Source organism: Bolinopsis microptera, chromosome 3, assembly GCF_026151205.1.
Source record: "Bolinopsis microptera isolate Bmic1 chromosome 3, MBARI_Bmic_1.0, whole genome shotgun sequence".
Classification (NCBI taxonomy): Eukaryota; Metazoa; Ctenophora; class Tentaculata; order Lobata; family Bolinopsidae; genus Bolinopsis; species Bolinopsis microptera.
Window position 1 is genome coordinate 10,448,363 of NC_087074.1, and position 61,978 is coordinate 10,510,340.

At 38.3% G+C, this 61,978-nt stretch overlaps 1 protein-coding gene across 1 annotated transcript; it reads right to left on the reverse strand.

The window, feature by feature from the left end:
- Positions 1–42,232: 42,232 nt before the first annotated feature.
- Positions 42,233–56,509, reverse strand: LOC134813171 (kielin/chordin-like protein). Its single transcript, XM_063820859.1, has 17 exons — positions 56,386–56,509; positions 56,103–56,160; positions 55,578–55,946; positions 53,191–53,421; positions 52,507–53,022; positions 52,208–52,381; positions 51,325–51,495; positions 51,107–51,196; positions 50,868–50,966; positions 50,621–50,728; positions 50,300–50,401; positions 50,092–50,187; positions 47,511–47,798; positions 47,110–47,217; positions 43,083–43,178; positions 42,712–42,807; positions 42,233–42,459 (listed from the first exon to the last, which is right to left on the reverse strand). Exons 1-17 carry the CDS (start codon positions 56,419–56,421, stop codon positions 42,233–42,235), a joined length of 2,865 nt encoding a protein of 954 aa, XP_063676929.1. The 5' UTR covers positions 56,422–56,509.
- Between the last annotated feature and the right edge of the window lie 5,469 nt (positions 56,510–61,978).

Genomic DNA, 61,978 nt, shown 5'->3' on the forward strand with positions numbered 1-61,978 from the left:
ATCAATGAACTCTCATCTGTGTCGTATCATCTTTCTACACTGCTTGCGGTCACTAGCCAGCTCGTTCGCTCCTCCTAGATTTATATTTGTGTTTCCTGAAAACACTGAAGTTTCCTGAAAACACTGCAGCATCCTGAAAACGCTGTAGCACACAACTCCTTCTCGTATGAATTTATTTGAAATAAAAAAACTTGTAAAAAATATAAGTTATCTGTATTAGAATTCTGAGAGCAAAAATATTTATCATTGCAAGAACTCCTTGTCCGGTGAATTTGTTGAAACTTATGAAATAGATCAACTCACGTAAAGTAAATGTTTTAGTTTTAACAAAAATTAGAGAAATTAAGAAAGCTATGGCTATGTCCTCAAACTTCTCCACTCTTCTGATAAAGGGATAAGAAGAGCTTCCACTGCAACATATAGAGATCTGAGAGGGAGAGAGAGAGTAGGTCCCTAAAGATCATCAACTCGTTAGAGGTCTTTAAGATCGGCAGCTCTGTGTAGAATGGAGCAAATAAGAAATGTGGGAGGGATGGAAAGAGCCCTCTATTTATATTGAATTTTAGTGTACCTCAGTACGACGTTATCGTAGCTTAACTCTATAGGGTGTGTTAACTTTGATCTGAGACGAAATTTTCATGGGCTAACACGCTGTTCCGCATGAAATAATGTGCTATACAGCAAGGAATATGCTCACGTGATTACTATAGTAGGCACTGAGTGGACGCTTCTGATGATCTAATATCAACTATCAAAGTTACCCATCCGGGTTCAACATGAAATGTTGAATTCAATACATTCGAAGGGTGGATTCCTCTACTTGCTTCATATGTATAATTTCATACAATAAGAACTTTGAAAGCTATTAGCTTCAATGGGTAATATTTATCTTACAAACACATGTACCATGCTCTGAACGATTCTTAAACACCCAAATAAATTATTCATTATATCATAAACCTGGGGAACTGAACAAAATTTAGCACTGAACGTACTCAACGTACTTAAATTACCCACAGCACTTGCGGAACGGCGACCGCTACTGGTTTAATTAAGTGACGAGAACTTTACTTATATCATACCAAACAAGTGACGAGGACTTTACTTATATTATATCTACTAATATACGTAATATAAAGGCAAACGCACTTTTCCGCACTTAAACTCACGAAAAAATCTTAACGAACTAAAGTACGCACTTTTCCTGGAAAAGTAACGCACGAACCAACTATGCTCCAAAACCCAAACAACACATTCCACAGGAAATATAGAGGCGATCAGGGTCTCAGGTATATTTGCCATCTTCATGAAGGGAACTTAGGGACACTTAAGCCACGGTTAAAAAAGAATCCTGGTCAAGTTGGAGAAATTTATGATTTACAACAGGGCTAGGATTGTGGTCAGAGTCATGGTTAGCCCCGGCCGGGTTATGGTTTCAGCCGTTTTAGACCCCCTCACCCTCCATCACACACTTTTCAGTTGCACAGCAGTTATACAAGAATTACGTTATTCACAATAGCTATGAAGATATCCACCCACAGTGTTAGATCATTTTGCACAAGGCTTTCTCTCCCCCGGTCCAAGTGAACCTCTAGGCTCTGACTCAGCCCCTTGACCTCAGATCATGATATCATGAGATTCTGATGAATCACAAGGCGCGTCAAAATTCTTATTTTTATCACACTCATGACATTAGTGAGCAGCAAACAATTCTCCGTTTATAATGTCTAAATATTATTTCTTGAGACAAATTATATTGAAATAAACGGGATGAATATTCTTAGTAGAATAATTACTACATTGCTAGTCCTGCTACATCGCTAGTCTTGAAAGCTTCAAACTGTGAAGATCAAATAGAAATTTAGCTGAAAATATTGCCAAAGTAGATGTTTTGTGCTTACCAGGATATCAGCATCTTTATAAAATAAACTTTAAATTTGATGTGGGAAGTGAAAGAGTTCAAGAGCTGTTTACTATATTCGATCGCAAAATTAGGTTTTCAAGGTGCGGGGAATTTCTTGAAATGAAATCGAAGCAGTTGGAATCAGATCACCATGAAATCTGCCATTCAGGACGCTGTACAAGCTATATAGGATCAAGTCATGTATACCACAAATTATCAATTTTTTTCTAATGTTTGAAAATTTGATCGTTGGTATGAACTTCAAGTAGATTGGCGGCAAACATCTGTTAGTTGTATAGTGCTTGATAAAGTATGCATTAAGTATTGAATATGGAACAAAGTCATAAAGAGCGTGAAAGCTCTGGTGACGTCATAGTCACGTGACCTTAGGCTCATGATCACGTGACCTCAGACCCAATCAATTGAGTTCTGGCTTGGTCAGCCCCCTGTCACGCGTTCTTGAGGTGAGGTACGACACCTTGCTAACCCAATCAATGTCTGGAAAACTGCAAATTTTCACATGCTAAACTCACAAGGGTCTTAAAGAATTGTGCGAGATGACGATACATAGAGGCCGCAGAATTATAAGGACTACCAGATCCTCGTGGAACTTAAGCGATCCATGATATCATGACAGGCCCTATAGTATAAGATACATTTCAGGACAGGAAATTCCAACCAAAGATAACCAAACAAAACAAATAAATAACTAAATAAGGATATGCCATATGGTAACATCGTAATCTTGCACGACTCCTTAAGAATCTTAAATGCTGCGCATGTGAAAATTTGCAGCCTTCCAGACATTTATTGGATTAACGAGGTGTCGTACGTCACCTCAATTAAGATCAGGTAACAGAGAGCTGACCCAATTGATCGGGTCGGAGGTCACGTGATTAAGAGCCTGAAGTCACGTGACACTAAACGCACTTTTAAAACCAAACGCACTTTACACACGAAAACTTTTTAAAAACGCACTTTTAAATCTGTTTCTAACAAATCAGTGCGTGGGCACGGAAAAAGAAGAGAAACTTGTATATATCCACGGTAATCTGCGCAATATCAGTGCATCTGAAAAGACTGGTGCAGCTGCACGTGGTAGTTCTCTTTTACACTACCTTAGTAAGATGTAGGAATGAAGAATTTTGTCATTTTTTAATTCGTAAACCTCGGAATGTAATATAAGTAATATAAAGGCAAACGCACTTTTCCGCACTTAAACTCACGAAAAAATCTTAACGATCTAAAGTACGCACTTTTCCTGGAAAAGTAACGCACGAACCAACTATGCTCCAAAACCCAAACAACACATTCCACAGGAAATATAGAGGCGATCAGGGTCTCAGGTATATTTGCCATCTTCATGAAGGGAACTTAGGGACACTTAAGCCACGGTTAAAAAAGAATCCTGGTCAAGTTGGAGAAATTTATGATTTACAACAGGGCTAGGATTGTGGTCAGAGTCATGGTTAGCCCCGGCCGGTTATGGTTTCAGCCGTTTTAGACCCCCTCACCCTCCATCACACACTTTTCAGTTGCACAGCAGTTATACAAGAATTACGTTATTCACAATAGCTATGAAGATATCCACCCACAGTGTTAGATCATTTTGCACAAGGCTTTCTCTCCCCCCAGTCCAAGTGAACCTCTAGGCTCTGACTCAGCCCCTTGACCTCAGATCATGATATCATGAGATTCTGATGAATCACAAGGCGCGTCAAAATTCTTATTTTTATCACACTCATGACATTAGTATTAGCATCAAACAATTCTCCGTTTATATTGTCTAAATATTATTTCTTGAGACAAATTATATTGAAATAAACGGGATGAATATTTTTAGTAGAATAATTACTACATTGCTAGTCCTGCTACATCGCTAGTCTTGCTACATCGCTAGTCTTGAAAGCTTCAAACTGTGAAGATCAAATAGAAATTTAGCTGAAAATATTGCCAAAGTAGATGTTTTGTGCGTACCAGGATATCAGCATCTTTGTAAAATAAACTTTAAATTTGATGTGGGAAGTGAACGAGTTAACTAGCTGTATCCACTTTGTGTCTTTACTTGTAGTTAGTCGCGATCGCCTGATTTAAATTCTGTCTCTAGAAAATGCTTCAATTTATTTTTGCATGGTCACTATTCTAACATTTAGCATTGATTGAATGACACCAAAAGAAACATGTAATTTGAAAGATACCTTTACCTGCTGGTTTAATACAACAATCCTTTTGCCGCTGTTTCTATTTATAAACTGTTCATAACCGTGACCATGACCAGCTAGAGCTGTACTGACGTCTTCCAAGTTTAAACATTTGTAAGCTTTTTTTAACTGCAAATAAAGTAAAATTTGTGTCCTTTAAAAATGATTTCGTCTGCTAGGGATAAAATATCAAAATAGGCACACATTTTAAGTATATTTACTTTTCATAAAAAGCACATTCAATTTAATAGATATAAAAAATTACTTAACTTGCTTGATTCTGCACTAGTTTGACGATCTTAGACCCGAAATTGAACGAGAGAATCGACTTAAAATATACTAAAATTTCCAGAAATATGTTAAGATTTCCCTGATATAAATGATTAAACATAACTTTTTATTTTTCTTATACTAGTGTGTAAAGTAATAAGTACATTATTAATGATAAATAATGATAACATATTAGTTCTTTCATTTTTATCAAGTTGTAGGTGAGTGGTAAAACGTCATGACGATAACGACCTTCATTTTGACGACCCTATTATGGTCATCAGTCAAAGGTAACATTTTATATGGTAAAATAGCTTTACTAGTCATATTATAATTATGGACACGGGAGGCTAATAAACGTTACCACCCAAACGTTTCAGTTAACAATTGATTTATTATTTAAATAATTTTTCTGTTATGACTTACTAATCGATTACTAAGCAATTGCTTTAAAAGTACAGCCACTGATTGGATAATAAGCTATTAGCTAATTGATTAATTTGCTTATTATCCAAGTAGCAACAATTTTTCGATTAAAATAAAAATGAACCCTTGTACTGCATCCTCACAACTGGAGATGTATCAAAATTAGTAATTACTAGTTGGTATTCATGAAAACCAAATTTCCCCACTTTTTATGAAAACGACTTACTATCATAACTTTATCGGCGTGTACATCAAATTTAATTAAAATGATTCAATTTTTTTCGAATCAACGTTCAATATCGCATATTTGAGTTATTACTTATTGTAAGACACAACGCTCAGTTGAAACGATAATATCTACAAAAGGGTGGACCGAAACGCACTAATAAAACCTAGGTCAGGATACTTATTATAGGCTCCACGAGAGCGTACCTACTGCTCTCGAAATATGATCTTGCCTGGTTAGCCAGGAGATGCGGGCTATCACTTACCTCGATCATATCCTCCTTCAGGTCTCACCAGGGTCAGGGATCGTACAGTTCCACTAATATAGTGACACCCAACCTCAATGGACTGGTGCATTACCACCTGCACCACGATTATATGCTGGGAACCGCGAGGACTCCCAGTCTTAACACTGTCAATGATAATTATAGCACAGGACTGTTCCTGTGCTAGTGACTCTTAGGTCACATACTTGTATGTTTTAAGTCTAGTGAAGTACGCTTATTTAAGGGGCCAGAATCGAGCTTCTGACATCAAGGTAAATAAACTAATCATTGGATACATACACTTGTTAAATGTTAGCGATAGAATAATTTAACACGTTATAGTCTAAGGCCACTCTAGGAGTACTCACCCAGTCGTCGATAGGAAAGTAGCGATAGCAGGAGAGAAGTCTCCGGACGGGCCGGCATCTGAAGTAGCGAGGTCCTTCTGCAACTGCTGAGAGCTAATCCGAGGTATGAGTTCTCCTAGTCGGCATCCTGAGATCTGCGATAGCGGCGTGGTCCTCTAGATCCAGGATTCGTGGGGGGCTGATCTCTGCGAGGGTGAGCTGCGTCACGTAATGCCTGTAATAGAAGTCATCTGAATCTCTGCGTTCGGGCGGTCTGGACCCAGGGTTCCAATGCCAAGTTCCTTGACCCCGTCTCCGATTTCCAGTTAATTAGGGGCGGACTTACATCGTGGGGGCGATCGGAGCTCTGTTCCATGGGAATTGGTACGTTGAGTAGAAAAGGTCGTTGGACATCGACCAAACGGTCAGAGCGGGAAAGGAAAACTTGTTCTAGAGAGATACTGGAACGGGGTAGAAGTTTAAGGCCACGTATACTGATACGTCTCCAATGGACAATGTACAAGCGAAGTAATCGCGAGATTCGCCATTTCGGGTGTATGTTAATATACTGGCCTCTTATTACAATCGGGGTTTTCTTAAGCTTTTTTCTTTTTTAGAGTGAGTCCTCGTAAAACAGGTAAGGGTGCCCTGTAGAGTTAGGGGCGGATGCTCAACAGCAGGTTCAGAAGTTCCATCTTCAGAGGGATTCCAAAGGTAAGGAGTCTGCGGTTTTCTACAGGACTAGAGGGCCATTTAAATTAAAATGTCTATCATTGACATGCGACGCTATAAGGGTCGATATCTAAACTTTCGATAATATAATTGCGTAATTTTGCTAAAAGAAGGCGGCATCTGCCTCTGTGATCATGACCAACGTTGAATTAAAAACACGGTACACGTGCAAAAACATCATGAGGGGCGTTCCTCGTCAAAAACATAACGTACACGTATATTCTAGTACATTTTATTATCTTAAACCCATCATTTGGGAGCTGTTAAAATAATTTAATCTGCGCTCGTAGTATCTTCAAACTTTCAAATGAATAGTAATTTCGATTCGTGCCCCAGCACGAGACTATTTAATTTACGCTATCGTCTATCTTCTCAAACATTATTAATAAATTGTCGTGACGAGTTCATTCGAGTCTATGACGGGTAGTGTAACAGGTACATCATCACTTCTGGGATTGCTCCCCCATAGGGTTGGTAGGAGTTCTGTCGTTGCGGAAGTGTTAATTGCGTCTCAATCAGTAAGGTTTTATACTGACGCGGTGAGGGGAGGCTGCGTTGCGTCGTTTATCACCCGTGATAGTACCGTTGCGTCCCAGCGCTTGTGATACTGAAAAAGAATTCAGGTTAGTAACCCGAAAGGGAGATATGGTTCTGAGGAACCTACACTATACATGGTTTGTCTAACATGGCGTAGGTCTCTGACGAGGTCGAGCTTGTTACCGAGCAATTTCGCGGTCATGAACACAGTCGCATGACACGAAGAATCAGTTGGCAGGGATATGGCAAACAAACCGCGAGATTAGATTTAAAAATAATATATTTAGCCAATAGTGGGGTCGTTACGCCATTACGACGTTATTTGTATAAAAATTAGTGCTTAAAATCAAGTATCAAAATGTGCTGGTAGTAATATAATTTACTATTGGTCAATCTCGAACGAGCAGTGACATTATGATATATGCTTAGATACTCGTCTCGATAAGCGTGGTAATGCGGTCCCTGGTTGCTGCGGGCGGTGGTTGGAACGTCGGGATAGATGGTGGGTCTGTACCTTGTAGGGTATGGTGCCCGAAGTTTCGTGGCAACGTTTCAGTTAGTATCTCTCCTCAGTATCTGGTGTGTCGGCGCAGTCGGGGGTATTTCACCTGTGTTTACCATCATGGCGATTGTGGTAGCCGAAACGTGTTAGGCGTCTGGTTCTGCTGGTATAACGTTCGCCCGACTCCATGATCGTGATGGCTCCGCGTCTCGGCGATTTCTCGGGCAGCAATGAAAAGCTTGCGTTTGGCGCGATGATATCTTTGGATTTATTGACAGGAAGGGGAGACGAGAGTTGCCTGCAATCCTCGCAGCGATTTTAGGTATTCGTGGAATGACTTGATCTGTTCGATGGTACCCTGATGGGCAGGTGCGGTCGCCACTAGTTCCTCAATTTTGTTTGCGTTCCTGTTGTAGCGGGCGGAGCGTTTGAACTTGGAAAGCCTCCATGGTTTCCACCAATTGTCGGTCCCACCTTCAGGAATCGCCAGAGCTTCTAAGAGACTCAAAAAAGGTTAGACCCATTGCGGGATGGGTATAGAATCCGTGGGTTCGATGGGTTCGGTGCGTGGACATTAGTTTGACCGAAAACTACGTAGTTACGTTAAACGGTCCACTCCATGGAGCACTACTTGGTAGGTCGGATGTCGATTGCCGAGACCTCGGACGTGGTTTGTCGGTGTGGATGGTGCTCGCCTGTCGCTGCGGGATTCTGGGAGACGAGATTGTTACGTTCTTTTCTTTCGTGGCGCAGTAAGAGCTCCCATGATGGGCGTACCATATTAGTTTTTCGTTCCTGAAAGATTAGAGTTATGATTGATTTTTAACAAAACAATTTTAGTCGACAAGACTTTAAAGATGCTTTACGATGTTATTTGAAATAGTCTTTTAGCCAATTTGAAACTTTTGAGATGATTTTCATTCGATTTTTAATAGGACTGTGCAGTGATACTCAATTTGTTACGTCGTGCGTAATGGTTAGGTATTAAGTATTTATAACCGTTGAAATATCGGGGCGCAAGGTATCAGGGACGGCGTCATTTATACCGTCTTTTAACTTGGGAATCTCAGCCCGAAATTCGAAATCGTGTATCGAGGAAATCGTGCTTTTGCCAAAAGTGGCTTCATCGTTACTTCTAAAAAAAAGTCATATCACGCCTTACGGGGTTATATTACAAAATGTCTCTTATTAAAAGTTTGTCTTGTGTTCAGTATTAGTCAATGTCGGTTACCAGAGCAATTATAGTCTGCGTTTCCTTGCTTGACCACATATCACATTATACCGGACACGCGGTTTGTTGTGCGATTCTAGCTGATCGTCTCATGTCGGGCGGGCGGTAGTTGGAGCATTTCGTTACTGGAGGGCGTTATGAGTCGTGGTTAGGTATTGTCGGCGCGACAGGGTTTGGCGCGGCAGGCGTTAGTATTAGTGATGATAGCATCTCGTGTCTTCGGGGGTCGGTGATGTACTCGTCCTAGCATCGTGATCATTGTTAGTGATTTCGTCTTCTTCTCGCCCTTTTTTCGAACTCCCGTCCACTAGCGTCGTTTAAGGCGGCGAGCGTGGCAGATGGCATCGTTTTAATCGCTTGGAAGTGTGCTCTGAAAGACTTGAAGGTGTTTGGTCTGTTTTATACATACGTAGTATTACTTTGCTTTCTCGTTGCACCTTGTACGGTCCGAGAATTTACGGGAGAATTTTCTGCATCCTCGTTTCAAAAGCTCTTTCATGAGCCACACAAATGTTCCAGTTTGCAAGGGCTTTTACGGATTGCTTCCTGCGGCGTTATGTTCTGGATACTCTGCATGGAACCTGTAATTTCGTCGTGCTTGGTGCGCCAATGGTAAAAGTTTCTTCCGCCACACATTGTACTCGAATTCGGGTACGTTCTCAGCCAGAAGGAGGTCTCCAAAGGAGGAAGTGAACTGGTAAGCGGGCGTCTTGTGTCCCAAACATGAGTTTGAACGGGGCGATTCGGGGTCGAGGTTTGCGACTTGGGCGTTGTACTGATAAGATTGCATAGCGTATAAATTTATCCCAAGGAAACGTGGTTTCTATTCTGACCAGGTGCATCGATCCTTCAATGGTTTCGATGCAGTCTATCCACAACGCCGTTGCAACCCGTGGTTGCCAAGGCACGATTGTTTCTGATTGATGCTCAATATGGCGTACGGTTCTCGCATCATCTGTGATATCAGTTGGTTCCTCGCGGCGTCACTCTGAATTGTAAGTAAGGCCAAAACCACTAAGTCTAAGTATTTGTTAATTAGCTGATTTGCGATAGATTCAGATGTTATTTTAGTAGTGGAAATTGCCCACGCGGAATTTGTTGAAAACATCATGTAAAACGGTTAGATGATAGTTATTATTTTTCGTGCGTGGTAGTTTTCAACGTTGTCGATAGATAACGTTGAAGTCGGAGAGCTTGTTGCAGTATTGTGATAGGGGCTGTTTTAGGTCTTCTCGGCGGGCTTTTTCATCACACCACAGCTGGCGCAGTCTTGGCGTACAGTTCTGCGTCGTATCTCATCGATTTTCTCAGTCGAAAAGGTTGACTTAAGCACAGACTTATTTGGGCGGCCGGAGCGTGTCCTGAGTCTGCATCAACGGTACTGTGGCTCTTACTAACTTTTACAACAATAGATCTCGAGTTATCCTATCAGAGGAATCGCTTTTTCAAGAGGACAGGAAAATATTGAAAAACGCAGTGATACCACCCAGTAACGATTCTTGTGACTTCAAAGCCTGTGGTTTCAACAGACGAATATCTCCGATAGAGGAACTGCCAACGGATCAAGTACAAAAGTGTACAAAACCTTGGGAATGCGTAACTCTAGCAGTAAAAACTGCCCGTAGGCCCCATTTAGTTGCTCGTTTAGCTCAGTCAGTCAGGGATAGTTATGGATATGACTTGCCGATAGCTTGCTACGACGACGGGCCAGATGATTACCCTCGAGATATTAGAGATCGGTTAGCTCAGTATCCGTTACTGACGTACGTTGTCAGTGACGATGAGGATTTGGGAATAGCAGAGGGGAGAAACCAAGCCCTCAAAATGGTTGATACGAAATATTTCTTCCTTTTAGACGACGACATGGTGTTTATGAACACAACAGATATGCAAACTATGATCGATATTTTGGACACGACTGACGCCACACTTGTTGGTGGTCAGTTATATCATTCTAAAAATTGGGCAGCTTTACTGAAGTTTGGATATTTCGGTGGAACCCTCAGAAGATTGGGATACTTCCCTGGAACTTGTTCGAAACTTAACCAAACTGTTCCAAACTTCCCGCGGTGCTTCAGATGCGAACTTAACTCAAATATTTGGATGGCAAGGACTGAGCCGATTCTACAAATCGGGGGATGGGATCCAGAGCTGAAGGTTTTTGAGCACAAGGATATTTTTATTAAGATGAAAGCAGCAGGTTACAAACTAGTTACCTGTCGGGGAATATATCTTAAGCACGATAAACCTGACAAAGACAGCCCAGACCAGGTTGAGGGCTTTTCTGAAAAAAGGCATCGAGGCCTGAAGAGGTTTTGGAGTTTAACATCAGGGAGGTACAACGTACACGATATTTTTGATTACCTTGGTGCAGATGTTAACGAAGATGGTGACCCGGTTTTAGTTAATGGACCGCCACCAAGCGATTATTTATGCTAAGCTAAAACTTAATAGTGAATCGCGGTTCTAAATACTTGAAAACAGGATGGATTACACTGTAAAGCACCATGATGTATTATAAATATAATGAGGATTATTCTGGGCGAAGAATGATATTCATATAGTTACTAAGGGGGAAAATCTATCAACAAAAAACGATTATCTTAAAAAATTCAAATTTTATTGGAGTTATTGTATAAAAATGCGTTACTGATTAAGATAATTCACGTCCAAATATGATTTTAATTTTCATGCATGATGTTAAATCGAACAATATAAATGAAATATACCCCTAGAGGAAGGGATTCAGGACTCGTGAGTCGTTTGCAATTATTTGTTAAAATTAAATAATATTTAACAATTTGAACCATTATAAACCTTGACGACATGCCAAGTGATGCAAGTTATAAGGAAGTGGTTTAACATAAAATAAGTCACCAGATGCTTCTGCTGTATTACTATTAATGGAGCGAGTGCTACGAGAGGAATTGGATCGGCACACGACACACCGCACCCCAATTTCCTCCAACTAAACCCTTACATGCGCGTATAATTCTGACACGAATGTTTTAATGTTTGGTCTGCATCACAGGATTGAATGATTAAGTTCAACTGGCGGTCTCAGTTCTTCCACTTCTTGGGAGACTGGGCTGCACCGTGGTTTGCTGATTACTGCGCATGTAAGGGTTGGGGGGAGACTGGGCTGCACCGTGGTTTGCTGATTACTGCGCATGTAAGGGTTGGGGAGACTGGGCTGCACCGTGGTTTGCTGATTACTGCGCATGTAAGGGTTGACCATGGGCTGCACCGTGGTTTGCTGATTACTGCGCATGTAAGGGTTGGGGAGGAAATTGGGTTAGGTGCTGATCAAATTCATTTTTCTCTCGTAGTACTGGCTCCATTAATACCATTGGGCACTGCGGACCAGAATCTTAAAATTATGGACAACCTGGTGTCAAAATTCCGTGCGCTACTTTATATTATGTGCTATTTGATACATAATCTCTGGCGAACTACAATTATACGTGTGCACCAGGTAAAGGTAAAGACCTGGCTTCAAACCACCATTTCTGTATCAGCCTCATTGAGTTTTTTGAAGCTCATGTTCCACTGAGCCTCTTTAGCCGTCGCGTTATAAGAACGATATGTTTTTCACTCTTTGCACCTGGCCACTATTCATTAGTGTTTCCACAATCCACTACAAAAAGTCTTACCTCATTGGGTTAAAAAACTTATACTCCACAGAAATGCGTCTTGATAACTTTGAAAGTCATTTGCTACAAATATTTTAAATCGTTATACCTATTTTAGAAAAATATGTTTTTTAGTTTGCCTTTCCAGTAGTGTTTTATGCAATTGTCTGGACTTTCAAGTTCTGGAGAGTATTTTGAATTTTTGTAGTTCTGTCTGCAATCGTGGCGGAGGATGATCTACGCTCGATATCACGTGACTAAATTTGACACATTTTCTTTGTGGGTGTGACTGCAGACAAAACGTAACTCTAACCCTCTACTGTAAGACCAACCTCTAAGCTAACTGAAAAAAAAACCTTATAGATTTAATCCACCTTTTTGTATAGGCATGTAATTAAGTGATAAAAACAGTTATCTAAATCTTTGATAACTCATTACTCATTAGGGAAGAAATTTCACCATATGTAAATGTTGTTTGGGACGTCTCTTAACAATTCACGCTTTCTAAATTTTGTACACCGATTGTTCCATCCCATCAAGTGTTAGTGATATAAAGGGAGGTACATGATAGTCATGCTGTAGTTTCGAGCATAGTTGGTTCGTACGCGCTAAACGCACTTTTAAAACCAAACGCACTTTACACACGAAAACTTTTTAAAAACGCACTTTTAAATTTGTTTCTAACAAATCAGTGCGTGGGCACGGAAAAAGAAGAGAAACTTGTATATATCCACGGTAATCTGCGCAATATCAGTGCATCTGAAAATACTGGTGCAGCTGCACGTGGTAGTTCTCTTTTACACTACCTTAGTAAGATGTAGGAATGAAGAATTTTGTCATTTTTTAATTCGTAAACCTCGTAATGTAATATACGTAATATAAAGGCAAACGCACTTTTCCGCACTTAAACTCACGAAAAAATCTTCACGAACTAAACGCACTTTTCCTGGAAAAGTAACGCACGAACCAACTATGCTCCAAAACCCAAACAACACATTCCACAGGAAATATAGAGGCGATCAGGGTCTCAGGTATATTTGCCATCTTCATGAAGGGAACTTAGGGACACTTAAGCCACGGTTAAAAAAGAATCCTGGTCAAGTTGGAGAAATTTATGATTTACAACAGGGCTAGGATTGTGGTCAGAGTCATGGTTAGCCCCGGCCGGGTTATGGTTTCAGCCGTTTTAGACCCCCTCACCCTCCATCACACACTTTTCAGTTGCACAGCAGTTATACTTATACAAGAATTACGTTATTCACAATAGCTATGAAGATATCCACCCACAGTGTTAGATCATTTTGCACAAGGCTTTCTCTCCCCCGGTCCCAAGGAACCTCTAGGCTCTGACTCAGGTCCTTAAACTGAGATCATGATATCATGAGATTCTGATGAATCACAAGGCGCGTCACAATTCTTATTTTTATCAGACTTATGACATTAGTATTAGCATCAAACAATTCTCCGTTTATAATGTCTAAATATTATTTCTTGAGACAAATTATATTGAAATAAACGGGATGAATATTCTTAGTAGAATAATTACTACATTGCTAGTCCTGCTACATCGCTAGTCTTGAAAGCTTCGAACTGTGAAGATCAAATAGAAATTTATCTGAAAATATTGCCAAAGTAGATGTTTTGTGCTTACCAGGATATCAGCATCTTTATAAAATAAACTTTAAATTTGATGTGGGAAGTGAAAGAGTTCAAGAGCTGTTTACTATATTCGATCGCAAAACTAGGTTTTCAAGGTGCGGGGAATTTCTTGAAATGAAATCGAAGCAGTTGGAATCAGATCACCATGAAATCTGCCATTCAGGACGCTGTACAAGCTATATAGATTATAGGATCAAGTCATGTACACTACACATTATCAATTTTTTTCTAATGTTTGAAAATTTGATCGTTGGTATGAACTTCAAGTAGATTGGCGGCAAACATCTGTTAGTTGTATAGTGCTTGATAAAGTATGCATTAAGTATTGAATATGGAACAAAGTCATAAAGAGCTTGAAAGCTCTGGTGACGTCATAGTCACCTGACCTCAGACCCAATCAATTGAGTTCTGGCTTGGTCAGCCCCCTGTCACCCGTTCTTGAGGTGAGGTACGACACCTTGCTAACCCAATCAATGTCTGGAAAACTGCAAATTTTCACATGCTAAACTTACAAGGTAGGGGTAAGAGTCTTAAAGAATTGTGCGAGATGACGATACATAGAGGCCGCAGAATTATGAGGACTACCAGATCCTCGTGGAACTTAAGCGATCCATGATATCATGACAGGCCCTATAGTATAAGATACATTTCAGGACAGGAAATTCTATTGCAATTATCGACTTACGAAATTTAGGTTAATTTCTATCTGGAAGATAACCAAACAAAACAAATAAATAACTAAATAAGGATATGCCATATGGTAACATCGTCATCTTGCACGACTCCTTAAGAATCTTAAATGCTGCGCATGTGAAAATTTGCAGCCTTCCAGACATTTATTGGATTAACGAGGTGTCGTACGTCACCTCAATTAAGATCAGGTAACAGAGAGCTGACCCAATTGATCGGGTCGGAGGTCACGTGATTAAGAGCCTAAAGTCACGTGACTATAACGTCACCAGAGCTTCATGTTCTCCGTTTCCCGCTCATTGGACCAGGTGATCTCGCATGCTTTTTATTTGAATCTAAGAATGTGGAATGTGAATGTAAGTGTAATTCTAATTCCTCCCATAGAAAGCCAGATTAATTTTTTGAGAGAAAGCTAGATATTTACCAAAATATAATCGACATTGTTATAAACTCATATTGATGACCGTTCCTGACCTAAAAGTAAAACAAATATTTCACAATATTCTAGAAGGTTATGGATTATTCTATGAGTACAGGGTATCCAAGCCTGCATCCTAACTATTATAATGAAAAATTCGTCGCAACTTTATTTTTAGATTCCAAGATTTATTGAATTTGCATTTTTATTGTTGCATATATTTTCATTTTCCACTCTATTGCAAGTTAATTATTATTATTATTTTGACCCTTGCACAAACTTATCATTGAGGACAATACCAATTTTGTCTGTCTATTTCTTGCTTCCAATCGAATTAGATGATAGCGGTGCTTTATTGAAATAATGATCCCTGGAGGTCCAGTAAAAGTCTTCAGTCGCAGACTGACATTAACCATATAAAAATAGAATCGTCTTCGCAAATTCCACCTTATAGATCATTTGGCTTGAAAATATGATCTTACGTGACGTATACAGGATTTTCTGCATCTCGGCCTCCTATATTCACATTGTTTTATTTACGTTGTTTTATTTACGTTGTTTTATCTACGTTGTTTTATTTACGTTGACCACATTTTATTCACGTTGACCACTCTTTCACAGTTTGTTATTAAGCTTGTTTTAACCTTATTTCATGTTATTGTTATGTTATGTCGGGTGATGGATTTTGAATACTATTTTACTTTGAAACTGCAATCGAATAAAAATATGCAGTCTGGAAGAAAATTGTATAGAATTTTGCAATATGAATATGGCAGGTAGAATTCTGTGGATTTTCAAAACTTTTGTGAAAATTATGTTGCAGGTAAAACAGTTACCTTAGGGCCAATAAATTTGGTTCACAATAAATCTGGTTACCATAATTTTGGTTACCATAATTTGAGTCACAAATTTCGCAAATTTTTAGTCTGCAAAAATTTTAGTCACATTTTTCGACTTTTCGAGACCATTTTCCATTCCATTTACCTTAAGAACGACAAATTTAGTCTACCCCGTCTGAGCATTACAGATTAAGCTGCAATGCATTACTCAGGAATTTCAATAACATCGGATCCAGAGTTTGTGACTCTGTATCACTAAGTTCTTCAGTACACTGTTCAGTGTTCAGTTTCTTTTTCACCCTTTTTCGACTTGACCATTTCTGTCGGTACGACGTAGTTTATGTCGATATGAATCAATTAATTTGAATGGAAATGTAATGTCCAAGAGGAGCAATAGGAATTTGGTACGGTCTTGTACAGTAGGAACGGTGATGTCATTATATTAATTATAAAGCCCTATAAAGTATAAACAATGTAGGAAATGTTAGCTTAATAATATTCAATAGTCATGTCATATATGCTCTACTGAAATTTCGGTCTCCTTTAATTAGTCGTCAAAAAATTTAGTCTCATGAAATTTGGTTTACAACAATTTTAGTCAAACGTTTGACTAAATTCATGGTAGACTAAATTTGTCGTTCTTAAGGTATTATTATTACGTACTCTAAATATTCTTTTTTGACAAATTATATTGAAATAAACAGGATGAATATTCTTCGTAGAATAATAACTACATCGCTAGTCCTTCTGCATCGCTAGTCGCGAAAGCTTCGAACTGTGAAGATCAAATAGAAATTTAGCTGAAAATATTGCCAAAGTAGATGTTTTGTGCGTACCAGGATATCAGCATCTTTGTAAAATAAACTTTAAATTTGATGTGGGAAGTAAAAGAGTTAACGAGCTGTATCCACTTTGTGTCTTTACTTGTAGTTAGTCGTGATCGCCTGATTTAAATTCTGTCTCTAGAAAATGCTTCAATTTATTTTTGCATGGTCACTATTCTAACATTAAGCATTGATTGAATGACACCAAAAGAAACATGTAATTTGAAAGATACCATTACCTGCTGGTTTAATACAACAATCCTTTTGCCGCTGTTTCTATTTATAAACTGTTCATAACCGTGACCATGAACAGCTAGAGCTGTACTGACGTCTTCCAAGTTTAAACATTTGTAAGCTTTTTTAAACTGCAAATAAAGTAAAATTTGTGTCCTTTAAAAATGATTTCGTCTGCTAGGGATAAAATATCAAAATAGGCACACATTTTAAGTATATTTACTTTTTATAAAAAGCACATTCAATTTAATAGATATAAAAAATTACTTAACTTGCTTGATTCTGCACTAGTTTGACGATCTTAGACCCGAAATTGAACGGGAGAATCGACTTAAAATATACTAAAATTTCCAGAAATATGTTAAAATGTCCCTGATATAAATGATTAAACATAACTTTTTATTTTTCTTATACTAGTGTGTAAAATAATAAGTACATTATTAATGATAAATAATGATAACATATTAGTTGTTTCATTTTTATCAAGTTGTAGGTGAGTGGTGAAACGTCATGACGATAACGACCATCATTTTGATGACCCTATTGTGGTCATTAGTCAAAGGTAACATTTTATATGGTAAAATCTTTACTAGTCATATTATAATTAAATTATGGACACGGGAGGCTAATAAACGTTACCACCCAAACGTTTCAGTTAACAATTGATTTATTATTTAAATAATTTTTCTGTTATGACTTACTAATCGATTACTAAGCAATTGCTTTAAAAGTACAGCCACTGATTGGATAATAAGCTATTAGCTAATTGATTAATTTGCTTATTATCCTAGTAGCAACAATTTTTCGATTAAAATAAAAATGAACCCTTGTACCATCCTCACAACTGGAGATGTATCAAAATTAGTAATTACTAGTTGGTATTCATGAAAACCAAATTTTCCCACTTTTTATGAAAACGACTTACTGTCATATCTTTATCGGCGTGTACATCAAATTTAATTAAAATGATTCAATTTTTTTCGAATCAACGTTCTATATCGCATATTTGAGTAATTACTTATTCGAAATAATTGGATCAAGTCAAATTATAGTGCATAGTGATTGGCCTTTCAAATTACAGTTTTCCTGAAAAGAAAGTGATCGCTCTAATACTCTAATAATTGAGATATCAAGTAAACATACTATGACAATTGGGATAAAAATAATAAAAAGTGAGTGCTGTCACATCGGCCGGGTGGTTTAGTGGTTTTAATAAATTTGCTTCTCACGCGGACGACTGGGATTTGATTCCCAGTTGGGACCAATTCGGTATGATGCGGTTCGGCAACCAAACCATGGTCTGATGATTTCATTAGAGCTTTGAAAAAACTTATAAAAATAATATTTTTAAATTTTCAAAATTTTGTCAAGTCTCAAAAAATGTTTAATAAAGTAAAAAATAAAGTGAAAAATGTTCGAAAAATTCTCGAGCCAATAAACATTTTTATGATTTTTGGTAATTAGCTAATTAACTAATTAGTAATTATCAAATTATCTGATTGTCTGACGTGAACATTTTTCGGAAAAAAGTTTTTCTCGTCGATAAGATAAACACCCTCGATTAATTTGTAACCTTCTACGATTAGATGTTCACAGCTGAAGATATTTGACAAACAAGAAAGGTGGTAAAAAGTGGCAAAAGTATAAAAAGTGGCCTTTTTAAAAAAATCTTTTTTTTTAAAAGAGAGGCTGGGCCAAGATAGCCCACGAGAGGATAGTATTGAGATGCTCTGCCTACCTCTGGGGTGTCCTGGGATAGTTGCCGGTGAAATCAGAGTGATTGGTGGAGGATGGATGTAAGAAGTGATATGAGTCAAAAATGATTCCCGCTTAAATGCCAGCTGGGTTTGGAAAGTAAAACGAGACGAGACACTAGACAGCATATAAGATAATACTTTAAGTCACCCCGTCTGATTCCAGCTCTTCCGGCAAAATTAAGCGTTTGGTGCGGTTTGTGAAATGACCATTGTGGTGATGTGTTGGTTGTCGAATTGTCATTGACAGAGAGGTAGTAGTCCTGGAATATTGACCTCAAATTTGGGCAATGCGGGACACTGTCCAAGGAAGTTGAGACAGTTTCCTCTCCGGTCGCCGCACATAGACAAGCACTGGTGTTTTGATTTGCAAAGGAGTGAAGGTTGTTTGTTTAAGCCGCAGTGACCCGTGATGAGGTGAACTGCAGTTTTGGTAATCTTGTCTGTTGTTGCTGGAGTGTAGTGGTATGTTGAGGTTTTTGATGATTTTTGGCGTGCTTGTGGCCGAGTGTCAGTTTGGTGTTGTTGGGACAGTCGGGTGTGTTTAGTGCGTTTTAATACATTTGCTTCTCACGCGGGACGACCTGGGGATTTGATTCAGTTGGGAACAATTCGGTATGATGCGGTTCGGCAACCAAACCATGGTCTGCATGATATCATTGTAGCTTTGGAAAAACTTTATAAAAAATAATATTTTTTTAAATTTAAAATTTTGTCAAGTCTCAAAAAATGTTTAATAAAGTAAAAATAAGTGAAAAATTTTACGAAAATCTCGAGCCAATAACCATTTTTATGATTTTTGGTAATTAGCTAATTAGCCTAAAAAAGTGCCAGCAGTCATGCATTCATGCAGGGATTTTTAGCTAGGCACGGCCCAGTTTGACAAGCTAAAAATTTAGAAAAAAAAAAATTGAACTGTGACATCCGTGCGCGATGTGCCTGAGGAGTTGTCAGTATCCTTGGCACGTCCTATAAAAGTATAAACACACTAGTACTATGGTCATTACATCTGACCGCACCATGACAATTGACAACAGTCATGGTTACAAAAGTCATCGTATGGTCGGGCCCTTAAATTCTAAGAATAAACTTGGGCGCATCTTACAATTCCTTTACCAATTTTGCTACAACACTGAACACCTCCTCCTTAAATTCATGATAACATAAATCGTTACAATTAACACTAACAGGTTGGTTACCAGTGCAGCAAGATGTGAAAATAGAGTGGGATCTTGAGTCGACACCTTTAGAAATTAAAATAATGTGAGCTGGGGAGTGACGTAAGTGGCAGTGATCTTTATCAGCTGAGAAGAGATTGCAGGATCAGTTCTGGCTCAAATTTCGAGTTTCTGAGATAAAATACACGTCGGCTTGTTATAGGGTTTTACTCATTTCTATTGATCCCCCTCTGCTCGTGACAAGGTTTGGCGAATTTACTCAAACCAGATGCAGGTGTAAGAGTAAGTGATCACTGTACGAGGTGGAGGTGCTCAACACCATGTTTCAGACAACGTGTGAAGCTAATGATGGAGCGATACTGGGACAGGACCGTTGGCAAAGATAAAGTCTTATCATGGACACAGATCTGAATACTACAGACCACAACAGGTGGACTAATATTAATAACAACAAAGCATTGGTGTAAAAAAGTAACAATAACGTTTAATTTATAAATAACACCTTGCTGATTTTTTGTAAGCTGTGATTTGTGTTTTCTGTTTTATTTCAAGTGTGTTATTTAAATAATATAACAACATATATAGGATTGTGCGGTATTAGTTTTCGAAACAATATAAAGCTGTTAGCACAGTCATTGAAATAGCTAAAGATAATGCGAAGGATTCATTACGACGACCGAAATTTGGCGGTCGTAAATTATTGGCGAAATTTTCGGAAAACGCCACAATTTGTACGTTATAAATGATGTTTTGTAAGGTAGTTTCTTTATGATCAAATTTGGAATGTTACCAATTAGCAGGCTATAATCGTTTTTGAATTGCACAGATTTTATTTCAGCTTATGTTTGGATCCCCCAGCAACATATACATAGCTAGGATGTGACATAAAAAAGAGCATTGTATAGTTTAAATATTCAGATTTGGGAATTGAATTTTAAATTCTCTTATTCGATAACATTAGTGGTGTTCAGCTTTAAGATAAATGATTAAGATGTGGTTCCACAAACATAGCTGTTCGTCTTTATCACCCAAGAAACTTTGTTACATTGAATTCTTTTCTGCTATTACTCAGTTCTACAAGTACACCTTAATTTTCCGCTTTATGAGTTACTTCTCTCCTTTTGTGATGGAAGCAGACACCAGTGGACTGTCCGCAACTTGTAGGCTTGCGAAATAGCTCTCATTTATCTGTGGACCAGGATATTTGTATCGCCTTACCTAGCCAACCGGCTTAGTCGTAATGGGATCCGTAAAAACAGACTTGATCTGTTATAGTTCTACATAGTAATGTTCTAAAACAAATGTCCAATTTCATCTAGACAATAAATAAAGAATATGATATGTGTTAACACATGCTCAATTATTACGACAAGTTATATGTATTAATTTAGATGTTTTGATGCCTCATGATGATCAATCACGCAATCGAAATGGTGTAAACAGGATTTAAACGTATAAAACAGTTGCTAAATTAATAATATCCGGCCTAACTTGTACAAATCCTTCTCTGCACACGGAGGGGTTAGTTATTAGGAACATCTTCAGAGTCTCGAGTTGCAACACTCAAAGCTGTCCAGGTAATTCAATCGTTTTATTTGTTTTTAACGAGATGGGATCTTCAGTTAATAAATAACAAGTTATATGGGGTGTAAAACACAAGGCCTAAAATTATTCGAACGTTATATGGATACTTTAGGATGTTCTGATGCGGTTTCTCTAGGAATTGGTGGGTATTGATAACTGCCCTATAATTGCTGATCTGCTGTTTAACTTTATATCTAAAATAACTTGTTACATTACTGTTTTAAACAAAAAAAAAGTTTTAAATTATTCAAAGGCTCAGTGAATGTAGTTTTAGGAAAGTTCAATCATTCTGTTCTGTACAATACTTAGAACGTGTATCTTGGTTATTCTTAATTATTTAATTTACTGTTTGCAAACGTAATACTATGACATAATGGCTATCGCTACATTGACACTGGACAAGGATCATCATTTCCTCGCCAAAGACAATTTTTCAGCGAGTAGATATTACCAAATAAGTTATGATGTTTTCATCGACGTGTGGACGGGGGATGTCGGTAGTTTCGTGCAAAATGCCGGGTAGCCAGGACTTTTATTTATTAATGGACAATATGTTCATTGGAAGTGGTGAGATTTTGGTTACACATTACAAAATATTAACAAGCATGTTCAGACGTTCTCACACAGAAAATTTTATTTTTGTAAGCACTATAAGGTTACAACTACAAGTTTTCATTTTTGTGAATTGTTAACTTAGTGCCTTAGTTAACAGGTTTAGTATTCCTTATATGAAATGTAGTAGATTATATAAGATCAATCTAACAATCATAAACATCATTGGTTAAAGAGCAGGATTCGGACGGTTTTAAGGCAAGATTTGGTAAACTTGTGCAATCAGAATATGATACCTATTTTTACTGTGTCCTAAAACGTAATAATTCAGGCTCACTATGATAGACGAATCGTCATAGGATGATGAATAATTTTGCAGTGCCAGTATTTTGTCGGTTTGATTCGATTTTATTTACCCATTTAATTAAATTTTTTAACATTGAAGAAAACAAATGAACGTTTAACGTACGGGTGTCAAGCGAACTAGGATATCGAATAGTTGTAAATACTTGTTTATAGTTCCTTAATGTAATATAAGATTTGTGTCGTTCTTGTCTTGAATAATAGTCAAAGCCTATAGATAGAACATGCCGATATCTTTCCGAATGAGGTATCTGTTTTTAAATTTTATTTCCTTTTCGTCAATAGATGAAGTGAAGAAGATGATGAAAGTGAACAGGGAGACAACCAGACTACTCTGCTGCAGCAGCCCTGTGAAAGTTCAGCTCAATTTACCTCGTCGTCTTCAGCTGTTTGATTGTCAATAGGAGACTTTAAAAAATTGTTTTGGGACTGAATGGTTATACGGTACAAAAAAAGATCTTAATGGTGTTTTTATCGGGGATGTGATAGAAAAATTATAACTCAAAAACCGACGAATCTATTAAATTTATAATCTATAAATAAACTTTTGTATTTAAACTTTTAATATTTTAGACAACTTTTATGTTTTATAAAAGATTAAAAGAAAGAGACTGCGAATTGGTAATTATTGTTATTCATTATATGTTTATTCTGAATACTTATTATATTTATTGTAATATAAATTTTTTCCCCGATCATGACCTCTTGTGTCAGGGACTAGGAACGTGAAGAAGCTTTTTTATTAATGGACCCGAGTTAAAATGTTATGCATTGTTATGAGGATGAGTGTCACATCACAGCTATAGCTTACACCAAAATCATCAACACTGAGACCATGGACACTTGTACCGGTCACCAAATTAACGACCACCAAAGATCTGAGTTTCCACTGGGAGAAAATATCGAATGATAATTAATTGATTAGAAGCAAGTAAAAGACTGTATCAGATTATTGATTAAGAATGTATTAATTGATTTGAATCAACCATAGAAATTATAAATTCTAAATTAGAAAATTAGAAATAAGAAATAAAAAATTGGAAATTAGAAATTAGAAATTAAAAATTAGAAATTAGGAAAGATCATTACAAAATTACATTGTGTTCAGATCCAATCAGTTTAATGAAAGTTATTCAAAACAAACAAATATAATATCGTAGATATAATTTATGGTTTCAAAGTGTGCACGGAATATGGATACTAAGTGAGCTACATTTAGGAAATCTTTCACGGAATAGATTATAAACAAAATTTCTGGTCTCAAAAAAGTAACCCTCATTAAATAATTTACTATATTGGACTATTCGTGTGTTGTGAAGGTCTGGGCTGTTTTCTTTGTTGCTTTATTGTAGACAGGACATCTTTAGCAAAAGGACTTCGTCTTTTTTTTAATGATGTCACTAAAAGGAGCTCGTTCAGGAGGTATATGGTGATTCTGTATGGAGCAGCAGATGAGAAGTGGCAAGCTCTGTGAAGATGCTTGAATTTTTTCCGCCATAAGCCCCGTTCGATATTAGTTTTGGGAGCTTGTCCGAGCATGTCGCCATGTGGTACATCGGGATTTTTGTGATTTTTTTTTCGGGTAACAGATGGTATGGTTTAATCAGCTGCTTGTAAACTTCGTTGTAGACTGAAGCTTTCTGTTTTCAAGTCGAGCTTTTTCCCAACTTTTGTTGGAACCAATTTTCTCAGTTAACTTTCCAACGATTTGGCTGTTTGGCATGGGACTTTCCTTAAGACAATTGTTCGCATAATTGCTCCTGGGTCAAATGCGTCGGTCACCAGTGGCGTAACGAAGGGCCCTGCTGACCGTGTTGCAGGGGGCGCGTCTTAGGGGGCGCCAAATTGTCGTTTGAATGTGGGACAATTTCGAAAAAACTTAATAAAGTCTAGCAAAACTGCCGCGTTTTGCTCAGATACCCATTTTTTAGAGATTTTTACCGGCGTATCCTCTGAAATCACCTAATTTGTCAATTCTAGGGAGGGGCACCAAACGGGGAGGGGGGCGCAACAGGGGGCGCCTTTTCGGCAGGGGGGCGCCAAAGGCACGTACGCCACTGGTCGGTCAGCCGTCTGATGTTCGGAACCAGGTCAGCTCTAGGTTTCTTTGCTTTACGAAAGCATGGCGAACAATCTGTACTTTCGAGAACTCTAAATTTAATTTTGCAATGAAATTAGAAAATTATAAAAAGCATTTAAAAGAAACTGAAGATATAATACTGACCCTGTTTGAGTGCTCAAAGAGAATAATAGGGGTTGAAGTCGATAGTTTTGGGTTTTCTTTTCACTCCATTATTGGTCCCGATCTGACATAACTAAAAGCCAGATGAGGGCTTTAACAAGAGTGTTAAGAACACGATTCAGCTTTAGCTGGCATATCAAACGTTTTTTCCTGATAATTTTATGGATCTTCATCACCGTACATATCTTGGTAACAAAAATGGGCTTCGGTCCCGACCCACTGATTATATTTTCTATAAACACCGGATACGGCTGTGGAACGAGGGTCGGTGTATTGATTCACCAGATGATAGAAAATTAAAAGTGTACTTCTGTGATTCTGATGTGAAGCAAGCTTTTAGGCCTGGATAGTGACAAAAGTGATCGATGAGAGAACCGGTGGGTGTGTTGGTTATTCTAAATCTGAAGAGGGATCTATCACGAATGAATCTGATCTCTTCATCTGCAAGAATGTGACGCCAGCGGGGTGTTTGTTACTTTGATTTAATCAATGGTTCTATATAAGCTCAGGTCATCCACAAAAACTCTCACTCAGTTCAGCCCACACTCCATGTCATAACTTTTAATTCCTGTCGATGATAAAGACAAAAAAGTCTGCATCAACAGTGCAGTTGGTTTTACCAACATAGACGACATAAGATCTCGAGTAATCCTATCAGAGGAATCGTTTTTCCAAGAGGATAGGAAAAAACTTGAAAAACGCAGCGATACACCCAGCGAGATTTTTGTGACTTCAAAGCCTGTAGGGTTCAAACAGACGAATATCTCGATAAAGAGCCAACGGATCAAATACAAAATTATTGGGAATGTGTAACTCTAGCAGTTAAAAACTGCCGTAGGCCCCATTTTAGTTGTCGTTTAGGCACAGTCAGTCAGGGATAGTTATGGGATTTGACTTGCGATAGCTTGCTACGACGACGGGGCCAAATGATGACTCGAGGTTATGAGCGAATCAGAGATCGGTTTCGGTCAGTATCCGTTATTGACGTACGTTGTCAGTGACGATGAGGGATTGGGAATAGCACGAGGGGCGCAACACAGCCCTAAACTGTGTGAAACAAAATATTTCTTTCATTTTGGATTGACGACGTTGCTGTTTAGAAACAAAAACATGCCAAACGCAAACCATGATTGACATTTGGACACGACGATGCACACTTTGTTGGTGGTCAGCTACTTGGAAGGGATTTTGCAGTTTAATAAGTTTGGATATTTCGGTGGAACCTCAGAAGATTTGGATATTCCTGGAACTTGTTGCAAAGTTAACAAACCGTCCGGAACTACCCGCTGTGTTTGAGATGCGAGCATAACTCAATACATGGATGGTGGGGGGTGGGACACTGAATTACTGACTTAAGGAGGCTTCAGCGTCTGAGTATTGATGCGCTGTCTCCATAGAACTCTATCGCATAGTCTGCCATTTTTCGTGTCGTTGAATCCGTTGTCAGCTCGGAGTTAGGCTATATCATAAGTCATGGCTGGTCCTCCCCTACTCTGCACCCCATGAGATGGATGGCAAGGACAGCGCCTATTCCACAAATGAGGAGATGGGCTCCTGAGCTGAAGGTTTTTTAGCACCTCCACAACCTATCAGGGTTAGGAGGTAAAACATGGGGGCCTCATAGACTGAATAAAATCTGGAAATCCCAAACTTTCTATATTTCCGCGGAATAACAAACAATGTTTGAGTTTACTTTACAAATATACGTACCAATCATTTATTATAAGCGTGATAACATCTAGTAAATGAGGTGTTACTAACGGAATTTATTTAATGTAGTTTGAGGAGTCCTCACTTTCCTCACGTCCACGAATGGCGTTTTTTTGTCGTATAATTAAATACGGTTGAAAATAACACTCTCGTCAACATATTGAAAGTTTATTTTCTGATCTACTTAATATTATACTAAAACCTACTTGAACTTTTATCATTTTAATCATTTGTATTCTAATCGTAGCTCAAACAACTTATACATCATTCATGCTTTTTGTATCTAACAGTAACATCAATCTAAAACATCTGTATCTGTAACTCTGTAAGACAAAATATTACAAAACGTATGTCTAGTCTCGGTAAAACAGAGATTACTGTGAATTCTACAATAATATGATTGTTTTTACTTCCACTAATCAAACAACTCGATTTGTCAAATATCTTGATCGACATTTCAGGGGTGATTCAAAAGAATTTTCGTATTTTTAATGTTCTAAAATTTGACAACTTCCATTAGTTTCGTTGCAGATCTTCTCCTCGTGAGTAATCGTATTCCGGAGATGGTCCCTTAATTCTGAGGGAGATACAATCGGAAGTTGGAAATTCTTTGGTTTCTTCATTTATTCTCACAGCAGCCACACATTATGACTCTGACCTGATAAGTACATCGCATTAAGTGGGGCTAGTGCGTTACAATTATGTTTAGCAATAGCCACTTAGATGATTGCTGCTTTCTTCTTTACATGTTTTCACTGGGGGCGCGCTTCAGCTGTTCATAACCGTCGCATTATAGCCTGGGGTCCCGGCTAGGAAATTCAGGTTTATTATATTTTTTGTCGCATCGATATCTGTGAGAATTAGCCGATAACGCGGTCATAATTGATTTTACAATCTTTTCATTATTTTGAAGGTATTTACCCTGGCTTTAGTAGCTTTGCTGGAGGACTTGATTGCGCTGATGTAAAGTCGGGAGGGATCGAGGTTTGATGATTCCTAGCTTCAGGTCAGTGGCTTACCGTATTTCAGCGCCTACCAAAGAATGTTTCAGTACGATAAGGCATCATTTAATCTTTTAATAATTATATATGTACAATTACAAATCGGAAATATCATCAAAAGATTAAATACGTTAACAGCCGTACCTCGATACCACACAGTTTGTTAGTATATGGCTTTCAGGCTTGTGGAGAAATTTAATGCAAATTTGTGACATTCGTAGATGAGTAGAAGCTATACCTCAAGCAATCGCAGCTATTTACTACCTGAACCTCTATTTACCATGGGTCAAGTTAATTAACAACATATCTGGAAATTGTTAAAGTATTAACTCAGGTTAAGATCTGTATCTAACACAACTCAGTTTATTACTGAAACTTCGACTATAGGAGTGAGACTGGTCTTTTTGGACAGCTTGCTCTTATAGTGTCCTTAAGCCTGTATTCAAAGCGGCTGAAAAATGAAGTTAATGTAATTAGGTCTTAAATTCTCAAGTCACGTCGCCTGACAGTAAGTTATTAGATAAACATGTGTTCTAACTGTATACCTACAGTGCTTACATGTAGTTACAATGGGGTTACCCATCATAAAAAACCTACAGGTTTCATTCTCCATTAAAGCGCAGGCTCAAAACTTGATTGCATCTCAAAATTATGGTTACCTTTCGGGTCATATTTATCACGGTCATTACTTTCACGCTGAAGACCTTAGCGTGAAAATAATTAAGTCCGTTGAAAAATCATAGCAGTGGCATTTAAGGTCGCGAATAATAAAAATCCGGTAATTATTTCCATTTATTGTAGTATGTGTGTTTCCCTACATATGCGTAGATATCTGTGTAGCCGGATTACTATATTAGTTTATTAGTATATAGGGAAATTATGATCATACTCAGTCACATTCTAGCGTTCAGCAAAAAGAGTAAAACACTGATAAAAAATCACCAAACATTTTCACAATTTTTTGGAAATATTTGGGCGGTCATGAGCGTGAAAAATTTGGTCCGTGAAAAAGTTGTCCGTGACAATTATGTTCGATAAGGTATTTACCATTATAACAAAAGAGCCCAGCGACTTCGTTAAGGAGGCAAGGAAGCTTGGCTTCAGTGTAGCGGGTGACAGAAGCAATGTTGGAAAAGGAAGTCATCGTCTCTTAGGACCAATACTTTGGTAAAGGGAAGTCCTCTCTGTCACTTTGTAGTGACACAGCTCTGCCGAACTGAAAGGGGAAACTTTAGTAGTACATGAATACGTGGTGTGTCTCACTTTTGAGCATGGACGCACTTTTTTTTTCCGTTGGCATAAAAATTGCTTTTGTGGTCTCACAAATTTTGAACATAAATATGGTTTTTGTTACCTTCAACAGATACGAGTCAAGTTGGAATTCTCACATTATAGCCATGTTGTTTGCAGACAAGTTGAGCCTCTCTATCACTCCATCCGTCATCAAAGAGCAGTCCCCATTTACCAGCAGCTCCAGTTGAGTCTGGTGTGGCTATCTCCGGATGTAGGGTTCCTGGGGCAGCTTGTTCACTAACTAGTGGTGATGTTAACTGTGGAGTGTAAGTTACAAATAGAAGGTTATAATGACATTCAAACCCAAAAACTGCAATAGATATAAGCATGAACAAATAGTATGCATTTTTGTTATCCTCGCTCTGTTCTATGTTTAATAACACTTTAACAGGATTAAATGCTCCCATTCTAAAAACACATTTGCACATGGACAGTTTAGCTACGATAGTTCAAATACGAATTTTTCACAAACAGGGGTAACAGGCCTGGCCTATTTGTTACCGAAGGCAGTGTTACCACATCCTTCTGGAGCTGTAGCCATCGTCACACTTGAAGTGTCAACTAGCGTCCTTCCTGTCCCTGCTTTGTCTACAGCTTTGCCGTTATCACTGTAGGGTTTTAGCTTCACATATGGGAAGTAAGTGGTTAGCGGCAAATAAACTGGTGGTGTGCGCTAAATACTGGGGGACGTTTTGTAGTTGTAAAAGATGGTTTTCAGTAAACTTAGATTAAATCCTATTCATGTTTAGTATGATTAAAAGCTGGTACAGACCTTCTTTCTCGCAGATGGGCAACATTCTCCCTCCTGAGACGGTACCAGTCTTCTCCATTGCCAACAGTCGGTACCGCAACAGGATGCCCTCTCCCTTCGCCTGAAATTTTTAACAATCGGCTCTTATATGACGGCATATTATAATAACGACCTTAGAAATAATTACATTACAATCGTATTAATTGCGTTATATTTATCTCGTTTTTCGATTCTGGGAAATGAACTACCATACTGAAACTTTGGGTCATATAAAAAGAATAGAATCCACACAGTCGATATAAAAGTAGTTGTACATCACAAGTACTTTAAACAATGCATTGAAACTGCATGGCAGCCAGAATTGATCAATGACAATCATCATTACTTTTGGCATAGAAAAGTTTTACAAGACAAATGAAAATAACATGAATCAGGAGTTTCTTTCCAATTCGAATATTCTGACACATATTTGATTTAAACATTTAATGACAGTAAAAATCTCATGTGGTAAACATAAAAATGGCGAAATTCTACAAAGTCCCAATGGTCTCCGGAGATCAGAAAAATCTTTGCTGGTTTAATTTATTCAGTCAGTTTACTTCATTAGTCATTCAAAGAGAATATTTCGAAATTTTTCTGTATCATCAAATTTCAGGACATCACGATAAATCTGTCATGACTGTATTTGCCTGACTGTCACAATCATCCTATGCTAGCTTCTGTCACTAATCTCTTCATCCTTGGAGACGCTTGCACGACCGAAACTACATGTGACAACGACTGTATAGAGATTGCAGGGGACGACGACTGAGCCTTAAAACGGTTTCGAAGAACCAAACTCACGCGTGTCGCTGTATTCAGATGTTTCAAACGGCCATAGTCCCTGATATTTCCGGTCAAAAATAACTTTGCAAAGAGCGCGAACCTCTTGTTTGTGAAGGAGTATATCAGAGGGTTAGCAACGAGGTTGAAAGATAAAATGTACATGTTCAGAGCATTGACGTAGCGGGGAATATTTGTCACTCCGGCAACCGGAAGGGCAAAGAGAACAACAGAAGGGATATATGATACTATGTAGACCCAGCAAATCAGGGATATCGTCTTCACTGCTTTAAAGTTACTCTCTCGGGTAGCAGAGTCTACGATAGCTGAATTAGCGTACACTAGCCGGAGAATGATGATGTTTGCTATCACTGTGATTATTGCTGGGATAAATAGATAAAATCCAGATATCATCCTCAATATCCGAAGGTATGTGGATACGTTATCAATGTTGTCCCAATCGAAGGGGCTGCAGTTCAAGTGTGAAGGTTCGTACTTTATTGTCGGTTTGATCCCTGTCAGACCGATCAGGGTTGTAACGTAGAATATCCAGACCCCAGAAAGCACCATCTTCAGACGTGAGGGTTCCATGGGGCTGTTCAGCGGGGACGCCAGGACCCTTACCCTGTGACATGACATGATCGCAATCAACATAGCCTCACAACAAAACGGGATGTATCTGAGTATCCCACAGTAACAAACAAACGTCCCCAACAACCACCGTTCTGTTGCCAAGGTAACTAACATTGGTATAAACTGGAGGAATGTAGCCAACATGTCCGCCACTGCCACGTGCTCGATCAGGATCACTGAGTTTGGTTCCATCCGGATAGCATTGTATTTGAGGGATCCTAGAAGTACAAGTGCGTTTCCTCCCAGACCGGAGATTATGACAAGACTGTTGTAAACAAGGAGAAAGGATTTGATTCCAGTGTGGTGCTCTCCCAATACATTGTCAAGGGCGGTGTGGTTGAGGATACTTTCCTCATCGACATTCCACATTCCTTCAAAAATTGTCAAGGTTACCTTATTCTCTTATTGAATAATGTCATTTTAAATTTATGATTGAGGGGCAGAGATACTGTAAAAAAGAATTACCGTGAAAATTAAAAATCGAGCAAGAGAATGTACTGTTGACTGTTGAGTGTTGGCAACGTAAGTCACTAAGGTAAATTAAAAATGGATCGCGACTTGAATTCTAGCAATTTCCGTGTTCTTGTCCATTATAAGATATAACATCCGGATCAGTCGATGAATAGTCATCAGAGATCCAGGAATTTCATGAATATACCACCAAACGAAGGCCGATTAAAGGGTTCCTTTTGTTCATCTAACAATTTTAATGAACAAAAGGAACTCCTAGATTACAAGCTATGATGGCTATTTGTTCAGACAAGATGTGGCACTGCTCAATAAACAGGGACATAAACAAACGCACAGTCATAAAGCAGTCTGCAGGGCCACGTGAGAAGGTAAAAGTACCTATTAAGTATTAAACCAAATAACGCAGAGTTGTATCATATGCTGACAACTGAAAGGAGGAAACAGAGCGGCCTTAACAACATAAAATATATTACAATTAGAAGAGAGCAAAGGTGAAATCTTTCGTCAAGTTACCTGATTATCTTTCTGCTTATGCTGCTCTTTAAAATGTCCAGAAAATAGAAGGATAAACACAATCAGGTAACGTGACGAAAGATTTCTCATTTGATCTCTTCTAATTGTAATACATTTTATGTTGCTGAGGCCGCTCTGTTTTCTCCTTCCTATCGTCAGTGCATGATATAACATTGTTCTATGACGTTTCAAACTGGATTCAAATAAAGCTAATCTTATAGTCTCAATTACGAGGGTAGGTCAAGATGAACAGTGAACACGCAGACTTCGAATGCAATTAAATCAAATTAAATTTTGGAGCGTTAGGTAACCTGAAACACAACAGAACCTGAAAATAATTAACTACGTCAACACATTCCTACAGTATGTACCTCAAGTATGTAACTGAAGTAGTTAGTCAGTGACTAGGGGCTTAATAATTAGTTAGTCTGGCCAGAATTTAGGAAATTCTAACAAAGAAAAGGCTCTTATCAATATCAGGAGAGGAATTATTCAACGTTTCAATGTGACAACATCGTATTTATGATCTTAAAAGATTTCTCAAATTATTTGTTATATTTTAGTGCTTATGGGTTCGAAAAATTTCGGTGCGAGTCAGAGTCAGATCCAAAATTTCAAAGTTGCAATTTTGAGATGAACTAAAAGAAAACCATTTAAATAAAGTTTAACAAAATAACAATAGCCATAATATAATCTTGCTCACTCTTGCTATTAGTATTACTTCTAATAATATATGGCGGTGTTTAAACCGGCATGAATTAAGCAGCCAAAGCTTTGTACTGTGAAATATCAGGCCACAACAACTATAGTACTCTAATTAGTCTAACACTCGGGTGCAATTATTATAGCGGCTGTTTACACATCAAATCACATCAGGTAATGTCAGCTACAGTAGACAATGGATCAGCCGACACAGGAAATGGTATAATATCACAGCTACGCTGACGTTCTCCTTATTAATAATAGGGAAAACGTCAGTGTAGCTGTGATATTCATCAAGTCTTGATTGATCATTACGGCCTTTTTTCGTAAAGGATCGTATTTATATTGGGAAAAAACCTCGTATATGGTTTAGACAGAACGCCAACTTATATAACATCGTTGGAACTTCGTTTTACTACGAATACAAACAACCATTCATGAGGAATGGCATTCCTTTGGAATGAATTGAACAATCAAGACCAGAATCACGATTAATACGCATCAACTGATCGGACCATCAGAATACGTTATTGATAATATTTTTAATGCTTAACGAAAGAATCGGTCTAACAAGCGTGATTGCAATCTGAAAACGGTTTGATCGCTGAAGCTATTGAGTTTGACTTATAACTCCAGGGGGTCACCGCAGACGGTAGAATCTGCACTGCAGATGGTGCACATGATCAAGCTAACACCTGAACAGGTACTGTTCTCGCGTTGCAGTATAAAGTACAATATAAGAAAAAGGTTATGGAAGTAAAAAAATCATCAGGTTATCATCAAAACTGATCACGATCCGGAAGTTTATCGTAAAATACTCATAACTTCATAAGCTCATATAATCGACTTAATAGATGCCCAACCCTAAAAGATCAGGATTGGAATCTTTCTGACATGAGTTCATTGAATAATATCACTTTCAATTATAAGCCCACATTTTCCGTAATCGTTTTCAACTACCCTTAACTTATCAGCCTACTGTCCTAGGTCCCCTTCTCTTCCTCATCTACATTGACGACATCTTCTCCGTAGTCAAGCACAGCAAGATCAAAGTGTTTGCAGATGACTCGAAGCTCCACAAAGATATATCTTCCCATATCGATCGCATCCTTCTCCAAGAAGATCTTCTCTCGGTTGTGAATTGGGCTGATGCTAACAACATGGAGCTTAACGAGGAAAAGTTCCAGCTTCTACAACACGGCAAACTACCGGACTTGAAGCAGCCCTACATCTTACCATCTGGAGAGACTCTTAAGGGCTCTGACCACGTGAAGGACCTGGGTGTCTATATCGACCCAGACCTCAACTGGCGCACTCACATAGCGATGAAGTCTGCCAAAGCCAGAAACATGGCTAGTTGGGTGCTACGCACCTTCATCTCCAGGGATGTAGCGACCATGATGCTCCTGTACAAGTCCTACGTACGATCTCATCTTGAATACTGCTGTCCTCTGTGGTCTCCTCACATGCAGTGCGAAATTATTAAACTCGAAGCAGTTCAACGATCCTTCACTGCTAAAATCCAGGGTCTTGGAAATCTCAACTACTGGGAACGCCTCCGTCGCCTGTCTATGTACTCCCTTCAAAGGCGGCGTGAGAGATACACTATCATCCTAGTTTGGAAGATCTATAACAATCTCGCTCCAAACAGCATGAACATCAACTTCCGCGAGACCTCACGATACGGAACTACGTGTATACGACCACTAGGGTCCTCCAAGTACACAAGTGTCAATAACCTGAGGTTCAACTCCTTTGCCTCTAGAGCCTCTGCACTGTACAACGTGGTCCCTCCCGCCATCAAGTCCCTCCTGACCTTGACCACTTTCAAACCCGCTCTTGATGCTTTCCTCAATGAATTCCCTGACACTCCACCAACACCTGGGTACACTGGACAGAACAGGAACTCAATGCTGGAGTGGGCCGGTGGCACGTGTCTCTGACACGCTACTACATGGCGGTGGAGATGCAAGACATTCTTGGCCTGGTAGCACTCTAGCTCGGAACCCAACCCAAGTAACCCAAGTAAGTAAGCCTCTTTCGGAAACAGTTGTGAGGATTAAAGATGGTTCTGATATGAGCAGAGGGCAGCTGACAGGTAAATTATTAAAAAAGTGTAGCTTGTCGTAGTTGTGGGCTTATAAACTTAACACCAGCGCCACAATAAAAATCACTGACAAATATTTTTATCAATATCAGTTTAAAACAAAATATTGCAACAGAATAGATTGAATAGAATTCTTTTGTCTTTTTGTCTAACTTACAAGACATATTTATAACGTACGAAATGTGGCGGTTTTCCGAAAATTTCGCCATATTTTCGGACCGCCAAAATTTCGGTCGTCGTAATAGAATCCGTCGCATTATTTTTAGCTTATTCCAATAATTGTGGCTTCATCGATTCATTTTGTTCTTGAAAAGTTAGTGATATGATGGTGGGACAAATAAACACAATATTCCATGATGAATTTAATGTCAAGTAATACGTTTTAAATTTACAATAAATTACATTTATGTGCTAACATAAACGTTTTATAAGAGACTAAGTCAAGATAAACAATTTAATACCAAACTCAATAAGTGAAACTGAAAGAGTCGAGCCGGACCCCTTAGAGGAAGATGAAGAAATCGATTTATAAGTTTTATTTTGTTTCAACATTATTTTACCGATTTTTAGAAAATTTTGAATTTCCTTTGTGTCAGAAAACAAAATGATGAAAAATACCCTTATTTTCTGTGACGTCCGAAATGTGACGGTTTTTGTTCAATTTCGCCATATTTTCGGACCGTCAAAATTTCGGTCGTCGCAAATTGGTCCGCCACAAAAATGTCTTGTAAGGTATTCCTGCCCAGCTATAAGTATAAATGGGAAACAATCAGAAACCAGAATTTCGCCGCGGTTACATCATGAACGATCAATGAAGAAGAAAAGAGTGCCGTAGACACTTTTGTCTTAACACAATTAGGATCGAAAACAATAAAGCAATAAGCAGTCCAAATTTTGGGCATCCAAAATTATGAACGGCCCAAAATAATAATCATGAGCAGTTGTAACGGCTAAATTGCTCAAATATAAGGATCGTTTTAAAAAATGCATACAGTACTATATATATGGCTACATAATATTTACACCTAACCCCCGAAAAAGAGGTGAAACAAGTGCAGCTCCTGATCCTCTCACAAGTCAAAGTGTCTCACTAACTGAGATTTATAAAGTTACTGTTAACTATAATAACCGCATGTAAATGATATAATGAAAGTATCGTGGTACTGCAGGTAATTGAGCGAAACTATGAATTACATAAAGAGATCCTGTAGGTTCATCTCCTCCTGAGACTTTTGTTGATAAACGCTAGCCATAATATTTTGACGCCCCCCCCCCGCTCTTGGTGTATTAATTAATCCGTGTAATTATAATATATGAGTGTCAGATAACAGGAACAGCACATGTACTCAAGGTACAGTGGATATGAAATTTCCCGTTTGGCTGGCACGATGGCTGGCTGACGAGTGAATGCAGCTGCCTTCCAGTGGATGGGAAATTTCCCGTTTGGCTGGCACGATGGCTGTCTAACGCGTGAATCAGAATGCAGCTGCCTTATTTATACGACTATGCGGCGAGATATTAGCTCGTCATGTTGTTGATTTGTTGCGTTTTGATTTTTGTTTAGCCTTGAAAGTGACAACGAATATCCATGACTCATTTACTGAAATTAATTGTGCTGCATATTTGTGTTAAGAGTGAGGTTTAGGTCTCATGGAAGATCAGGAGGGGTCGAATTTCGTGAGAAGACATGTCGAATGGTTACATGCCGAACCCACACATGACCTTCATTTTGATTTTTCCATGATTGCTTATATAAGTTGTTTTTATCCGTCCACGTTATTCTGATTTCTGTTCTTTCCATACTGATAGCAGAATTTAAATGACGTCTAAGCTAAAAGCTTAGTCTAACTAATTCAGCAGCAGAATGTCTCTGAAGATCAGCAAGAAGGAGGTGAAGATAATCTCCACCAAGAATGAGCTGCTAGAGATGGTCCAGCTTCTCAATCACGGAAATCCAAGTCAGGTTGCAGTAAATGTAGATGGTGATGAACCTTCAAGGGACGGAACTGTGGTTCTGCTTGCTCTCAGTTGGAATAGCCATACGACTTATGTGGTCGATGTACAAGTAAGTTTACTTTATTAAAACAATAGGCATGGCATATAAGTTATATTAGTATGCAGAAATTATTACACTAGAATTAGTATCACAGTGCTGGCAAGCACGAGCGGTGTCTTTATTGGGGGTATACTATGTACCCCCTTTACTATTATACCCCCTTTACTATTATACCCCCTTTACTATTATACCCCCTTTACTATTATAACCCCTTTACACCCCCTTTGGTACACGTCGGAAGCCTCTTTCGTGCACGCGAAGCCTGCGGCAGGAGTTTTTCAGGCATTAAGACTCATCAGAAGTCGTTCAGCAGATTTATTTTTAGTTCAAAACATTCTAATTTGATGTCAAAGATGACAGGAATAAAAAATAGTTATGTTGAGATTTTTAAGAAATTTGCATAAAATACTCGCCAGCACTGTTATACGAAATTCGGTAAAAAACCCAAAATCGCCATATTCAGGTGCCTTAAAAACCATGTTAAAATTGAGTTAGAGATCTGAAATTTTTCAGGGCGTCTAGACGTTGACCAAATCGACTGTAAAAAAAGTTTCAAGTTTCAGGAGCATCGGAAAATGGGTTTTCTAGAACCCCTGTTTTACGACAGATTGTCGGGATATATATCTATCTATCTATCTACCTTACTCGGGAATATTATAGCGGGTTAATTTATGGCTGGGAAAATTAATGACCGGGAAAAATATGGCGGACTTTCCCAAAACCCGCCAAATTATCCCGGTCATGTATTTACCGGTGGCCGACCTTTCAAGTTTTTTTTCAGAGGTCAACAAATTTTCAACCGAAATTTCTGTTTTTGTTACTTGTTAAAGAAGTTATCAGTTATTTAGAATATATATTCGCATCTATCCACACTATATTTACATTACACGTACAACGTGATATCGTTATCAGTGCAGTGTGTACAACACCAACTACACCGATCGGTGTAGAATCAGGGTCAGTAGCTCAATTGGTAGAGCAAGAGACGCGAAATCTCGAGGTTCTGGGATCATTCCCCAGTTGTCCCTAGTTTTTCAGAATTAATCATCACATATAGACAGCATGAGAGTAGGCCTGGCCATCTCGAAGTGTTAAAGAAGTTATTTCAATTTACAGTTATTGATATTACTCAGAAATAGAAAAAAAAGACACGTCTATTTAAAGGAAAATAAATCTAAGCAATAATAAGTCAAATCTTCATTAAAGCGTATTCTCATTCTCATTATCCCTAATGTCCCCGCCATTATCATTATTGATATCTATATCCCCTGAGCTGCTGACCGTCAAATTCGAAGTTGTATTGTTGTCTTAACAAGACTTTCATTTTGTCCGCTAATGGGGCTACTGCTCTGAAGGTCAGCCGGAGCTTAATTTCCTGCCCACCGCTTGGTATTGGGGAACGTCTTGGCTTTGCATCTTCAACTGCTCCAGTAATCAATCCACCGTGGACCATGAAATAGTGGCACAGTTTACTCACTTCTAGCGGGATGTGGCCACAAGTTACTTAAACGGGAAAAACTCCCTCTTTCTTTAGTCTACACACTGAACACGAGAAGCGATCAATCTTTAGAGACATTATTATTATAATATATATTATATATTATTATTATTTTCGTTTTCTTCTATAACATATAAATTGTTTTCTTCTCTACGATTCACTGATTCATGGGCAAGAGAAGTGAGAATCACGGTCCACCCTGAAATCTGATTTCTATAACCAAATTGTGATTTTTATAACGAAATTATGGTAGCAACCGCCAATAAAGTTACAGCCCTCAATCCACTGCTTCAAAAGTCTTCTCTAGCACATATGAGACTTCAGGTAAAATATGATGATCACCACCCCCTTGGAACCCCATAATCTGAGTCGGCGGGTTTTTTTATGACTGGTAAAACTTTTGACCGTGAAAAATATGGCGGAATCTTCCAAAACCCACCACTTTATCCCGGTTATAATATTCCCGAGTAAGGTATATACATATATATATTCAGGGATAGACGCTTTGCCAGTCAATTATAGGCTATATTCAGGTGTCCGTAGATTCAGAAGCTTTAAAGATACAGCCATTTCGGACCACAGGTCTTGAAGATAATTGTTTAGACTTTAGTTTACATTATGTTAAAAAGTAATTCAACGTCATCATCACCACTTGATGACGTCATCAAGTTAACCATTTTTAAAACTTGATTTTTCACAAAGTAATCATTTTTCAAATCGATTTTACGCCATTAAGGAGTAATTTTATTCAAAATTTGAGGACATATTGAAGTTAGATAATTGTTTAAGCATTCTGAAAATCTACCGGAAAGTTTTTCTAGCTTGCTCCTTCATAAAGATATTCGCTTTTGAAGTTAGTGCTTTTTTAAAGAATAATTTTATAAAAACGCTAATTTTACGTTCTAGTATTCTCTGGTGTTGCACCATCCCTTGGGTTGTGGAGCTCAATTTTGCTTCCTAAAGGTCTAAATTGTGTCATAGGCTAGTTTTAAAATTGAAAATCGAAAAGTTGCACACGTGGGGCCACGCCCAAATTGATAGAAAATTGCTAAAATCACTGAAAATTGCTGTTTTCACCAATTTCCGTCAACTTTGGAGTGCCGTTGTGATTATAGTTCTTCTTGAAATACTTTGAAACTTTTCATGCTTATCAAACTATATATAAAACACCATCATGCAAAAATTTACGGTGATTCAATATTGGATGCGCACGCAACTTCCGCTCAAGGTTTGCACGTGCGAAAGGTTCAAATTATGCTCATTCGTGATTAATCAAAAAGAGATGATATTTGACCAAAACCCATAATCATGGGTAGAGTGGAGCGCTGCCAGTGTCTCTCTTTCCCAAACAAAAGGCAATGATATCAATTTGAATGACCGTTATCAAATGCAAAATGATACCGAGAATGAAATCGGTCGCTCGCTTTTCCCATTCATTTACAATTGAAATAGATTACATGTTATAAATCGAAACTTATTACAATTCGTAAGCCATGAATGAGTGGGAAAAGCGAGCGACTGATTTCATTCTCGGTATCATTTTGCATTTGATAACGGTCATTCAAATTGATATCATTGCCTTTTGTTTGGGAAAGAGAGACACTGGCAGCGCTCCACTCTACCCATGATTATGGGTTTTGGTCAAATTTGTTCATACGAAATATAAGTGTTTTGTTATGGCTATAAATCTTAGTTGTAGTGAACGCTGAACTTAGTCGTACTGAACGTACGTTCCAATCATTTTGTAGTGAACGTTTGTGAACGTTAGTGAACGTTAGTCAATATTTTGATAATTTTTCCGATAGTTTTTAACTTTAGATGGATACAATGAGATAAAACCATGTTGTCGGAATTAGACAGTAAATAAACAATAATGAATAAAAATAAGTCACTAGTATAGCAAATAGTAATGAAATTATTGCTTCTTAATTCGTGAATTGTTCATAAGACGCAAACTTGCGTTAACATAAATAAGGTCTCGCTGCTTGTCAACTGTGAGGCGGTTTCTTTTTTTGTTTATCACCCAGTCGTACAAGCTCCAATTCGTCTCACAGGTTGAGGCTGTTGCGACAGCGCTTTCATTGCAAAACTCTGTAGTTCGGGTACCTCGCAACCGAAGTTGCTCCACCAAGAGACTGGATCGTCAGAATCTTGGCTAAAACTTGAGGCAGCGTCAGTAGAGAATAAGCCTCTTTTTTCTCGGTAGAACGTGTACTGCGAAAGTATCTTCTTCTTTGTTGCGCCGTCACACCACGTGTCCATGACATCTAGAAACTCCTTCCAGACATCCTGATTCGTGTGCTGATCATATCCCTGATAAGCCGGGTGAACACTAAACCCTACTGAATATAGGGGGAATGGAGCTTGAGCCACATTTTGTTGGCAAGACTAACCATATCACTTTTATGGTTTCTATTGCGGAAAGCAAAATTTGTTAACTTTAAGGTGAACAGATAATATTTGTAATAAATTACACCGATGAAACCAACAGGAATCTTAAGTAAAGACTATTGTCTGAAAATCTAAGCAAGACTATTATCGGTTCGAGAATTGAGCATAAATAGTCGACTTCTATCCAGAAATGGGGGTCAAACACTAAATCTTTAGCGCACTCAAACAAATTCTTGTATGCATTACTTTTATTGCTAACACTCAGTAAGGGTTGGATCAATATAAGTCTTAATCAAAGTATCCTTGGAACCCGTCAGTCTCTCTAACATAATAAACTGGGTGGCAAACCGAGTTTCCCCTGGTTTTAGCAAATTGACATGAGAATAGGTTCTAAACGTTTTTAGAATCATGTCGTGATTCTTCACATTTGTAACTATTTTGTTACAATTCGACAATGTCTCCTTGGTCCAGCTCAACATGTAAATTTGCGGGAAACGATGGCCGGATGGCGTGTCGACGTGTTAATATTTTAAATCTGATTAACGTTCCTTATGTTCCGAACGTTAAAATCTTTTAGCGAACGCGTTCACAAACTATTTTAAGTGAACGTTCCGTACGTTCACTACAACTAAGCTATAAATATAATAGCCGGTGCAATTGTACTAATTTGCCGAACGTACTTCATCCTTTCCTTTCCCAGGTTCGGCTGTTTTTACCACATCAGTAGATACAAAGAAGTGTCAAACAAGCCTGAAGAAAATTCTAGAAGATGAAGCTGTACTGAAAATCTTTTTAGACCCAAGACCAGATTCTGATGCCCTATACCATCATTATGGGATTCATCTTAAAAACTGTGTCTGTCTTCAGTTGGCAGAAATAGCTGTAAGGCGGCAAGCCAGACCTACCTTACATGGGTATGTAAATGGGGGCAGAAAGATAATCTTAGCATACGGAGACTTGATTCAGTAGAGCTGCAGGAATATGTTGATATTGAGGGGAAGGGAAAGCAACTCATGTTCCAAAATCAAGGAGGTTCCTACGATAACTTAACCAGGCGGCCACTCAACACAGTAGTTGCACAATACAGTACTCTGGCAACTTCATACCTTGTGCCAGTGTATGTGAATCTTGAGAAAAAGCTGACCGAACCAGGAAAGAAGTGGGTGAGGGAGGAGTCGATAAAGAGGGTAGAAGAGTGCTTGCTTCCAAAATTCGGGGGACGTGGCAAGTTCAGGGCCTTAGCTCCCCCTCACTGGAAATAGACTGATTTGCATATTATCTGCATATTTTAAATATTATCTGTTTAAGGGCTTGCGACGTTTTGATATTATCACTGACAAGTAACATTTTGACTGTGTTGTTTTACATAAGGGAAGTGAAGCGGAAAGGGCATCTGATTGATTGTTGTTAAAGTCACTACCACTAAGCAGCAACATTCACTTCATTAAATCATATAATTAATGAGGTTGGCTTAGAAAATATTCAGTTACACCACAACCGGACGGGATTGTATATGTGCCATCACAGTGCTTAGAACTGATTACAGCCATTATTAATATTCCTTAACTGAACCTTATTTCGACTGTCGTACTGAAACCCCTTCGACTAGTTACAATTCCCCTTTATAAAATTGTATTTATACAATTTATTTATACAAAACATTTTTCAAATATCCTTATATGGATATTTGAAAAATGTTTTGTTCCTGTAACTTCCAAAGTTCCAACAGCAAGATGTTTTCTAAAACTCTGGTATACAATATCTTTAAAATTATCACAAACGTGAGAGTAAAGTTACCGTTGAGTCCACAGTAGCAAAAAGTACAAGCGTCTGGTTTCCACTCGTCACCAGGCTGGTATTCGATAGTTTTACCTCCGTCATACATCTCACACGGCTTCTGACCTGCATATGGGTGGAATTTATAATTTAATCTACATTTTTGATTAAAATTTGATTTGTTATTACATTAATGGTTAAAATATTGTAACTTTTTATTGAACACGAAGTTTTAGAAGAAGGCTAAAAGTATTTATTCTTATTACCATTACTGAACTAAATTCTTAAATTATTAATTGTAGCTGCATCTTGTCGTGATTATTGGATCAACTTCACAATGAATGATTAATATAAATGGTAATAGAATATGCTACTCACAGATGGGACAGCAGGCGTCTTCAGAATAGACAAATTCGCAACCTTCCTCGGGTTGCGCACAGTCCATGGCCATGCAAATCTTCTGTTTAGTGCCTCCTGAAGGGAAACCGGTCAGTATATTATAATAATTTCATTCCGGCAGTACACTAGTGCATCAACAAAAACATCAAAAAAGGTAAACAACCCTTACTAACACCAATTTTGAAAAACATCAACCGGTCAAGATAAATAGCAACAAACAGCCATAAAAAGTTTCTCCGCTTAATATCTGTAAATTTAAATTATCTTATGTCCACAGAACAATGATAGAACATTGAAAAGGCAATTATTTCATGGAAAAATATGTTGTTCTTAAAATGTGTATTGTATACCTTCTCCCTCGATACATTCGCAACTCATACAACGGTCTGGTTTCCAAGACTGTCCTATATCGTAGGTTTCTTTCCCAAGTGAGCACGGATCAGAACCTGCCATTAAGCTTGGTTAATCTAGCGGTAGGATTGCATATATTTGTAAAAATATGTACAACTATAATATGATAATACTATCTTACTATATATAAAGCGAGACGATATATATATATTTATTTATCCGCACCATTTTACTGACACCACGGCATCTACTTTAACACGGGTTTCCGCAAAAACCGTACAAGATATAAAACTGAAACTTTTTTAACTGATTCAAATGCTTTAATGGCCTTCAAATCAGCATGAAAAAATCGAAAATCGGCCAAGGAATAAGAATTTTAGTACCCAAAATTTGGACCCCCAAGTGGTGTCAAAAACGCGAATTAAATAGGTAATAGATGTGGATACTGGCGGGGAGGTGATAATTGTTTGTTTACATTAATAGTGAGCACATGTTAAGCAGGCTGAGGAGGTGATAATTGTTTGTTTACATTTTAGGTCGAGCACATGTTAAGCAGGCTGAGGAGGTGATACATATTTTGTATTATAGAAGGTTTGTAACACTTGTAACGCCTTCTTGTTACCCCCCTTTGAGGACCCCGAATTATTTTCTGAACGAAAGCTCAAAAATAACCGAGAAATCGACCTTCTTATTAACTCATTTTGATGACTGTTTCTGACCTAAAATTGCACGAAAAATCGATTTAGCTAGGTTTCAGAACCTATAAACACTTCCTTATCCCTCAAAATTGATGTTTTATAGTTAATACGACCAACAAGCAACATATATTTTGATCCTTCGGTTCTACTCATGACCTAGACAGTTAAGCTGAACCCGACAGATTGAGGCAATCCTCACCTTAACTGATCAAACTGGTACTAACACAATTTTCAGATATAAATGTTCTTTGCGATACGTTTATTGCAGCTTTGCAACTTGAGTGAAGACCAGAGTACGAAAACACACAGCAGGTAAGCAACTCACTTTTAGTGACTGTTCCTCACGAACATTCTGATCCTGTAACATATGAACAGGGAGATCGTCTCCTTAACAAATCGAACAGGTACTATCACAATTTCCAGAGCACAGCATGATAACAAACTCAAAAGAAACACAATGAAGGTAGGTTACCAACACCACAATATAACAATCATACTGACAACTGAATTAAATGTATTCTGACGACGGGCAGCCCTGATGTGCTCCGTGGTCCTCAACGAGCGACCACTTGTAATAGAGGTGTTATGTCATGTGACACCGATCCGTCCAATCACAAACAGGAAAAGTGAGCAGATCGATATCGTGTGTTTACTTTCCTTATCTTTATTTGACCCTCTGTTCACATTGTTATCTCTACCACATCTTGACTCGGCAAGGTCCGCGTGCAATATCTGCACCGCGGTAAACACGCCATGATTACGTCATGAACTTGAAATAGTGTGATTGTTGTACACTTATATAACCGTGCCCATCGCCCACGTACATTACAAACTGTTGGGGGGGGGGGGGGGGGGGGGGGTGGGGGCGGGGGATGGGGTTTAAGATAAACAACCGATCTTGATAGTGTGTTGGTCGCTCCTCCAACTGACTGTGATGCTTATCGTCCAGTCAGGAACAGAATAATAACATAATTTTTTAGTTATAGTATGTCTCGGCTGAACTGCGGAGATAAGTACAGTTTTCTGTAATATGTACAGTTTGCTGTAATATGTGGTCGCGATTATCAACTCAGTGGAATTCCAAATGATGAACTGTGCTTTAAGTTTACACCAACTGGAACCAAAGGAATATACCCATGAGTGCTCCCTAACTTAACTTGGACGGTAAGTGTTTGACAATAAAAACTAGGACACGAATTCTCTGACAAGAAATGTTAGCAGGTTTAAATAAAATATACCTGCAATTAGCAGGTTTAGATAAAATATACCTGCAATTAGCAGGTTTAAATAAAATATACCTGCAATTAGCAGGTTTAAATAAAATATACCTCCAACTGACTGTGGTGCTTATCGTCCAGTCAGGAACAGAATAATAACATAATTTTTTATTTATTCAAGTAGCACTGGTCATTTAAAAAAAATCGTTGTCGACCTCCCTTAAAAAAACAGGGTTCAAATTGACCAGTTGGGCGCACACGAATGCGATGTCGCTCAGATAAGGCAACATCTTCGCCACAACTTTGTTTCCCAAAATCTTGTACCGCTTCAGATAGCCAATAGAGCGTTCCACGTGGATGCGGGCGATGTGAAGTCGTGTCCTAGATTCTGTTTCCAAACACTTACTGTCTAAAGGTCTAAGTTAAGCAAAGGAGCACTCATGGATATATGCATTATTCCTTTGCTTCCAGTTGGTGTAAACTTAAAGCACAGTTCATCATTTGGAATCTCACTCAGTTCATAATCGCGACCTCATATTAGAGTAAATGTTTTTAATAATACTAATCTCCGCAATTGAACAATGAAACCGAAACATGCTATAACTAAAGAATGTTAATGTTCCGTTCATGACTGGACGGTTAGCATCACAGTCAGTTGGAGGAGCGACCAACACACTATCAAGATCGGTTGTTTATCTTAAACCCCATCCCCCGCCCCCACCCCCCCCCCCCCCCCCCCCAACAGTTTGTAATGTACGTGGGCGATGGGCACGGTTATATAAGTGTACAACAATCACACTATTTCAAGTTCATGACGTAATCATGGCGTGTTTACCGCGGTGCAGATATTGCACGCGGACCTTGCCGAGTCAAGATGTGGTAGAGATAACAATGTGAACAGAGGGTCAAATAAAGATAAGGAAAGTAAACACACGATATCGATCTGCTCACTTTTCCTGTTTGTGATTGGACGGATCGGTGTCACATGACATAACACCTCTATTACAAGTGGTCGCTCGTTGAGGACCACGGAGCACATCAGGGCTGCCCGTCGTCAGAATACATTTAATTCAGTTGTCAGTATGATTGTTATATTGTGGTGTTGGTAACCTACCTTCATTGTGTTTCTTTTGAGTTTGTTATCATGCTGTGCTCTGGAAATTGTGATAGTACCTGTTCGATTTGTTAAGGAGACGATCTCCCTGTTCATATGTTACAGGATCAGAATGTTCGTGAGGAACAGTCACCAAAAGTGAGTTGCTTACCTGCTGTGTGTTTTCGTACTCTGGTCTTCACTCAAGTTGCAAAGCTGCAATAAACGTATCGCAAAGAACATTTATATCTGAAAATTGTGTTAGTACCAGTTTGATCAGTTAAGGTGAGGATTGCCTCAATCTGTCGGGTTCAGCTTAACTGTCTAGGTCATGAGTAGAACCGAAGGATCAAAATATATGTTGCTTGTTGGTCGTATTAACTATAAAACATCAATTTTGAGGGATAAGGAAGTGTTTATAGGTTCTGAAACCTAGCTAAATCGATTTTTCGTGCAATTTTAGGTCAGAAACAGTCATCAAAATGAGTTAATAAGAAGGTCGATTTCTCGGTTATTTTTGAGCTTTCGTTCAGAAAATAATTCGGGGTCCTCAAAGGGGGGTAACAAGAAGGCGTTACAAGTGTTACAAACCTTCTATAATACAAAATATGTATCACCTCCTCAGCCTGCTTAACATGTGCTCGACCTAAAATGTAAACAAACAATTATCACCTCCTCAGCCTGCTTAACATGTGCTCACTATTAATGTAAACAAACAATTATCACCTCCCCGCCAGTATCCACATCTATAATTATTTTTACTGGGAGACTTTAGGGTAGGATACTGATCCGGCCACCAAAGCGCCTTGACACCAGTCTTAAAGGTTTGACGGGTTTCTGCTAGTTATATAAAACTATTTAAACTATAAACCTGTACCTCCCTCTCTCTCATATACATATATTAATATATACTTGGCTAATATATTAAAGGCCGCATTTAGCTCTCTTCCAAGGTTTTACTTTCGATTTTCACAAGCTATACGAAATACAGTAAAGGTATTTTGAAGGTTTAACTCACAATACGGACAGCACGTTGTCTTATCGTCATAAATAAGTTCTGATTCTGGTCCACAAATTGGTATGTCACACATAATCTCCATACACTCGTTTCTGTAGCCAGTTTTCTCTGGGGATTTGGTTATTAAGGAAACTTGGTGTAAAACGTTGTACTAACTTTGGATATAATTTCGATATTTGACGCGTATCGATAATATTATTAGTTTTGCCGGCTTTAGCGATCGTCAATTATCAATATAAAAGTGTTATCGATCATAACAATATGTTTATAATTTATCAACTTCTCAATGTATGACTCAAAACACGCCCCATGACGTCACAGCTAATTTATCTATGAGCGTAAAGTAAAGCACTATGACGTCACATAGCTCCCAACCTAGAGTACACAAAACATCTACCTACCATCTCGGACACAGGTGCAAGTACGGCACGGAGTATCTTGCCACGGCTCGTTTTCCTTGTGGAAAATCAGCTCTCCATCCTCGACTGAGTAACAAGGTTTCAGACAAAGTGGGCAGCAATCTCCTTTCAGCTGTACTATTTCCCAGAGGCAACCGTCGGTGCTGGCACAATCCACTAATGAACAGTCGTCCTCGCATCTTGGACAACATTCTCCAGGCACATAATAGGGTTTACAGTTAGGTCCAGGAAGCATGCAACTCATCATGGCACACATCTGCTTCTTCTCTCCTGAAGAGAATTAGATTAAAGGGAGTAAGAGATTGCTCTTCTTATTACAAAACGTCAGTACACATATACTTTAGAATCTAAGTAAACTATAGGTAAAAATATAATATTAATCATAAGCTAAAATGTACTAATCTTTGTATTCTAAATGGGGAAAAAGAAGAAACATTGTCAGTCAGTCGAGAAAATTGTCAGTCAGGCTATATGGCAGCTTTGTAGATGTTGTGACTATGCTAGTAGTGGTCCCAGGCTTGCGACTGGAATTGCGGTGTTAAATCGATTTAATGGTACCAACGATCCACCTCCCACTTGTTGTTTGGTACTTAGCATTAATAGTGTTAGCTGTAGCCATTTATAGCAAGAATCTTAAAACATAAGGGGATGACAAGGAAAAGAGGAAGGAAAAAGAATAACGGGACAAACAATTAATTAAAGTATTTATAGGAGCATTAGATATTGTAATTACGTTGTCATATTTCCTCAGACAACGTTTAATGCCTTTAATCAGTCTATCACGGCTATATCCTCTATCAATTAGAATTTTGAATATTTTGTGAAGATGGGAGGTAAAGATATCCAATCTAGTGCAAACATTACCATATCTAAGAACTTGACTTGAAAAAACGTTGTAGCCAACCTCGGTTGGGATGTTACTGTGAGGAAATGTAAGGGATACAACATGAAAATTAAAATCATCAGTTTTGTTATACACTGATATTTCTAGTCCTTCTGTGGAAATATTAATATTTAAATCAAGGTAGTTAATGATTTTATTATTGGAACCAGCTCGCTCCATCTCCAATGAATTAGGATAAATATCTTTAATCAATTTATGAAAGTAAAGGTAGTTAATAATAGATAAATCGTCAACATATCGTTTATTATTGGATAATATCTTTGCTAATCCCATTTTCTTTTCCTGAAGTAAACGTTTCATATAATTAAATTCCTTTTTGCCAACAGTGAGATCAGCTATAGGGGAACTTGAATTTCCACCCATAGGAATACCCTTGGTTTGTATGAATACAATCCCACCGAAGACGACATAAGTGTTATAAATAATAAATTTAACAGCCTCTTTTAGGTCATCTTGACTAAAGCAGGCATGACAATCATAGGTTTTATTGGAAAAGAAACATGTATTACTGTCTCTTTTAGAAATACAAATATATCTATTACGGTCTGAAAATATTAAATCAACAACTTCATTAATCATATTCTCTACTTCAATCAAGTCTAATCTGGTATAAAGAGTAGTAAAATCATATACTTGTATATTATAAACATCGCTATTTTTGATAGCTTCAAGGAATTCACTTGAGGAATCTATGCTCCAAAAAAAAAAAATGTTTATACCGCTGTTGTTGTAGATTGCCTCGCAGTATTTCTTGAAGTATTTCCTCAAAAGTTTCAGACAACAGTTAACTTGGACGTTAAGTTGTTTCGTAACGCAAAAACGGGCACCTGCAATGAACCTCGCCTTGTAAGGGTTCTTATGAAGCTTAGGGTTCCAGAAGATGCGTGCTAGTCGCAAGTTTTTATCTTCAACTTGTACATTAAATCTCTCCTTTAGACTCTCAGATATTTTATTGACATAATGAGTCTCGTCTTCGCTACAGGGTTTATATGTATCATTACCTATACATTCTAGAGTATTAGGATCAAAACCCATTTCATTGACAAGAGTTTTTACATAAAACTTTTTACAAATAAATGAAAAATTACCAGAAGCTTTGTCGATACTACAAATAATGTATTTACTTTTCAGCATTTTAAGACTTCTTTTAACATCATCTTTTTCCAGTGTGTTTTCTTTTATTTCAAATGTTTCAGGAAAGTTTTTCTTGTAATATTCAATACGATTGGAAACTATTGATAACACTTTTTCCTTCCAATCGCTGAACTTTACTTCTTTTTGACAGTACTTTCTACTTTTTGATTTTATAAATTTATCGACAGCTTCGGTAACTGACATATATATCTCATCTGGAGATTTAAATGTGGGAATTCTGTATTTACAACCGTAGGAAAGTACTTCCCTAAGTTCAACATTATCAACAATATCTAAATTACCAGTAACTACATGTCCATGAGGAGGATAATTGAAAGGGGAGGAGTGACAAACAAATAATTATACGTCCAAGCGGCACTTATCAATGATAAGTTATCATCGTTCAAACATTGCTAGGGATCATTGAACCCATGATAACCACATATGGATATTAAATCATAAAACTAAATACTAGGCTCAAGGTGAGGATCTCCTAACAGAACAACGTCTCTTGAAACCACTAACCATCTTCCTCATAACATTGGCAAGAGGTACAGTCGTCCGGTTTCCAGGAGTCACCGATCTCGTATCCTGTTCCTCTGTGTGTACACTCGTCAGCACCTATTTTTATCAGGGTTACACACTGATTTATTTTAACCAACGACTGAATCTTCCACACTAAAAGCAGAATTGCTGAAAATATTTTGAACCCGATCTTTATTTCTAAACTTACAAGAAGGACAACAAGCATCTTTACTCCATTTGAGTTCTCCTGTCTCACAAATGGGGATGTCACAGTAGATCTTAGCACACATCTGCTCCATCTTACCGTCGCCTGAGTGCATGTTTTGGTATTAAGGGCGCATTTTGTTGACGGATAAACCTTTTTAAAACTGAGAACAGTCTGAGATTTGATTGATGGAATTTCGACATAAGACATGCGGAACGATATGTTAATCACAGTTTACTGGGCGGTGCTCAGCCTGTCATTCCGCCGAATCTTCAATCTGTTCATGAACAGAAAAGCCTGAGGTCCCCAGGTTAATCACAGTACCTGTTTCAACACAGTGGCAAGTTGTGCATGGGTCTGGGCTCCACTCGTCTCCTGCTTCATATAATTTAATTTCTCCCTCACTTGTTTTGACACTGCACGGATCAGCACCTGATCGGTTAAACTTGATGAAAATTTGGTCACATGTTTGGTAATCGGTGCGATTAGGCGCCTTAGTCAATACTTAAATGTAGTCATATACAGGATCAATGTATTATTGTTAAATTACTTAGAAATCACAGGAACTCACATATAGGGCAACACTGGTCCTTTGGATAGATGACCTCTGTTTCACAGATCGGGAATGCGCATTTAACAGAGGCACACATTTCAATCTTCTCGCCTGTTTCTGAAGATTTAATTAAACTTGTTGTTATTGCCTTTAATCTCAGAGTGAAAAATAGATAGCAATAATTTGTTTTGAAACTGGTCAAATCTTTGGTGAAAATATCAGATAGAAATTAATTCCTAACAGTGAACGTCCATTACCTTCATTCAGCATACAAGAGCAAAAAGTACATGGGTCTGTATTCCACTCATCTCCCACATCATACACGTTTCCATCGTGTTCACATTGACCTATAATTGACTTTTATAGTGAAATGAAGCCTATTGTTCACACAAAACAGTTTCCCTAAAAATGATGAAGTTCAGGGTGATTGCCTCATCTTTTTCAATTAAACTATAAAAAAGAATTGTTTCCAAACCTTTAGCAGGGCACCGGTCCTTAGGTATACACTGTCCCTCGTGCAGGAAGGGACTGGACCGAGGACATTGACACTTCTCCACACATTCCTTGGTGCACATTGGCCGGGGGTCGTCACATGTAATAGTACAGCTCATACCGCAGGTGTTCCACACTGTCCCTCCTTCGCATTCTGAATATTAGTGTTCTGGTTAAATGTTCAGGTTCGTTGGAACAAGATGAGCCAGACACAATGTTGACGTGAGAGAAGTCATTAGTCAGGATATTTGACTCCTATTATCTTATTATCATTTCAACCCTGTGTTAATTCTGAATACATTCCACCACAGGGACAAAAGGATTTCGCGATTATTTTGGCAAAAATTCGCGATACCGCGATTTTTAACAGACTATACATTAAACTATACATAAAATTTGTCGCAAATAATGGGAAAAAATCGCGATTCCGTACATGCCGCGATTTCCTTTTGTCCCTGTTCCACCATGTCTGTGAACACGTTTTGATATCGGATCTCAAACGTCCATACTACATAATTAATCGGGAGCTGAGGTTCGTAAAAAGGACCGTAAAAGGACTGATGAATAAATTTACTTTACAGATATTGGATCCCTGAACCCGACTTATGATTAGAAACCAAATACCTTTAAAAGTTTAAAACTAAATAAATCGTCATATATTAAGTTTTCCACTATAATTTTAGGACCTGGTTAGGCACCATTCGAGTATCATATATTTCATTTAGCTAGGAATCGAATAGGCTTCCAAGTTCTTATTCGTATCCGCTCACTTTTTAACACACGAGCAGAATATATAGCACCATCCCAACTTAATTCTACAATCTTGGAGAAACCATCTTTTAAACTAAACCTCTAAAGTTATTTACCTGGCGTCTCAGGGCACTCGTTGGCTGGCATACACTCCCCATTGTGAAGAATAGGAGTATTTGGAGGACATGTACACTTAGCCACGCACTCGAACGTGCAGAATGGGTCGGGTTCAGCACATGTTGGGGTGCACTTGCTCGCACACTCCTCAAATACCATTCCTCCTTTGCACTCTGAAATAGGAAGGTTTTAATAGACTGACTATGATCATGATGTGGGATTCATCGACAAAATGAAGAACAATAACATTTCTAAGGATGAGTTTAGCTGATTAAAACGTGTAGAAAAATTAACGAACCAGGTTCAGGTATCTCCGGGCACTTCTCCTCCGTAGTACAAACACGTTGATGGAATATAGGTAGTTCCTTGGGGCACTCACACCTCGGTACACACTGCTCTGTACACATTGGATTGGGATCCCTACAAGATGGAGTACAAGCACTCCCACACTCGTTGAACACCAGGTTGCTCTTACACTGACTTGAGTCACATTGGCTCACTGCCACGCACTCTCCCTCCTTCCAGATAGGTTTGTCAGCAGGACACTGACACCTGGGCACACAGTTCTTGGTGCAGACCGGATCAGGGTCGTTGCAAGTCTTCAGACAAGCCAGCCCACATTCGCTCCATTCCTGGCCACCACTACAAGTTTCTTTACTTGCGCTGCACTCTTCGACGACTTCCTCGCCGTCGAAGAAGTTAGCGAAACAGCCTCCACAGTAGTAGGGCTTACAGGTTGCTTCCGAGTTTGAGGAGCATTCGTGTTGTTCACAGGGCTTGACGGGACACTTAGGTATCCAATCCTTGCACTCCTCTGGCGAAGAGAGGTGTAAAACATGATACATTTAATTTTAAAACATTTTTGATCTGGTTATTAATCTAGAGTTATTTCAACGATTTTTATTAAATTTCATGTATGGAAAATGGTTGTCGCATCAGGTTCAATATCATTCCATAAACCTGCTTAAAAAGATTGACTTACCAGGTTCCTCTGGACAAGAAGATTCAGGAATGCAAACACGGTTATGAAGGACAGGAGCATCTTTAGGACACTCACATCTTCCTACACAGACAGCAGGACAGTCGAGATCATTCTCCTTTTTCCCACTCTCAGCTATAGAGAACGCTTCAGTGTCTTCCTTATGACTACAAGTGCGCCAAGGTCGGACACATGCACTGCCACAATCATTGTATTCAAGGTTACTCTTGCACTCTGGTAGAATTTTGATATTAATGTTGGAGCGGAACATCTTCCGAAATGTCCAAGAACAGCCCTTGGGACATTTGAACTTATGACAATATGGCCAGTTAAAAGGATTAAACGGGTTAAACGATTCAAAAATCAAATTACAATTGAAATGTCTAACCCAATTAAAAAAATAAATTTACCCAAAGTCAAAAAGTATATATCTATACTATAATTTAAACTTGACGAAATTTCCCCGGCAACGGGGACATAGAAGAAAAAACACCGAAAATCGACCTCAAAATGACCCTCTGGTGAAATCAAACCCAGCTCGCAAATGGAGTTGAAACCTCGCCATTTTTAGCAGGGTTGTAGAAAAAGGATAGGAATAGGCTATAGCATTCTTAGAATTTTGATTTAGGCTTTAGATTTTTTATAATTAACGTCGGAAGTGAGGTTAAATAATCGTTAGAATAATGGCGTTATTTTAGCAAAGGTTTACTGCGCTGTTGCGTAGCAACGTTAAAGTGCACGTGCGCGAGCAAGAACATCTTAACTACGCGCGTTGTTATGCTGTATGCTACGTCATAATTTCAAAACTAGCTCACATTTACGCTCACGCTATGACTTATATTCATAACTTTGGTTGTGATTGGTATTTTTTGATGCGGTAAAAAGCATCGTTTTGGGAATCCGAATACTAACAACGCTGTCGCCATTGTTAGATAAATTCCATTATGTCTACAGTATAACAGAGCTATATGATGAAGAGAAATTAAAACATAACTGATTTTTAAAATTTCCTCGAACAAAGCTTTCTACTAGCGGGTTTCTAGTACATTATACAAGAGAGTTAGTTTAACTTTACAATAATATTAATAATTTTGGCCCAGTAATCGGTGGGGGGGGACAATGGATGTTTTTTTGTGAAACTTGATTTCGAGATAGCAATTGACCAACAAACTAGGACCAGTGACCGAACTTTTGAGGGGTCCCGGACCCCAACCGCCAAACGGTGCCCGCGGGGCAGCCACGCCCATATTTGTTCCAAATTAGGCCCAATTTAGCCAAATACCCTGAACATGCCCAAAACCCAGATTTTAGGTGCTCTACTTGTAGCTAGTGGTCTCTTGAACTCGTATATGAAATTTCATCAAGATTGGAGAAAAAATGACTGAGTTATGGGCCAAAAACCATATGCCCATATTTGGGCATACGCACCAAATTTGGTAGATTTCGTCCCATAAATTGGGCAAATATCAATATTTTTCAATGAAACTTACTTTATAAGAAAGGTAAGCCTAAACTATACATATTCTCTGTAAGTTATAGCTTTATATCTGTTTAAATGTGGATACTAAGGCGAAAAAACCACAAAAAATGAACTAAATTGCCTGTATCTTGGTTCGCGATATTCGCGGAATTGATCTCATTAAAATTGTAATAACTCAATCAGTTTTCAAAATTTTTGCATGAAATTTTCGGAATCGACTCGAAATCGCATTTCCACCTTATTTTGAGAACAGATTTTTGATTTAGGCCTCCAAAAACAATTGGCGGCCAAATTCCAATATTTTCCCGGACAAATTCAGAATTTGGCCGCCAAATTTTTTTTGAGGTTTTTTCGCCTTAGTATCCACATTTAAACAGATATAAAGCTATAACTTACAGAGAATATGTAGTTTAGGCTTACCTTTCTTATAAAGTAAGTTTCATTCAAAAATATTGATATTTGCCCAATTTATGGGACGAAATCTACCAAATTTGGTGTGTATGCCCAAATATGGGCATATGGTTTTTGGCCCATAACTCAGTTTTGTCCAATCTTGATGAAATTTCATATACGAGTTCAAGAGACCACTAGCTACAAGTAGAGCACCTAAAATCTGGGTTTTGGGTATGTTCAGGGTATTTGGCTTAATTGGGCCTAATTTGGACCAAATATGGGCGTGGCTGCCCCGCAGGCACCGTTTGGCGGTTGGGGTCCGGGACCCCTCAAAAGTTCGGTCACTGGTTTTAGTTTGTTGGTCAACTGCTATCTCGAAATCAAGTTTCACAAAAAAATATCCATTGTCCCCCCCCCCCCCCCCCCCCCCCCCCCCCCCCTTAAAATTAAGCTTCACTAACTATTAAATAAAGCTTAAAATTAGATAAGACAGTAAAAAGGATGGGGCTTCAAATACCTTTTGCAGGAGGAGGAGGAGGTTCCAGGCACATTTCCTCAGTAATACATTTTCCATCTCTCCAAATAGGTTTGGTTGGGGGACACTCGCACTTAGCCTCGCAAACCTCCGTGCAAAGAGGATTAGGAGCATCACAGGACTTGGTACAAGGACTACCACACTTATTCCACTTCTGTCCTCCTTCACATCGTTGGTTAGGCTGGTGGGAGCACTCTTCAATAACATTGCCACTGGAGTCCACAAAACGAGTGTAACATCCCCCGCAGTAGCTGGCTACACATTTCGCGTCGGGATATCCGGGACACTCGGCGCTTACTTGGCATGGGTCAACGATACAGTTCACTATGTTCGAGCATTCTTGTGAATTTTCTTGTCGGTAGAAGAAGTTGTTTATTAGAAAGTAATATAGTAATATTGATACCTGAACTCAATTTAAAACATTGGAAGTATGAAAGGGTTCAAAATCAAACAAGGAAACTAAAGAACTGGGTAATCACTGACAGAAATAGTTTATTGTTTCCTCACCTATTATAGGTTTGGGCCTAGCGGCATCTTCACTCTGACAGAGCCCCAGCAATAGGACCTGAGATAAAATAATTGTAGACAGAATTCAAATCTGTGGCATAATTTTTAGAACTTGCACCTCTGTTTGATTTTCACAATTTGCTTTGAAGCTAAACTTGGCTAGTTGGCTGAACAATATGTTACTGCTTGCCACAAAATCAGGGCTGGCAAAATTAAATTCTATACAGCTATCAGCAGTTTACAGGAAATTATACGAATATTGAATCTGAAGAAAGGAACTTACCCCGAGAATCAAACCACTCACTCTGCCTAACGTCATAAGATCAACACTTGTTCAACAGAAACTGTGATAAAACACCAATCAGAAATAATATCGAGTACAAATCTACGACACGTAATATGTTATAAGTATATATTTATAATATTAATATTATTATCACCATAAAATATAATATGCATGCTTAAATGTTCCCGCCCTAATTTCCTTCATCACTGTCGACGGAAAGCCGGGAACATTTTATTTTTTGTGCCCTGGATCAATTTCGAATTAAGGGCACAGAAACCAACATTTTCCCGCCATTTCCTTCAAAGTTCCGCTTTAGGAAAAGAAATATACTTTAATTCATAACGTCATGTTTCAAGTCACGTACAGACAAATTATTGGGCAACTGTAGAGCGCACTTGAGCCCTCGAAAACGAAACATTTGAAAGTTAATCAAGCTTTGGATAAAAAGATACTAACATATGAGTGCAAAATAGTTTATATCTGCCTAATTAACTGAAAAGCAAAAGTGACGATGCGATCGCGAAAAGGCAAAAGAAAAGTAACGTTTATGAACGTTCTCACTTTAAGCAAGCACGAGTTTGTAATTGTATGTGATCGGCTGTGAGTGTGATACGTTTCATAAAACATTGCACGTCTGCAATCGTGACACGATGCTTGATTTTTCTGATCTGTTATAAAAACTAGTTTAGGAGTTGTCATTGTGAGATGAATTTGGAAAGCCGTGTTTTCATACTAATCGATCAATCTGAACAGAGTGGTATTAGTTTATCAATGTATTTGAATTAGCAACTAATTAATTGTTGGATGTCAGAAAGTTGTTCTTCGTTGATATGATACCTAATCAAGAATAACGATTATCGATGAATGATCTCATAGTCGTCTGAACGGTCGTGTTGTGGGTCAAAACAAAATATGTACATGTAACAAAATAGCGTCTTTTAAATAGCGAAAATAAAAACACGGACTACTAAAGGACGGCATGAGCATTAAACCAGCTAAAAGAATTAAACAACTGTCCTGTAAAATCAGGTCCTAGTTACAGTAGGGACCTTACAGTCTGACGGAGATTGAGTTATCACAACATCAGGATTCAGGCATTAGCCATATAGGAATCCTAAGTCCTTGGAAATTTATACGGCAGAGTATTTGTACGATATCTTAATCGTATGATGTGTGACGTACAACTAACAGGTACCAGGTAGCTCAGTGTTATGTACACAATGATCTACTCAATTTGTCGAACGTTGGGCCTGTTATATATCTACAAATTTCTTCAATAGAATCGGATATCGCAACAAAGGAAATGCAATAATGTAGATCTAGAGTTTGGAATGCTTGAATAAAAAGGAAGTTAAATTCATTAAAAATTAAACATTTTCGATGACATCAGTCGAACAGCAACCAAGAAAATGTTTGCTCTGGTATGTCAAATGTTGTCAAAGCAACGGTCTCTATCCACAAAATTTAAAATATAACACTGTTGTCAAAGGCGGAACTTAAACTGATTTAAGTAATGAAATATAATAAATTGGATCATTCTTAAACTCAGTTATAAAGCTTTAACATCATTATCATATTGCTAGCCTATCATGTAAACAGGTCCCCATATGCTGTATAAAAAATATACAGTACGTGATGACTTATTTAATCAGTTGCGTGATCGAATCTTTGCTCTCGACACTACTTTTGAGCCCGTGATGCTATCTCTTCATTCAGTTTATCCAGCATTACCATAACAACATATCTCATCGTTCATCTTTAATACTTTAATATAATTAGAAAGTAGGCAAATTCAAAGATCAGTAAATACCGCAATTCTGCGGGCCAGGAAACGAGCGTGTGTCTCTGTCAGACAGAGTTAACTGAGCTCAGAAGCCAGATGGACACTCTGCTGCAAACTATAGAAGTCAAACAAGGAACTCTACTGCAGCTGACTGAGATGAAAGATGAAATAAATTTAATGAAAGTGCGAATTGCTGAAATCCCAGAACTTGTGCAAGCTGCTCTTAGGGCCAAAAGGGTCCAGAAAACCATTATTGACAATAAACACACCTATGGTAAAAGAGCCCACCACGGGACCGCGAAAATTCAGTAGTGGAAATGGCCTTTGGGTTGTAATAAACTCAGATAAAATTGACGTATCAGATCACGTCGAGGTTGTAACAGACCAAGAGTTCATCCTCAGATCTCCACCTAAACCTATATACCGGGTACTATATATTTTGGAGAATTTTGAGGCTCACAGTCACAACGTCTCGTCCCATGGGTAAAGTTGTAAGCTGAGTATGCGTTTGAATCTCCTTACTTCGTATGGTGAAACGTCGAAAGGTTTGCTGTAGCCTTTTGTGACGAGCGTTTGCCCACCGGGGATCCAAAAAATAAAGCTGTTAGTCTTCATGATCATTGATCAACCTGAACCTATGGTGACAATGTTTTACGTGAAATGTAAAAATCAGGAGTAATATAAAAAGTGTATTTTTAGACTAAAGTGCTAGCTCATACTCATAGTTTAAAAATACAGGGTGGGCCAAAAGTTTGCTCTATCCAGAGCCCTTGCGCTTGCAGTAGCGCGCGCCCGCCCCACGGTGCTGTGAATGGCGAAAGCACATGGTTAGGTGAAGCCAAAAGTCAGTGGGCATGTGTAAGTGTTGGCCTTAATACTTTAATACTTCCGCCGTGTTTTATATTTGAGAGCTGTTGCTTTCCAGATCACAAATGGCAAACTGTACTTCTGGTTCAAGGATTCCGTCATCAAAATTTGAAAATTCGAATATTTTAGACCACGCCCATAAGTTTAACGGGTGATCAGTGATACTCGTAAAATATCTGTTCCATATATTGGGACCGTCCAACTCGGCGCGCGTCCTGGTATACTACAACCATAAGTATAAGAGTAGTATAACTATAAGAGTATAGATTAACGTTTGTCGTTTAGCCATCTCAGAATTAACGGGTGATACTCGTAAAATATCTGTTCCATATATTGGACCGTCGACGAGTCCAACTCGGCGCGCGTCCTGGTAGGTTGTAAACCTACAATCTCAGAATCAATCGTGCCGTAATATATGGCTAAAAAATCATAGGGTCTTGAAAATTTTATAATTGTTCAGCGGGTCGATTGACTGAACACGTTTGCACTAATATTTAATTTTACCAGTAGTTTATTTGTCATTATGGTATGTACCGCGATGATAATACAATTAAGATAACAACTAGGTAAACCGTAAGTCAAATTCAAAACACACCGCACACCGTACACTCCAATCAGTATTATCAGCAGTTAGCAGCAGTTGGCAGCAGTCAGCAACAGTTAGCAGCAGTTAGCATGGCAGCAATGAGCAGCAGTGAGCAGCAGTTAGCAGCAGTGAGTAGCAGTGAGCAGCAGTGAGCAGCTTGCTCTAACCAGAACCCTCTCGCTTGCAGTACACAGTAGCGCGCGACCGCCGAAGGCGTATACACATGGCTATATATTGTAGGTTTACAACCTACCAGGACGCGCGCCGAGTTGGACTCTTCGACGGTCCAATATATGGAACAGATATTTTACGAGTATCACCCGTTAATTAAGGGGAGATACACCAAAAACGTTTTTGCTCCGAACATCGATTTTATTTTATATTATGGTTAAATAGACAAAAAAATAAGATTGCACACCTTTAAAATTTTTTAAAAATATTCCCTCATCGAGAAAAAAAAATTTTCTTTTTCGAAAATTTTTAAAATTTGGAGAAGTCTGTCACTGTAATACCAATAGTTCGGCTATTTTAAAAGTGTTTTGGCTGATTTTTTACTGAACATTACTTACACTCCGTACAAGACAACCCTATAAAGGATTATATAATTGAACAATAAATGACCAAGTTACAGACCGAACAAGGTGGACAAAGAAAAATTGGGATTTTGGCCTACCACCAAAGTTGTACATTTTACCACTCGCCCAGGTCATCAGATATCGCCTCAAAAATTCTTGTGAGTGTAGTTGATGATCATGGAAAGCTTTTTGGAACAGGATTTCTCTCAATTCTGAGTTTTAAGGTATGAAATGTGGCCTCAAACGACTTAGTAAAATTCATCGTAAAAAAGGGTCAAAAATGGCAGACGAATCTTTTAGTACCAAATAGGTGATTTTAGAAGACAAATTGTCTTGAATAATTTTCTAGCTCGAACACAAGGGTCCCCCCTTGTATAAATTTTGTACAAATTGTACACATTTTTTTACAAATTTTGTGTCTTTAACTGTTATAAATTTGGTACTAAAAGATTCGTCTTGGCTATGATCTGTCGCTGTGAGAAGCCTCATTGAGTGCGATTCAATAACATTGGATCGTATGCAGCTCTCTCAGGGCACCTAATTTTACTAATCTGCCTCAGAGGCGGCTCGTGGGAGCTGGCTGACAGATTTGTTTGGGTGTCCTATTATAGTGAAGCAACGGACTGGGGGGAGTGGGGATCGGAGGGCTTAGGGGCCGCCCCAAGCTCCTCTCCCCTACCCCTAATCTCACCGATGACTGCATACAATACCATTACCATAGCAGAGAGTTGATTAATTAATTAAAATATTACAACGCACATTACATGTGCACAGGGCTCGTGTAATGTGTAAGTGATATTTAATAAATGATTAAAAGAACCGATTTTAAAGTTGCCCCGCCATAGTAAAGCCTTTAGGTCCAAAAATATACCCATTATGCTCACTTAAAAACAGCTCTAAATCAGTAGGCTGTCACTCTATTAATTCACCACACCGCTACCTCCACTGCACTAAAAGTTATACAATAAATTCTACAATCCTAATTTTGTATCGTGATGGAGACCGGTGTCCATACAAAACATTTACTAGGTTGCCGTTTGGTGTGAGCAATAACGAACAGCACGCACACTCCTTTGCCCCGTCAACCTATATCTAATATATTTAAAGAGTGACAACCATACTACACATTGAATTAGGATTCCTTTAAATATCAAATTGATTTATTGTAAACTTGTTTACTCTGTAATAAATGGCATAAAATTGAATTTTTGTTTAACTGAATTTTTGTTTAACTGACTGATGTAATGTGTCACAGGCGACAGCAAACAAAAACAAAAACTTATAACATGGGTGAAACAGGACACCACACGTGCACAATCTCAGCCGCGCAGTATTATAGCAGTCAATAGTTCAAATTGCAAGGTGTCCTGGACGACCAAATCATATGGATAACCTGTAGTGGGATGCGCTTGATGTGCTTTGTACCATTTACAATTAATTATGTGTTAAAACTATGCAGCTTAGTTGTCCAAACGAGGATTGGACATCCTACAACACAAAATTTCACAATGATCATGCGTGTGCTTACGTTCAAACGTTTGAGTGAATAAAGAGCTTTATATTGCAGTTAGATATTTCCGAATACTATTACTAATAACTATTTCTATTTTCAAGCACCAGTCACCAGATATAATATAATAAATAATTTTAGGGTGTCCATGGACGCCTGGACGCCCTCCACCAACGTTTCATACATTTTGCACAAAATACAAGTTAATGAAACTGGTCTATAATTTAAGGGGTCGTATTTAATATCCTTTTTTGTGGAGAAGTGGACCA

What these genes read in the sequence shown, in the direction of transcription:
- LOC134813171 (XM_063820859.1), bottom strand. Translation starts at nt 56,421, where the DNA reads ATGACGTTAGGCAGAGTGAGTGGTTTGATTCTCGGG. An exon ending in TTCTTGTCCAGAGGAACCTG is followed by an intron (nt 53,023 to 53,190) that starts GTAAGTCAATCT and finishes TCTCTTCGCCAG; the next exon opens with AGGAGTGCAAGGATTGGATA. An exon ending in TTGCCACTGTGTTGAAACAG is followed by an intron (nt 50,402 to 50,620) that starts GTACTGTGATTA and finishes ACATGCACTCAG; the next exon opens with GCGACGGTAAGATGGAGCAG.